Genomic DNA, 54,587 nt, shown 5'->3' on the forward strand with positions numbered 1-54,587 from the left:
GGAAGCGCTTAATCGCATTGGGCAAACAGGGCTGACCATCCGACCAGACAAATGCCATGTTGGGGTGTCCGAGGTCCAATATCTAGGACATCGGGTAGGATGTGGGAAGCAACGACCGGCACAAGTGGCAGCGGTAGCAAATTGGCCCACTCCCCAAACCAAGATCCAGGTCCTTGCCTTCCTAGGCACTGCAGGGTACTACTGTAAATTCATCCCCAACTACAGCGCCATTGCTAAACCCCTAACAGATCTGCCCCAACAGGTTGTGTGGTCCCCAGTGCGAAACAGCTTTCCAAAAGCTCAAACATGATCTGATCCATGCTCCCGTTTTGGCTGCTCCTGATCCTTCCAAACGGTTTTGTGTTCACAGATGCCTCCACCTTTGGATTGGGCGCTGTTCTGAGCCAAATCAGGGATGACAGGAACGACCATCCAGTGGTCTACCTACGTAGAAAGTGGTTATCCCAGGAGGTGGCCTACGCTGCTGTGGAGAAAGAGTGTCTCGCCTTGGTATGGACCCTCAAGAAATTGCAGCCCTACCTGTACGGGCGCTACTTCACCATACTCACCGATCACAACCCCCTGGTATGGCTAAACCAGGTCTCCAATTGTCCCAATGGTCATTTGCTGCGGTGGAGCTTGGCCCTCCAACTTTACAATCCAGCACCGACCAGGGAAGCAAAACGCCAACGTGAATGGGTTGTCCCTGCAAGCCGAGTTGGAGAAGTGATCCCCAGAACAGACCAGCCCTAAGCGGACCCATTTGAAAGTCTCGCCAGGTCTGGTGGGTGTTACACAACGGGGGGGGGGGGGGAGCCTTGTGATGAACTGTCCCTTTGTGATAACATTTTGCCCTTTCAGTTCCAGTTTTCTCCCCTTTGTAAAACTGTATATGTTTCACAGACATTCTACACTGTTTGTTTAGGGTAATTTGAACTTGTAGTCTCACTTCTAATAGAGTTCATACTGTATTATTGGTTGTAGGGTTTTGTTGTGGGTGGGGAAAACCCAGTGCCAGTGTTAGAAGCTTTCCTTAACCTAATACCTAATATCTTCTTATTAACAGTACTAACATAAGTATGAATGAGTTGGATCTTAATAGAATAATTGAGTTATTATATTTATATTTGTTCTAGATTGGGAAAAGTAAGTGATTAGACTTCATAGTTTGTGAATTTATATATGAACATATATCTTGGGTTTCCTTTACATTCAAGCCACATATGGTAGCAATTGGTCTACCATCCTCCCCCATCTATGTAAGAGATAAAGTTACACTCAGACTTTGAGAGAAGTAGGCTGGAGGGTTTGTTATATATATATACATCTGTTTCCAATTATCTTTGTGGGACTACAAGTATATCAGCCCATTTTGAGGAAAAGGTGGGGGCTGGATTGCTCATTTAAGAGTTGAAACAAAGACTTTTTTTGCTCACTTTGCTTGCAGCCTTGATGAGACACACACACACATACATACATATACATATATACAATCTTATTATCAAGAACTTAAATATATTTTTTGGACATTATTTAAACATTCTGTATGCCAATATTTTATTTCTAATTTTATGCAACGTTATTATTAAATCATCTTTTTGAGTAATTGCAAGAAGTGGAAGGACTTTCTATTTGAACATTTCTCATCAATACAAGTTAATAAAATATCGAGACAATACGATATTTTACAGTGGCGAGCCTCCAGTTCGATTCGTTTCCGCCGATCGCTTATTTTTGACTTTTTTCTCTTTTACCTTGATGAGAGGGACGTTGTTTGCAAACTCAGCAAAATATGAAATCAAGCTTTCAGGAGAAGTAAAGTCTGCAACAGATGAATCGTCGGCATAATCGAGAACCTAAAAGCAGAATTGGTGAGAATTTTGCGCAATTGCAAGCAACGCTGTTCCTTGGTGATGTCATTTCCCGCCAAGAGAGAAAAGACGCGTTATGTAAAGAAAGACCTTCTTAATTGGTAAGTAATGGATTTTATTGATGAATTATCTAGAGAGAGCAAGTTAGAATTCAAGAATCTGTCTACATTTGTTAAAGATAATGAACTTTGGCGGTACATGTATAATGAGTGCTTACAGGCTAATATTAAGATAGAAAAATCTAAGTTTTCCTTTAAGAAACTGAGCAAACAAATTAGAAATGTAATGAAGTTAGTTAATGTTTTTAACGCCATGATTTTTGATGTTCCTAAGACTGCTACATGTATAATGAAGCAAGATCAGAGCAGTGTATGTGCTAATTGCCAGATTTTGACTGAGCAAATAGATGATCTGCAAAGTGCAATTCAAACAAAAGACATTCAGTTATCTGACCTGCAGAATGATGTAAAAAGAATTTGTGTGAATACTAAGGCAGAGAAACAAAAATTTTTTGTACCAGAGATCCAGTCTATGGAAGGAGAGCCTACCAATCAGGAAGAAATGTGTAAGAGAAAATTAAGGGATAAAGCTGCAAAACTTAATCTTAAAATCCTTGATCAGCTCATGAAAATTTTGAAGGATATGCCAGCCTATGATATGGATGCCGATGCTTTCTATAACATGGAGGTTTATGAAAATTTTTGTAATAATTTTTGTTTAAATCAGGAGCAAAGAAATTTTCTATTCTGTTTATGGCTCCCCAGTGTTATGGCATGTAGATTAATCAAAACGCCATATATTGAGGATGATGAGGAAATGCATAGCAATGCATCAGACCGACTACGTCAATTATTGAAATTTACTACTGGAGAGGAAACTCCTTCTTTGGAAATCTTAGACTCCTTAAGAGCTACGATTAATGATGATCCTTTTGAATTTAAAAATAGATTTTCTAAAGTATACAAAATGATATTTAATTTAGACAATGAGACTCCTTCTATGGTAAATGCTTTTGTTAAAAAATTCAAGTATCTTGATCCAGCATCTGTTATTATTGCTACTGGAAAAAATGATTTAGATCAAGCAGCCAAAGTTATAGATACAGTTAGGAGACAACTTAAATTAAACAATCAGAAGAAGGAAAGTTTAATTGTTCAAAATGGAGAAGAGAGAGAGACCATGTGCTTAGCCACACCCAATTATGATGATGAACACGTCACAGGCAGGACGAGAGTCTCAGAGCAGACAGGAAATACTATTTGTTTCTATTGTAAACGATTTGGTCATTTGAAAAGAGATTGTCTTCATTATAAATTAGATTTACAAAGAAAAGCTTTGGAATTAGAAGACCAAAATATAATTTCTGAACAATCTGCTCCTCCATGTTCCAACAATAGTCTGTCTGAGTTGCCTTATGCCTCAGAAGTTAAAAAGATCAGTTCACTGAGAGTCAACAACAGCTTAAACAATATGGTAAACAGTGCTGTTGTCATTAATAGGAATGGTTTATTGCCATTGCCGACATTTAAATCAGGATCAAATCGAGATTCTTCTTTACTGTTGGAATATGTTGCTCCAAATTTATTGGATGAAAGTGGAAGGCCCAAATCAACATTAATTGATTCTTCCATGTACGGTAATGTTGGAAGTATTTGTACAGCAACTGCTGACATGTCTTCAGATCATAAATGGCCACATACAGGAACCAATCTTGAATTGGAACAATTGGTTATATCACATAAGGATCTGTGGAGTCAAAGCAAAGATGATGTAGGTTTGTTTAAGGATTTTGAAGTTGACATTGAAGGTAGAGACCCTAAGCCTCAACCTCAATACAAATGGCCATTAGAATCACTTCATCCAATTTCTTCCATTGTAGATGAGTTTTTACAGCAAGGTATTTTAAAGAAAGTACAATCAGTGGTGAATAATTGTATTTGGCCTATCAAAGTTGATAATTCATATTCTTTATCAGTTGATTTCAGGACATTGAACAAATGCATCACAAATAACAGATCTATTGTTCCTGATTGTAACATAATGTCACATCTGGATGCCAAGGCCAAAATATTCTCAGTACTTGAAATTGCCAATAGCCATTTGTCAGTACCCTTAGCTAAGAGTTGTCAATATAAACTTGCCTTTAGCTTCAACAAAGAAACTTATACATTCATAAGATGGATATAAGTGATGGAATTGTTCATGAGTATTTGGGAAAAATATTATCTAAATTCTCTAGGCCAGAATGTATTGTCCAGCATGTAGACAAGCTTCTCTTGTCTACACAAAATAGAACTGAACATATCACTCTTTTGTCTGAAATATTTACGTTGTTACAAACAGCAGGATTGAAATTGAATACAGAGAAAGTTCAGTTGATGAAAAGACAGGTGGAATTCCTTCATATGCAAATTAGTCATGGACAGAGACAGATGTTGCAAGAAAAAGTTAAAACTATTTCTGCTTATCCAATTCCAACAAATCGCAAGGCTTTGCATCAGTTTTTGAGCGAAGTAAATCATTGTAAAGATTTTATACCCAATTTTGCAGAAAAGTCTAGATCATTATTTGATCGTTAGAGACAAAAAGCTGGTGTGTTTGATCAATGGAATCAAACTGAGAAAGAAGCTTTTGAACTATTGAAATGGAATTTGCAGAATGCTACTACATTAAGTACTGTTGAGTTTTGTAGTAAAGTTCCTTTTGTTTTAGAAACCAATGTTTCCAATAATGCAATCTCAGCAACTTTGTCACAATTAAAAGACGGTAATCAGAAAATAATAGGTTTCTTCTCAAGAACTTTGACAAATATGGAGAAAAACTTTGATGCACATATGAAAAACTTGTTAAGTGTTTTCTTTGCAGTCAAAATAACTGAATACATTGTGAGATCAAGTAAGATCATATTACAGACACCTGATTCATCACTGAAACTCCTACAGGAAGATGGTTCAACAGACAATTATCGTGAAAAGTATCCTATATGGTACAAAACACTGTCATCCAAACACATACAGATAGAAGTAACAAAAAGACCTTTTCAGGAAAACATACCAACACATGTTTGTACAGCTGTAGGTGAGAAGTTTGTACCTCATGTTTTCAACATAGGAACTGAGAAAAGTTTGATACCAGTATGTATTACTGCAGATCAGTCTTACACTACAAGAAGTGAGCCAACACAGAAAACAGTTACGCATTTTTCCAATTTTATAGAGATAAGATCAAAGGCATGATCCTTTGTCATCTCTGGGTTGATACAAAACCTTTCTTTGGTTTTGAAACCAAGGTTTTGAATCATGACCAATAATGGAGATGTAGCGTCCTGTTATATTTATTTTTGTTTATTTCAGGTACTTATATAGCGTCGTCAATTTTACTATTTTATATGTAGTGCTTTTTACATATATAGTACATTCACATAAGTTCCTAACCCTCAAGAGGTGTACAATCTAAGGTCCCTAACTCACAGTCATACATACACATACTAGGGCCAATTTAGATAGGAGCAATTCTCCTATCAACATGACTTTGGAGTGTGGAAGGAAACCGGAGTACCTGGAGGAAACTCACGCAAGCACAGGGAGAACATACAAACTCCAGGCAGGTGATGCCATGGTTGGGATTTACATCAGCAACCCTAGTACTGTCAGGCAGAAGTGCTGCATTCTAAAAAGAACACTACAAGTCAATAAGAAGTGTTATAATCAAAATATGTCTTCCATGTCATAACTAGAAATGTTTGTGATTATGATATGTAATGTTAACAGATAAATGTAAGAGGATTAATCAATGTAAAATTATCAATGCCAAAATAATGATACTGCATTTCTGTTACAGGAAATGACCTAAGAGTAACTGTTAAAGGAAGAAAGTTCCAATATTTCTAAACCTTTCAGATGATAATACATTTTCCAAGAAGGAAATTTATTCTGGAAGAAGCTTTGCAACAAGAATTTCATTCATCATTGTTTTTGTTGTTCTTTTTATGTTCAATAAAGTTATTTTAACTTTACAGAGTGCTAGAAGAAGACAAGACATCTCAAGGCATCTCATAGAGGAAGAACTTATAAAACAACTGACTTTTGACTACTGATGAAATAATTCATTCATCAGATATATTGGTTTTTATGTGTGAACATTTTATTTTGACATATGTTTACCATATCAAGATGAGATCAGTTTTCACATGAACATTTGCAATCATACACGATGTATTTTCAGAAGTGAAAGGGTTAAACTTTTGTTACAACAGAGTCACTCTAATTAGTTAGAACATCTGTTGTTAATTAAGCTAGAGATAAGTTTTTCTAAGGTACATATAGAGAAACTTACGCAAGTTTACATTGTTATATGTATGTTTTTTTAAAAAAAATCATTTGATATACATGTATGGATTGAAGTTAGAGAACACATGTTATGTTTAAATGTTGATAAGGTAATTTGAAAAATGTATGGATTATAGAATTGTGTGCTACACACATTTTGGAGGGAAAATATGAAACATCTATTTTTTTAAGTGACATATTTTAAAGTATTGTACTATAATGTTACAGTTATACATTTATTAAGGGGATGAATTATTTGGTAAAAGGAAAATAATAAGGGTAAAAATATTTTTATGTGATACATAACAAAAGGTTTATCAAAGAATTTGTTTTCCCATTATAGAATCAAATTGAAGATAAGTTCAGATCAATTATCTTAAGATCCAAAAACGCTTGAATGGATACGAAAGTGACGAGAATGTGTATAAATGGATAAAGATAAGGAAAATGATTAAGATTCGATAAAATCGATCATTTTGAGAGGGAAATGTTAGAAGCTTTCCTTAACCTAATACCTAATATCTTCTTATTAACAGTACTAACATAAGTATGAATGAGTTGGATCTTAATAGAATAATTGAGTTATTATATTTATATTTGTTCTAGATTGGGAAAAGTAAGTGATTAGACTTCATAGTTTGTGAATTTATATATGAACATATATCTTGGGTTTCCTTTACATTCAAGCCACATATGGTAGCAATTGGTCTACCATCCTCCCCCATCTATGTAAGAGATAAAGTTACACTCAGACTTTGAGAGAAGTAGGCTGGAGGGTTTGTTATATATATATACATCTGTTTCCAATTATCTTTGTGGGACTACAAGTATATCAGCCCATTTTGAGGAAAAGGTGGGGGCTGGATTGCTCATTTAAGAGTTGAAACAAAGACTTTTTTTGCTCACTTTGCTTGCAGCCTTGATGAGACACACACACACATACATACATATACATATATACAATCTTATTATCAAGAACTTAAATATATTTTTTGGACATTATTTAAACATTCTGTATGCCAATATTTTATTTCTAATTTTATGCAACGTTATTATTAAATCATCTTTTTGAGTAATTGCAAGAAGTGGAAGGACTTTCTATTTGAACATTTCTCATCAATACAAGTTAATAAAATATCGAGACAATACGATATTTTACAGCCAGGCTGTCTGGTGGGGGTGGGGATGAAGTTGTATATACTGAGCTGTGTTTAATAAAGAGTCATTCATTTTCACCCTACACAAAGTTTCGACTCATGGTTTGGGGAAGGATTGCCTTTGAGCTCTAATACCTGCCTTGTCAGAGCATTGGAAGCCTTGCTGGAAAGGGGACCATTGGCTGAGACGCACTGCTCCGTACAAGGAAGCCTAGACGGAACGGTTCCGCCACACCCAAACACCAGGACTGGAATGCATGTGCGTTCGTATACATCCCGCTCCCATGTTACTTTCCTCACCCTTCTCCTAACCTCTGGGGATATCTCCCCAAACCCTGGTCCTCCAGTATTTCACCCCCACACAAGGCATCCTCTCTCCCAGGAATAGCCGCAATCCCCTCAATTTACCATCAGTCCCCATGCTCCCAAAAACCACACTCCCCTTTTTCATGTGCGCTCTGGAATGCCCGCTCTGTCTGTAATAAGCTCACCTCTGTCCATGACCTTTTTGTCTCCCGCTCCCTTAACTTACTAGCATTTACAGAAATCTGGCTTCAAGCAGCAGATTCTGCTTCTCCTGCAGCACTTTCCTATGGAGACCTTCTCTGGACCCACTCACCCAGACCCAGTGATCAGAAAAGAGGTGGCGTTAGTTTGCTCCTATCCCCACTGACCACCTTTCAAGTCCTCACTATCCTTCCGTCTCTATCCTTCTCTTCTTTCGAGACTCACTGCACCCGGCTGTTTTCTCCCATTTCTCTGAGGATTGCAGTGATCTATCAGCCTCCTGGACCAGTGTCTCCCTTTCTTGATGATTTCTCTTCCTGGCTACCCTACTTTCTTTCCTCTGAACTACCCACTATCATTCTCTGAGATTTTAACATCCCTATTAATGTCAACAACCCGGCTACATCCCAACTCTTCAACTCAACCTCATCTTTTGCATTAGCACAATGTATACAGTCCTCCACTCACACTGATGGGAAAACATTAGACCTTGTTTTCTCTCATCTTTGCACTCCCTACAACCTCACAAACACCCCCTTTCTTCTCTCTGATCACAATCTCATCACCTTCACAGTGTCCTCATCTTGAAACACCTATCCCTCAAAAGCAGCAAACAATTACCCACAGAAACCTTCACTACTTGAACCCTGCAACTGACCAACTCTGACAGAATCTCTCCCCTGGCCACTGCTGTCTACAACAGTTCACTTTCATCCACATTAGACTCACTTGCTCCCCTAACTACACGAAGCATCAGGCCCCGACCATAACAACCTTGGAAGACTGACGACACCAGAAATATTAAACAACTGGAGCGATTGTGGCATAAAACCAAATCTCAACAAGCATTCACCCTATATAAATCTGCTTTCTTAACATACAATTCCTCCCTTCATGCTGCCAAACAAGCCTACTTTGCCACTCTTATGAATACCTTGTCATCCAGTCCTCGTCGTCTCTTCTCTACTTTTAACTCTCTACTTTTTCCACCTCCACCCAATACCTCCCTCACTGCTCACGAGATTGCAAATCATTTCAAAAAGAAGATTGATGCAATTCGTAGGGGCATCGCCACTGCACAGACATCCATCCCACTTAACATACCTTATACTAAACCTCCCTCAACACTTTCCTCTTTTGATCTTGCTACTACCGAAGAGGTAACTAAGGTTTTCTCAGAAGCCCATCTCACCACCTGCCCCCTCGCAACTCCTACGATCATCCTCTTCTGCCATCCTATGCTCCCTCACTCACATCTTCAATCTTTCCCTCTCTACTCATGTCTTCCCCTCCCCTCTAAAGCATGCACACATCACTCTATACTTAAAAAGCCCTCCCTGGACCCCACCAACCTGAACAACTTAAGACCCACCTCCCTGCTGCCATTTACCTCTAAACTCTAAGAACGATTATTCAACAATCGCCTGAGCTCCTACCTCACTGACAACAATCTTTTTGACCCTTTACAGTCTGGCTTTCGCTCACTCCATTCCACTGAAACTGCCCTACTAAAACTCACTAAATGATCTACTAACAGCTAAAACCAATGGCCACTACTCCATACTCCTACTTCTTGACCTCTCTGCGGCTTTTGACACGGTTGACCATCCCCTCCTCAAAAAACTCCACTCTTTGCCTCTGAGACTCTGCTCTCTCCTGGTTCTCCTACCTATCGCAGTGCTCCTTCAGCATTACCTATAACGCTGCCTCCTCCTCTTCACTCACTTTCTGTAGGGGTCCCTCAAGGTTCTGTCCTTGGACCCCTTCTCTTCTCCATCTACACCTCCTCCCTTGGTCACTTGATAAACTCCCATGGCTTTAAGTACCATCTCTATGCTGATGACACACAAATCTTTCTACCCCTCACCTCACCCCTTCAGTCTCCTATCGCATTACTAACCTACTAAGTGACATATCGGCATGGATGTCACTCCACTTCCTCAAACTCAATCTTTCCAAAACTGAGCTCTTCGTATTCCCTCCAGCCCGTGCCCCCTCCCATGACTTCTCCATCAAGATCAATAACACAATTATCAGTCCCTTCCCTCATGCCAGAGTACTAGGTGTAATCCTAGACTCCCATCTGTCCTTTCAGCCCCAAATCCATTCACTGTCCAAATCTTGTAGACTTCACCTCCGTAACATCGCCAAGATACGCCCGTTCCTAACCTCGGAAACCACTAAGCAACTTATTCACTCTCTTGTTATATCTCGCCTTGACTATTGTAACTCCCTCCTCATTGGCCTACCTCATCGCAGGCTATCCCCTCTTCAGTCTATCATGAATGCTGCTGCCAGACTCATCCACCTTACTAACCGTTCTGTATCTGCCACCCCTCTCTGCCAATCCCTTCACTGGCTTCCCGTTGCCTAACGGATAAAATTCAAAACATTAACAATAACGTATAAAGCCATTTATAACTCTGCCCCAAATTACATCACCGATCTGGTCTCTAAATATCACCCAAACTGTACTCTCCGCTCCTCGCTAGACCTCCTACTCTCTAGCTCCCTTGTCTCCTCCTCCCACTCTTGCCTCCAGGACTTCTCCAGAGCTTCCCCCATCCTCGAACTCTCTATCCCAATTTATCAGACTATTGCCTACTCTGCTCACTTTTAGCCGATCTCTGAAAACCTCTCTTCAGGGAAACCTATCCTGCCCTCAGCTAATACTGGCATCTTCTACTCTTCCAACCAATCCATCTCTACAGTTACTAACTTTTGTACCACTAGCCCCTCCCTCCTAGATTGTAAGCTCCAAGGAGAAGGGCCCTCCTATCCCTCTTGTATTGAGCTGTATTGTCTCCCGTTATATTGTAAAGCGCTGAGCAAACTGTTGGTGCTATATAAATCCTGTATGCAGGAAAAAAAAAAAAACACCTGCACATATGTAGAATTATTGGTGAATAAAGAGCTTTATTAAATCATTACTTTGATTTTCTCATCTCTACACAGCTCTGGGGTCAATATTTGCAAGTGTTAAAGACAAGGTTTACATGTAAGTACTGTAAGCAACTGCAAAGCCTGCAGCTGCAGGGAGGGGAAAAAGACAAACACAGAAAAGACACATACAAATACAAAATACATACACTATAAAAAATACTATGGATCACCACTGCTGTGTTAATTTTTTATTTTTTTTTATTGTTTGTTTTTTTTCTTGTTTTTTTATTTTTTTTTTTTTTTATTTTATTTTTTTTTTTTAGAGTCCAGAATGAGCATCACAAGGTTAATTCCTTATCTGGTTGGCAGGAAGGCTTGACTTATCCAAGTCACCAAAGTATGGATGAAGTAAGGCTTTTCTAGCAGAAATTCTTTTTTGCCAGATCATAGTTGAGCATTTTCTGTCAAAAAAAAAAAGGATATATAAACTAAGAGTGGTGCAATCCAACTATGGATTAAGACAAGTTTCCTTGAATGGAGTAGGGAAGGCCTCAAAAGGTCTCAAGATAAAAAAAAAAAAAAAATCAGACTAATTTCTACACTGAAATCTGTGTGTCATGATAAACTAGTTTAAATGATCTCCAAGAGTGATAAAGGGCATCAGGGATATAAAGTCGGTACCTTAAAGAATTCTCAATTACTACTTAACAGTAAAACATTTACAGGATACAGCTGAAATATAAAAGTTTAAAGTTCCTCAGCCATATTGGAAAAGACATACCTAGGTCCATATTTTGTAAAGAACAATGGAAATACTCAGTGTATATGAGGGGAATCACCGGGAATACTATTCATGCCTCATAGGACATTTTTGCTAACAATGCCTGGGGATAGAGAACTTTAAGACAAAATTTTACTATTGACTTTGCATTTGTTTTTAAAGACGAGGTTTATAATGTCCAGCGTGCAGAACTGGATTTTCACTAACATGTATGTTCTGCTGATTATGAAGTGTCCCATTTGTCCCTTTATAGAACATTAACTTGAAACTGCTATCTGGTCCGACTGCATTGTCTACAAGACATGCTCCTGCACATGAGAATATATTACTTACAGCAAGCAAGTCCAGGTCATCTTTATCAATGTTTTTCACATTAGCAGCCAAGTTGCCTCCTTTCCATTTTGGAAATGTATTCTTGTAGCGATTCCACATCTGGCCAGACTTCATTGTTGGGTGTTCCTAAAGCTTTGTGGAAAAGGTGTGTTAACCAATGTATGCATACAGTTGCAAGAAAAAGTATGTGAACCCCTTGGGATTATGTGGAGTTTTGCATGAATTGGGCATAAAATGTGCTCTGAACGTCATCTAAGTCACAACAATAGAAGAACACAGTCTGCTGAACATAATACTACACAAACATTAGATGTTGCCATGGTTTAATTGCACATAACATGTAAACATTCACAGTGCAGGGAGGAAAAAGTATGTGAGACCCTAGCTTAATGACTTCTCCCAGAGCTAATTGGAGCCAGGAGTGAGCCAACCTTGACTCCAATCAGTGTGATGATATTGGATGTGTTGCCGACAGCTGTCCTGCCCTTAAAAAACACACACCTGTTTTGGGTTTACTGGTTTCAAGAAGCACTGTCTGATGTGAACCATGCCTCGCAGAAAAGAGCTCTTCGGAGACCTACGATCAAGAATTGTTGACTTGCATGAAGCTGGAAAGGGTTACATAAGTATCTCCAAAAGCCCTGATGTTCATGTGTCCATGGTAAGACAGACTATCTACAAATGGAGAAAGTTTAGCACTGTTACTACTCTCCCTAGGCGTGGTTGTCCTGTAAAAATGACTGCAAGAGCACAGCGCAGAATGCTGCATGAGGTAAAGAAGAATCCCAGAGTGTCAGCTAAAGACCTACAGAAATCTCTGGCACATGCTAACATTTTTGTTGACACATCTACAATAAGGAAAACATTAAACAAGAATGGAGTACATGGGAGGACACCACGGAGGAAGCCATTGCTGTCCAAAAAGAATATTGCAGCACGTTTGAAGTTTGCAAAAGAGCACCTGGATGTTCCACAGCACTACTGGCAAAATATACTGTGGACAGATGAAACCAAGATTGAGTTGTTTGGGAAGAACACACAACACTATGTGTGGAGAAAAAAAGGCACAGCACACCAACATCAAAACCTCATCCCCACTTTAAAACATGGTGGAGGGAGCATCATGGTTTGGGGCTGCTTTGCTGCCTCGGGGCCTGGACGGATTGTTGTCATTGATGGGAAAATGAATTCCAGAGTTTATCAAGACATTTTGCAGGAAAACGTACGACCATCTGTCCGCCAACTGAAGCTCCGCAGAGGATGGGTGATGCAACATGACAATGACCCAAAGCATACAAGTAATTCAACAAAACAATGGCTGCAACAGCACAGAATACGCCTTCTGGAGTGGCCCAGTCAGAGTCCTGACCTCAACCCGATTGAAATGCTGTGGCATGACCTTGAGAGAGCGATTCACACCAGACATCCCAAGAATATTGCTACACTGAAACAGTTTTGTGAAGAGGAGTGGTCCAAAATTACTCCAGATCGTTGTGCAGGTCTGATCTGCAACTACAGGAAACGTTTGGTTGAGGTTATTGCTGCCAAAGAAGGGTCAACCAGTTATTAAGTCCAAAGGTTCACATACTTTTTCCTCCCTGCACTGTGAATGTTTACATGTTATGTGCAATTAAACCATGGCAACATCTAATGTTTGTGTAGTATTATGTTCAGCAGACTGTGTTCTTCTATTGTTGTGACTTAGATGACGTTCAGAGCACATTTTATGCCCAATTCATGCAAAACTCCACGTAATCCCAAGGGGTTCACATACTTTTTCTTGCAACTGTATAAGTTTTAAAAGCGATTAAACAGATACATTTTCCAAAATGTACAGCAGTGGTTAAGAGTTAGAACACCTAATGTTGATATTTTAGCAGTTAGCCTCTAGCTTCCCTGTGTGCCAACACAACAGCAAGCTTCCCTGTCACAATGTCCTGTTCCTTCGCACATTTGTGTTCCATATACTTCTATTATACATTATTATTATTATTATTATTATAATATCATCATTATCTCCTAGATTGTAAGCTCGAAAGAGCAGGGCCCTCGATCCCCTCATGTTTTTCATTGTATTGGTATTGTTCTGTCACATGTTCTGTCCCCCTTTGTAATGTACAGCGCTGAGCGAACTATTGGAGCTTTATAAATACTGTATATTAATAATAATAATCATCATTAGGTGACAAGTCCATGTGCAGCTGCTAAATCCCATTGTTAGCCCCCTGCAGGGGCAGACTGACCATTTGGGAACTTGGGCACTGCCCAAGGACCCAGGGTCAGTAGGGGGCCCCATGAGATGCCCCAGTACCTTTTTCATAGGCTTTTTTGAGTTTGGGCAAGGACACAGGGGCCCCATGATCCCCTATTGCCCCGGGGCCCCATGAGTAGTCAGTCCGCCCCTGTTCCAGCTACTTCTATTATACATTATCATTAGGTGACAAGCCCATGTGCAGCTGCTAAATCCCATTGTTATCCCCCTGTAGGGGCAGACTGACCATTTGGGAACTCGGGCACCGCCCGAGGGCCTGGGGTCAGTAGGGGGCCCCATGAGACGCCCCTGGTACCTTTCATAGGCCTTTTTGGGTGTGGTTTGAGTGTGGGCGAGGACACATGGGCCCCATGATCCCCTATTGCCCGGGGCTCCATGAGTTGTCAGTCTGCCCCTGGCCCCCTGTCATTCTATGACACAGCGGCTCAGTGTTGTGAATGTTAGGAGGCGCTCCTGCTCTGCTCCACAGGTTTGACACTTCAACTTTTCTTGTGTACATTTGATTGCAACTTTGTTTCTCTCCCCCAGACTGCTGATCCCTTTCTGTTCACTGCTACAAATCTCTTTCCTTATACAACTTGACCCCCTCCCCCCCACACTGTCATCACCTATTCCCTCTGCAAATCTATATATATCACTGCTCAACTCTTTGTTTAACTAGATCAGTAAATAAATAGTTAATGTGTCCAATTTCCGATCACCTACAGCTCAAATCTAGCATTATTATAAGATTCCTGATTGTATCTCACCGCTAGTCTGATTGCATTCACAATTCCTGATCAGTTCCATTGCCTTGTGTATAATAACCTTGAGGGCCAGTTCACAGGACATGCGTTTCAGTTGCGTTTTTTCTGCATCCAAAACACACAAAAAGTAGGGGATATGGTTGTCAATGTCAGAGTTCACATCAGCTCTTGCAGTTCCAGAACTGTACTGTAACATGGTAAAAACGCATCAAAAATGCAACGGAACGTACACGTCCCTAATTAAATAGAGAAAGGGGGAAAAATGAACGGATAGTCGAAAATGCATCAAAAATGCACCAGACATGTAAAAAAAAATAATGCACATGCAAAAATGCATCTAGACTGTTTCTATAGTGTGAGCTGGCCATTAGGAATTTGTTCACACCATTTGTGGTGCAGAAAGGCATGCAAGAGCACAGCAAAGAAAAGCAATTCCCATTGCAGGAGTGCAGGCACCATGAATACTTAATTGCACCTTCACACATCAAGTAAACAGATGCATTCACAGCCACCAAAACACAAACCAAAGTACTGGGCAGCACAGTGGCTAAATGGTTAGCACTTCTGCCTGGCAGTACTAGGGCCGTTGGTTTGCATCCCAACCATTGCACCACCTGCCTGGAGTTTGCATGTTCTCCCTGTGCCTGCGTGTGTTTCCTCCGGGTCCTCTGGTTTCCTCCCACACTCCAAAGACATGCTGGGAGGTGAATTGGCTCCTGTCTAAATTGTCCCTAGTATGTGTATGTATGAATGTGAGTTAGGGACCTTAGATTGTACACCCCTTGAGGGTTAGGGACTGATGTGAATGTACTATATATGTAAAGCGCTGCGTAAATTGACAGCGTTATACAAGTACCGGAAATAAAATAATAAATAAAAGTACTGTATGGTTAGGTGACAATTAAAATACGACTGCAGTATTTTTGCATGTACCCACACATTAGGCAGCCCATTGAATTAAATGGGCTGAGGGGAAAAGGAAAAAAAAAAACAATACACCACATTCACACAGGTCCCCTGGCCTGGATCACATGAATGAGTGGTATGGGGAAGTGGCCCTGAATGCTCACTGTGTTCAGGGCTGTACACCTGCACCCATATGCCTGTCAAATTACGACCTGCAGCATTTCCATAGTGTAACATAGGTTGCTCCAAGTGGCTCCAGCCACATAAACCACTGATGCACACTCCACAGGCCACAGCACCCATGTGAAGGAGCCCCAAGACCTCAATTACACACAATTTCTTAACTCAATACAGTTTTAGAATTTAGATTTAATAGGAATGTGGTTGAGATTGTGTCCATTAATAAAGTTTGTGTATTTTTACCATAAATATAATTTTGATATTTTCTCTGGTGGGTGGGTGGCGGGTGCGCGCCTGTCAGATGTCACGGGGCCCCGTACAACCTAACAGTAGACACACAAAAAAAAAAAAAAGCACACCTGTGGCGGAGCGATGCGTCACACCCAATGGTCACCTTTTTCGGCAAGTCTTCCACCACGATTTGGAACTTCCTGTAGGGTAAAAATGAAAATGACTCCATTAAACACAGCTCAGTATATACAGCGTCAACCCCACCTGACAGCCTGGCACTGGTGCTGGAACAGGGGTCAGCAAGTTAAGTGTCATTGGTGTCAGTGGGAGGATTAGTGCCCCATCGTTGGTGTCACTGACACCAACGATGGGGCACTATTGCTCCCCCCCACTGACACCAACGATGGGGCACTATTGCTCCCCCCCACTGACACCAACGATGGGGCACTATTGCTCCCCCCCACTGACACCAACGATGGGGCACTATTCCTCCCCCCCCACTGACACCAACGATGGGGCACTATTCCTCCCCCCCCCACTGACGCCAACGATGGGGCACTATTCCTCCCCCCCACTGACACCAACGATGGGGCACTATTCCTCCCCCCCCACTGACACCAACGATGGGGCACTATTCCTCCCCCCCCACTGACACCAACGATGGGGCACTATTCCTCCCCCCCCACTGACACCAACGATGGGGCACTATTGCTCCCCCCCACTGACACCAACGATGGGGCACTATTCCTCCCCCCCCACTGACACCAACGATGGGGCACTATTCCTCCCCCCCACTGACACCAACGATGGGGCACTATTCCTCCCACTGACACCAATGGGTCAGGAGCAGTCAAAACAGGAGCATGGATCAGATCATGTTTGAGCTTTTGGAAAGCCGTTTCACACTCTGGGGACCACACAACCTGTCGGGGCAGATTCATCCGGGTCAGATCCGTTAGGGGTTTAGCAATGGCGCTGTAGTTGGGGATGAATTTACGGTAGTACCCCGCAGTGCCTAGGAAGGCAAGGACCTGGGTCTTGGTTTGGGGAGTGGGCCAATTTTCTACCTCTGCCACTTTTGCCAGTTCCGTTTGTCGTTTCCCACATCCTACCCGATGTCCTAGATATTGGACCTCGGACACCCCAACATGGCATTTGTCCGGTCGGATGGTCAGCCCTGCTTGCCCAATGCAATCAAGCACTTCCCGGAGGTGATCCTCCCAAACTATCACTGTAGATAGCTATATCATCTAGATAGGCACAGGAGAAGTCCTGCAGTCCATCCAGCAGTTTATCTACCATTCTCTGAAAGGTAGCTGGGGCATTCTTTATCCCAAACGGCATGACCCTGGACTGGTACAAGTCGAACGGGGTGACGAATGCCGACTTTGGTACTGCGTCCGAACCAGTGGAATCGGCCAGTACCCCTTGCAGAGATCGATAGTGGTAAGAAAATTACCTCTCGCCATCTGGTCCAGCAGCTCATCTATCCAGGGCATGGGATATGCATTGGTCACTGAGCCTGCGGTAGTCCACACAGAACCGGACGGTTCCGTCCTTCTTGGGTACCAGGACTACTGGGGAGGCCCAGGAACTGTCTGAGGGTTCTATCACACCTAAATCTAACATTTCCTTAATCTCTCTTCTCATCCCTTCTCTGATGGGCATTCAGTAGGCCTCCTGCTTCAGGGGGGCCTGACCATGCATGTCTACCCGGTGGGCAGTTGTAGTGGTGTAACCGGGCAGAGACAAGAACAGCCCTCGGTGCTCTTGGAGCAGTTGGCAGGCCTGTTCCTGGGCCTTGGGAGGCAGCCGTGTGCTGATATCTACATCCGCTACACTCAGCTGGGACTGTCCGTCCCCCGGCAGAAAAAGCATCATCGGTAGCCGGAGCGCAAATAGCAGCTATACTCTATTCCGGTCGTTCGATGAATGGTTTCAGCATATTCACATGGAAGGTTCGCCGGATCCTTCCATCCGAACAGCGAGCTACAATGTACCTGGTATCACAGAGTTGCTCCACCACTTGGTACGGGACCTGCCAGGCAGCCTGTAATTTGTCATGCCTGACTGGTTTCAAGGCCAACACTTTCTGTCCTAAGTGAAACGTTCGGTCTCAGGCAGACCGGTCATACCACCATTCCTGTTGGCTCCGGGCGGCCTCAAGGTTGTCTCATACTAGGGTCGTCAACCGTTGTAGCCTCTCCCTGAGCTGCAGCACATAGGCCACCACCGAGGTCCCCTCCTCGGCTACTGTTCCCTCCAGTGTTCGCGTAGGAGATCCAGGGGTCCCCAAATCCTTCGGCCGTACAGCAGCTCGAAGGGAGAGAACCCAGTGGACTCCTGCGGTACCTCTCGGTAGGCGAACAGGAGGTGGGGAAGATGCTGCTCCCAGTCCTTATGGGACATGGTGAACGGTCGGAGGAGCTGTTTCAGCGTACCGTTAAACCGTTCGCAGAGCCCATTGGTCTGGGGGTGGTAGGGAGAGCTGTACAGCGGTCTGATACCACACAACTACCAAAATTGTTGGGTAAGCTCGGCCGTGAACTGCGTGCCTTGGTTGGTCAGGATCTCCCGAGGAAATCCTACCCGAGGAAAGATCTGCAGCAGGGCTTGAGCAACGGTTTCTACCTGCACATCTCTCAGCGCTATGGCCTCCGGGTGGTGTAGTTGACAATGGTCAAGATATACTTCTTGCATGTGGGACTAGGCCCTTTCAGGGGCCCCACTAGGTCCACGGCGATACGACTGAAAAGGTTCCCCGACTATGGGTAGGGGCCTCAGAGCGGCCCTGGGCCTGTCTCTCTGTTTTCCTACCTTCTGGCAGACCTCACAAGACAGACAGTAGTCCCGAACGTCGCCCGATAACCCAGAGTTTCTTCTGACCAGGAGTAAGCGATGCAGGGTCCGTCGATTACCCAAATGTCCAGCAAGGGGAATATCATGCACAATCTGGAGGAGGTCACGCCGATACTTCCTCGGTACTACCATCTGCCAGTGAGGTATTTGGGAAGTGCCCACCCCTGCTCCCCCGTGGACCCTGTACAACTTGCCCTGGTCCCACTCATACCTCACATCTCCCAATCCCCCAGGATCACTTCCAGCCCTCCGCCTATAGGGGTCTAAGGTCTGGTCACTGGCTGTTTTAGCAAAATCAGCGGGGGAATCCCAGGTCAGGGCCAAGCTCAGCAGGGAGTGGGTATTCGACTCTTACCGGAACCTCGGCAGGTGGAGCAGCAGCATGCTCTCTAGCTTGGTGGCGAGGGGTGACTGGGTGAGCTTCAGCAGGGGTCTCGGTGCCAAAAGTGGAGACCAGGACTCCCAGATCATTTCCAAAGGAGAACCTCAGCTGGCAAGCTCTGCATTACTCCAATTTCAACGTCCCTGGCCCCGCCCCCCCCATCAAGATGAACCCTTGCGATAGGAATCCGGTAGACATGGCCTCCCGCTATCCGTACGGCCACAGACTGCCTGGTCTTGGCCCAGTCTGGTACCATTTGGGGTTGGACTAGGGCGAGTGTGGCCACAGTGTCCCATAATCCTTGGGCCCGATGGCCGTTAACATGGACAACCTGTTGGTGATGTTGGCCATTGTCCAGGGTGGCAGCCTGGAGAGGGTTAGCCTCATGAAAGACCCCGATGTCCTCAACCTCAGTGGTAAAATTCCTCCATGAAGAGGCGGTGTCACTCGGGTGGTTCTGTAGGGAGTAGACAGAGGCTCGGCCATAAGGAGTGGTGGGTCGGTTGAAAGTGCCCCGAGGGGGTTGGCTGCTCTGGGGCCTTAGTGGACTCTGGGGGTAATGAATGCAGATGTGCCCTGTTTGGTTGCAGCCATAAGAGCGTGAGCCAGACCGCTTTGGATCAGAAGGTGTGGGTGGTCTGAGGCATTCTCGGGTGACCGGAGTGGGCACCACTGGTTGTGGACGAGGTGCAGGTGGAATGGCAGGCTTGGTTAGCCTCCTGTTATCCAGGTACTCATCTGTCCAGCGACTAGCGTGGGCTAAGATTAGGGGGTGTTTGTCCCGGACCCAATGTCTAACATCCCCTGGAAATCCATTGTAAAACTGCTCCAGTAACAGCAGTTGTAACAGTTCCTCTAGTTTGGTGATCTGACACCCTTGGACCCAGCTGCGGGCAGTGTGTTGTAACGGATGTTCCCATTCAGTGAAGGTGTCCTCGGGTTTCCTTGAGTGCCCGGAAATGTAAGCGGTACGCCTCTGCGGTGAGAGCGTAGCAGGCCAGCAAGTGTTCCTTAACAAAATCATAATCCAAGCAGCAGCTGTCAGGTACAGTCCTTAATGCGTCTGCAGCCCGACCAGTTAGCTTGCTGCTCAAATTAGGGACCCAGTCTTGGGCTGCCACACCATGGATGGTTGGTGGTTTGGACTTTCTCCGCAATGAGGAAAGGGCTTCCACGTGCGGAGCGATGCGTCACACCCAATGGCCCCCTTTTTCGGCAAGTCTTGCAGCTCTTTCCCAAGGCAGGTATTATAGCTCAAAAACTCTTTCCCCAAACCACGAGTTGGAACTTCCTGTAGGGTGAAAATGAATGACTATTAAATATACAGCTTCAACCCCACTAGACAGCCTGGCATAGGGTTTTCCCCACCCACAACAAACCCTACAACCAACAATACAGTATGAACTCTATTAGAAGTGAAATACTACAAGTTCAAATTACCCTAAATAGACAGTGTAGAATGTCTGTCTACATAACAGCTTTACAAAGGGAAGAAAACCAGAACAGAAAGGACAAAATGTTATCACAAAGGGACGGTTCATCCAACACCCCTGTTAAAATGTCCAGTTTCTGTAATGTAGAAAAAAGAAGAAGGAGACAAAGAAATCATGTCAGAACTTTTTCCACCTTTAATGTGACCTATAAAACTGTACAACTCAATTGTCATGGTCCACAGAGAGCTTCCAAAGCATCAGAGGGATCGGATTGTTAAAAGATATCAGTCAGGAGAAGGGTACATAAGAATTTCAAAGGCATTAGATATACCATGGAACACAGTAAAGACAGTCATCAAGCGGAGAAGATATGGCGCAACAGTGACATTACCAAGAACTGGATGTGACGTGAGTGACTTTTGGGAGTGGGTGAACCCCTCTATCATCTTCCCAAATTCTTATGTTTAACACACCCTGTGCCTGTTAAGGGGTATAGGGTGTGACTGGGAATGTGTATTGGTGTGTTGTGCTTTGTTCTCTGACATGTGGCTGTCCATTGTCCTCTGCCATGTGCTGCATCCCATTGTTGTGTCTTGGTTGGGTGTGTGTGTGTGGGGGGGGGGGGTGCGTTTCCTGAAGCCCTTCCCACTGATGGGGCAGGCTGATGATGTGTTTCCTGTCCCTGGTTGTGTTTCCCCGCCCTGTGTATATAGTGTAAGAATAAAAGTTTACTTCCTGTCTTAAGAAGCGTCTGGTGCTGTCTTAATTTCCTGCATGATCAGCGGGTGGTGTCCAGGGATTTGTGTTCGGACAGGGAAGCTGCAGTATAACGGAAAATACCCAAGTGCGGTCTGGGGTCCGGTTTCTGTTACACTGGATGTCCCTCCAAAATTGATGAAGACAAGAAAACTGTTCTGGGAGGCTGCTAAAAGGCCTACTGCAACATTAAAGGAGCTGCAGGAATATCTGGCAAGTACTGGCCGTGTGGTACATGTGACAACAATCTCACGTATTTTTCATACGTCTGGGCTATGGAGTTGAGTGGCAAGATGAAAGCTTGTTAAGAAAAACATCCAAGCCCGCCTAAAAATTTTGTAAAAAACACATCTGAAGTCTCCCAAAAGCATGTGGGAAAATGTGTTATGGCTAAAAAGTTCAACCTTGGTTTTATCAGACCATAATTCCAATATGTTTGGCACAAAAACACACACACACACACACACACACACACACACACACACACACACACACACACACACTAAACAAAATCAAAAGAACACCATACACACAGTGAAGCATGGTGGTGGCAGTATCATGCTTTGGGGCTGTTTTTCTTCAGCTGGAACTGGGGCCTTAGTCAAGGTAGAGGGAATTATGAACAGTTCCAAATACCAGTCAACATTGGCACAAAAACTTCAGGCATCTGCTAGAAAACTGAATATGAATAGGAACTTCAACTTTCAGCATGACAACGACCTACAGCATACATCCAAATCAAAGGAATTATTTCACCAGAAGATTCAAGCTTTGGAATGGCCCAGCTAGAGCCCAGACCTGAATCAGATGGAAAATCTGTTGGGTGATCTGAAGAGGGCTGTGCACAGGAGATGCCCTCACAGCAATCTGAAAGATTGAGTGTTTTTTGCAAGGAAGAGTGGGCAAATCTTGCCAAGTCAAGATGTGCCACATGCTGATAGACTCATACCCAAAAAGACAGTGCTGGAATCAAATGAAAAGGTGCTTCAACAAAGTATTAGTTTAAGGGTGTGCACACTTATGCAACCATATTATTTTAGTTTATGTTTACTTCCCTCCACAATGTACAATGTAAAGTAGTGAGTGTACAGCTTGTATAACAGTGTAAATCTGTTGTCCCCTCAAAATAACTCACACAGTCATTATTGTCTAAACCGCTGGCAACAAACGTGAGTACACCAAATTGGGCCCAATTAGCCACTTTCCCTCCCCAGTGTCATGTGACTCAGTGTTACAAGGTCTCACGTGTGAATGGGAAGCAGGTGTGGTAAATTTGGTGCTCTCACTCTCTCATACTGGTCACTGGAAATTCAACATGGCACCTCATGGCAAAGAACTCTTGAGGATCTGAAAAAAAAAAAAAAAAAGAATTGTTTCTCTACATAAAGATGGCCTAGACCATGAAAATGAGCTGCAGCACAGTGGCTAAGACCATACAGCGGTTTAACAGGACAGGTTCCACTCAGAACAGGCCCTGCCATGGTCGACCAAAGAAGCTGAGTGCATGTGCTCAGTGTCATATTCAGAGGTTGTCTATGGGAAATAGACGTACAAGTCCTGCCAGCATTGCTGCAGAGGTTAAAGCGTGGGGGTCAACCTGTCAGTGCTCAGACCATACGCCGCACACTGCATCAAATTGGTCTGCATGGCTGTCGTCCCAGAAGGAAGCCTCTTCTAAAGATGATGCACAAGAAAGCCCGCAAACAGAAACCATGTCCTGTGGTCTGATGAGAGCAAGATAAACTTATTTGGTTCAGATGGTGTCAAGTGTGTGTGTGGCGTACAAAGACAAGTGTGTCTTCAGAAATGTAAAATGTTTAAATTAAACACATAGGGTCGATTAATATGAACATGGTTGAAATGAATTATAGATATTTAACCAGGGTAAATTAGGGGGTTTTGGGTGGGGGGGGGGGGGGGATGGGAAAGCAAAATCTCTGGGGCATGATTGTATTTTGATGTAAATGTTATTTTGACGTGCTTTTGTGAGAATAAAAGTTTAATAAAAGGATTTGGGGAAAAAAAACAAAAACACACACACACACGTGTCTTGCCTACAGTCAAGCATGGTGGTGGTCTGGGGCTGCATGAGTGCTACCGGCACCGAGTACATACCGTTCGTTGAGGGAACCATGAATGCCAACATGTACTGTGACATACTGAAGCATACCTACAGTATCTCACAGAAGTGTCCAAAAAACCGCCCTCCCTTTTTCATGTGTGCTCTGGAATGCCCGCTCTGTCTGTAATAAGCTCACCTCTGTCCATGACCTTTTTGTCTCCCGCTCCCTTAACCTACTAGCAATTACAGAAATCTGGCTCCAAGCAGCAGATTCTGCTTCCCCTGCAGCACTTTCCTATGGAGAACTGATCTGGACCCACTCACCCAGACCCAGTGGTCGGAAAGGTGGTGGGGTTGGTTTGCTTCTATCCCCACTGAGCACCTTTCAAGTCCTCCCTAACCCTCCCTCTCTAGCCTTCTCTTCTTTTGAGACTCACTGCACCTGGCTGTTTTCTCCCATTTCTCTGAGGATTGCAGTGATCTATCGGTCTCCTGGACCGGTGCCCCGCTTTGATTTCTCTGCCTGACTACCCTACTTTCTCTCCTCTGAACTACCCACTTTCATTCTCGGAGATAGTAACATCCCTATTAATGTCAACAACCCGGCTACATCCCAACTCTTCAACCTAACTATCTTTTGCATTAGCACAGTGTATACAGTCCTCCACTCACTCTGATGGGAATACATTAGACCTTGCTTTCTCCCATCTTTGCACTCCCTACAACCTCACAAACACCCCCTTTCCTCTCTCTGAAGACTAGACTGTGCAGGTGATGAGGTTGTGATCAAACACCTATCCCTCCAAGCAGCAAACAATTACCCGCAGAAACCTTCACAACCTGAACCCTGCTCCTTTCCACTCTGCAAGTGACAGAATCTCTCCCGTCCTGCCCTGGCCACTGCTGTCTATAACAGTTCGCTTTCATCCGCATTAGACTCACTTGCTCCTCTAACACGAAGCATCAGGCCCCGACCATTACAACCTTGGCAGACTGACCACACCAGAAATATTAAACGACATAGTCGTGCGCTGGAGTGATTGTGGTGTAGAACCAAATCCCAGCAAGCATTCACCCGATATAAATCTACTTTCTTAACATACAAGTCCTCCCTTCATGCTGCCAAACAAGCCTACTTTGTCACTCTGATTAATTCCTTGTCATCCAGTACTCATCGTTTCTTCTCTACTTTTAACTCTACTTTCTCCACCTCCACCCAGTACCTCACTCACTGCTCACGAGATTGCAAATCATTTCAAGACGATTGACGCAATTTGTAGGGGCATCGCCACTGCACAGACATCCATCCCACTTAGCATACCTTATACTAAACCTCCCTCAACACTTTCCTCTTTTGACCTCGCTACTACCGAAGAGGTCACTAAGGTTCTCAGAAGCCCATCTCACTACCTGCCCCCTGGATCCTGTCCCCCCATAACTACTATGGTCACCCTCTTCTTCCATCCTATGCTCCCTCACATCTTCAATCTTTCCCTCTCTACTGGTGCCCTTCTCTCCCCTCTAAAACATGCACACATCACTCCCATACTTAAAAAGCCCTCCCTGGACCCCACCAACATGAACAACTTAAGACCCATCTTCCTGTTGCCATTTACCTCTTAACTCTTAGAACGCTTAGTCAACAAGCGCCTGAGCTCCCACCTCACCGACCACAACCTTCTTGACCCTTTACAGTTTGGCTTTCGCCCTCTACACTCCACTGAAACTGCCCTACTAAACCTCACTAATGATCTACTAACAGCTAAAACCAATGGCCACTACTCCGTACTCATCCCAACCAATGGCCACTACTCCGTACTCATCCCAACCAATGGCCACTACTCCGTACTCATCCCAACCAATGGCCACTACTCCGTACTCTTACTACTTGACCTCTCTGCAGCTTTTGACACGGTTGACCATCCCCTCCTCCACAAAAAAACTCCTCTTGGCCTCAGACTCTGCTCTCTCCTGGTTCTCCTCCTAACTATTGCAGCGCTCCTTCAGTGTTACCTATAACGCTGCCTCCTCTTCACTCCCTCTTTCCGTAGGGGTCCCTCAAGGTTCTGTCCTTGGACCCCTTCTCTTCTCCATCTACACCTCCTCCCTTGGTCACTTGATAAACTCCCACAGCTTTAAGTACCATCTCTATGCTGGTGACACACAAATCTATCTATCTACCCCTCACCTCACCCCTTCAGTCTCCTCTCGCATTACTAAGCGACATATCGGCATGGATGTCACTCCACTTCCTCAAACTCAATCTTTCCAAAACTGAGCTCTTAGTATTCCCTCCAGCCCGTGCCCCCTCCCATGACTTCTCCATCAAGATCAATAACACAATCATCAGTCCCTCCCTTCATGCCAGGGTACTAGGTGTAATCCTAGACTCCCATCTGTCCTTTCAGCCCCAAATCCAATCACTGTCCAAATCTTGTAGACTGCACCTCTGCAACATCTCCAAGATACGCCCGTTCCTAACCTCAGAAACCACTAAGCAACTTATTCACTCTTGTTATATCTCGCCTTGACTATTGTAACTCCCTCCTCATTGGCCGACCTCATCGCAGACTATCCCCTCTTCAGTCTATCATGAATGCTGCCAGACTCATTCACCTTACTAACCGTTCTGTGTCTGCCACCCCTCTCTGCCAATCCCTCCACTGGCTTCCCATTGCCCAACGGATAAAATTCAAAACACTAATAACGTATAAAGCCATTTATAACTCTGCCCCAAATTACATCACCAATCTTGTCTCTAAATATCACCCAAACCGTACTCTCCGCTCCTCGCAAGACCTCCTACTCTCCAGCTCCCTTGTCTCCTCCTCCCATGCTCGTCTCCAGGACTTTTCCAGAGCTTCCCCCATCCTCTGGAACTCTCTACTCCACTTTATTAGACTATCGCCTACTCTGCTCACTTATAGGCGATCTCTGAAAACCTCTCTTCAGGGAAGCCTATCCTGCCCTCAGCTAGTAATGGATTCTACCACTCTTCCAACCAGTCCATCCCCCACAGTTACCTTTTGTACCACTAGCCCCTCCCTCCTAGATTGTAAGCTCCAAGGAGCAGGGCCCTCAAATCCCTCTTGTATTTAACTGTATTGTCTCCCGTTATATTGTAAAGCGCTGAGAAAACTGTTGGCGCTATATAAATACTGTATAATAACAATAAATAAGGGAGTACACTCCTCACATTTTTGTAAATAGATTATTATATCTTCATGTGACAACACAGAAGAAATGACACTGTTACAACATAAAAGCAGTGAGTGTACAGCTTGTATAACAGTGTAAATTTGCTGACCCCTCAAAAACACATAGTCTAAAATGCTGGATGCCATTGGCGGCTACAGCTGTCGATCACCGGTTCCCGGCCGGAGATTCCTTGCTGGCACACAGCAATCACCGAGGAACATTGACAGGAGAGGTCTGTACGTAAACAATACAGATCTCACCCCCATCAGCCCCAGCATGCATAGCACAGCAATACAATAGTGTGCTTACACAGTAAAAAACAAATAAAATAGTAAAACAGCATACAGTTAATCCTTGTATGTAAACACAGATCTCTCCCCTGTCAACTCCTGCACACTGCTTTGTATGGCTCTGCATCAACTCCTGCTAATTCTGAACCCACACACTAATAAAACCTCCAGGACACTGGAACCTATCCCTCCATATAAGTCATGCTCCCATATTACCTCCCTCATCCCTCTGCTTCTCCTAACATCTGGAGACTTTTCCCCAAATCCTGGGACACCATCTTTTTCCTTTAATCAACACACCCAGCATCCCCTATCCACCAACAGCAGCAATCCACACAATCTAGTTACTATTCCTCTTCTTCCTAGAACCCTTTTCCTGTGCCCTCTGGAATGCCCACATAGTGGATGGAAAGGAGGTAGAGTAGGAATCCTATCCCCTCAAAGCACTTTTCAGGTCCTCCATTCACCTCCCTCTGCTCATTTGAAGTCAACTGTATTCATCTGTTCACTCCAGTTTTTAAAAATTGCTGTGCGGCCTCCTGGACCGCTATCAAGCTTCCTTGATGACGTCTCTGCCTGGCTGCCTTACTTTCTCTTCTGAAATTCCCACTATCATTCTTGGTGACTTCAACATCCCTGTTAATCTTAACACTCCTGCTACCTCTAAACTTCTGAGCCTAACCACTTCTTTTGACCTAAAAATGGACGCATGCTTCTATTCAAATGGTAACTGCCTTTGACCTTGCATTCTCCTACCTATGCACTCCTTGCAACCTCACCAACTTTCCTCTTCCTCTCTGATCACTCCCTTATTAGCTTCACTCTCTCCTCAACTTCCTCCTCCTTGTCTTCCAACTACCAAACAGTTACTCGTAGAACCCTTCGTTATCTTAACCCTTTTCTTTTTTCGGCAACAGATTGTCTCTATGACAAAATCTCAGCCCTGTCCTGCCTCAACCTGGCCACTTCTGTCTACAACAGTTCATTGTCTTCCACCCTGGACACATTGGCCCCCCTCACCACACACAGAATTAGGCCCCAACTGCTACAGCCCTGGCAAACAGACAATACCAGATGCCTCAAAAAATTTAGCCGTGCTCTTGAGAGTTTATGGCGTAAGACTAAGACCCAGCAAGACTTCGATCAATAAAAATCAAATCTGCCCTTCAAAAATACAATTCTTGTCTCCACACTGCCAAAACAGACCTATTTTATCACTCTCATTAACACCCTCTCACGCAATCCCCATCAACTCTTTTCTACCTTTAACTCTCTACTTCAACCTTCTCTACCTCCACCCATTTACTGCCCAGGAGATCGCAAAGCACTTCAAAAATAAGATTGATACAATTCGTGACGAGATCTCCCCTGTACAGATCTCTCCCACACCCTACATTCCTTGTCTACCTGCACAATCTATAACTTCCCTTGTCAAACCCAGCTACTATAGAGGAGGTTGGTAAACTGTTTTCTAAAGCCCACCTAACCACCTGCCCCCTTTTCCCTTGCAAATAGTACTGTCACCCTCTGGCTCTATCCTTCATTCTTTAACTCATATCTGCAATCTCTTTCTACTGGCATCTTCCCCAGCTCTCTAAAACATGTGCTAGTCACCCCAATACTTAAAAAGCCTCACTGGATCCTGCCAATCTTGGCAACCCAAGACCCATCTCCTTACTCCCTTTAGCCTCCAGAATCCTTGAACGTCTAGTCTACAACCGGCTGAGCCACCACCTTATTGAAAAATAACCTTCTCGATCCCCTTCAGTCAAGATTTCGCCCACAACACTCCACAGAAACTGTTCTCCTAAAACTCAAAAACAACTTACTAACCGCTAACACTAATGGTCACTATTCCATACTCTTGCTCTTGGACCTCTCGGCTGCCTTTGACACAGTTGGACACCCCCTCCTCCAAAAACTACTTACTTGGTCTCCGTGACTATACTCTGTTGGTTTGAATCTTACTTATCTCACCGCACCTTCAGTGTCACTTACAACTCTACTTCCTCCTCTCCTACTCCTCTTACTGTCGGGGTCCCCCAAGGTTCTGTCCTTGGACTTCTATTCTCAATATACACTTATTCCTTGGGTCAGCTTCCCATGGTTTCCAATACCATTCCAATGCTGATGACACAAATCTCTCTACTCCTCAGCTCACCCCATTCATTTCCTCACGTATCACAGATTTACTAACAGACATATCAGACTGGATGTCACACCACTTCCTAAAACTCATTCTATCCAAAACGGAGCTCATAATATTTTCTCCCTCACATGCCTCTTCCCGATTTCTCAGTCAGGATCAATAGCACCACTATCAACCCATCCCTGCATGCCAGGGTGCTAGGAGTAACCCTGGAGTCTGAGCCATCCTTTCAGGCCCACATCCAATCCATGTCCAAATCATGCTGCCTCAACCTACGCAACATCTCCAGAATACGCCCTTTTTTAACCAATGATACCACAAAGCTCCCTATTCACTCCCTGGTTATCTCTTGCCTCGACTACTGCAACTCCCTCCTCATTGGCTTACCTTTACATAGGCTACCCTCCCCCAGTCTATCATGAATACTGCTGCCAGGTTCATCCACCTTACCAACCGTTCAGTGTCTGCTACCCCTCTCTGCCAATCCCTCCACTGGCTTCCACTCGCTCAACGAATAAAATTCAAAATACTAACAACTTACAAAGCCATCCACAACTCTGCCCCCAGCTATATCACCAACCTTGTCTCAAAATATCGAACCGCTCTTGTCGATCCTCCCAAGACCTTCTGCTCTCTAGTTCACGTGTCATCTCCTCCCAAGCTCGCCTCCAGGACTTCTCCCATCCTATGGAACTCACTACCCCAATCTGTCCAGCTGTCTCCTAATCTATCCACCTTTAGACGATCCCTGAAAACCTCTTTAAAGAAGTTTATCCTGCTTCTGCCTAGTAAACCGCCATTTATTTCCTCCATCAGCTCATCCCCCCACAGCCATTAACTTTTGCATCACTCAACCCTTCCTCCTAGATTGTAAGCTCTAACGAGCAGGGCCGTCTGTTTCCTCTTGTGCCAAATTGTATTGTAACTAATGTCTACTTTCATTTTGTAAAGTGCTGCGCAAACTGTTGGCGCTATATAAATCCTGTATAATAATAATCACCAAAGTCTACCATTAGATTTAAATATTCAGGTGACTGACCTTTACTACTGTTATGATCCAATTTACCAAACAATGACTCCTTGCTTTTTATCCCAGTTACATACAATGCAACCAGCAATTCTCCAGCACACACTTGCTTGAAGAATAGTTTTGAATGTAAGGAATACAAGAAGGCAGATTAGATACACATACCTGAATATTCGGAAAAGCTGGTCTATCTCAGAATCTCCATGGAAGAGTGGTTTCTTCGTTGCAATTTCTGCGAATATTGTACCTATGCTCCACACATCAACTGGTGTAGAATATCTCACAGATCCCAAAAGGACCTCTGGTGCTCTGTACCACAAGGTCACCACCTACAGCAATGGTACGCATTACAGTCCAGTTAGTTGTTTTATGATAAATAACTGTACAACACATTTGTTTTTAGAAATTTTAGATCAAGACCCCTCAAAACACATTAGATGATTAAGGTGGTTGTTAAGGCAGGTGGTTTTTCACCTTACTGCATTCTATCTCCAATCATTTCCGTAGAAGTCCTCAGACTGACGGCCAGCTTCGTTTATCCCACTTCTGAGTCCAGGTCACCCTTGACCTACAGTCTGATTAGATAGAGAAAGAAGCAGCACAAATGAGCTCATCTCACTCTGCTCTCTCATCACCATGCAACTCGTAAGCGTATAAAAAAAAAAAAAACAAAAAAAAAAAAAAACACACCACTTAATGGTTGCCTAAACTGAACCTTCTTCAGTCCAGCTCAGCTGTGTAGATACCCCCCCCCCAGTCAAACTGAGGTACAAACTGGACACATTTAAAAGAAGACTGAGAAATAAAAATAAACACTCTCACCTATATGACCGCATCATTGATGCTGCGGCTGTCCCCTACTGCCTCAAAAGACTGAGATCTGAGCGATCACATGAGTTTTGATCTCTCGGCCCTCTATGACCAGAATTGCAACCATCAGTCACCAACTGCTGTACCCCTCCAGCGCTCATTGAAGTGACAGGCTGTGGAAGGGGTGAGAGCAGCTGGCTCAGGCTCTCAGCAGCATTCTGAGAGGCTGAGCCTAAATGTCCATCAGGCCTCTGGGTGGATCTCAACAAAGTTCAGATCCTTCCAGACCCAGACCAACAGACCAACAATGATGGTTGAATCTGGGTCACAGGAGTGCAGAAATAAAAGTACACTCCTGTGACCCAGTAAGTAAAAGCCAAAAAAGCTATACTTCTCTCACAGATTCATGTAAGGATGGGCAAGTGCTGCACTGTCTGGGAGCACCTTGAATCCTGGCCAGTGTGAGGATGCAACCACAATGGGTCATTTGCACATCAGCAATGGCTCAAGTGGGTTGGATGCTGAGGGGTTTATTTACTAACGCAAGAGTGCACAATTAGGCTCACTTCTGCATAGAAACCAATCAGCTTCTAACTTCAGCTTGTTCAATTAAGCTTCGGCAATAAAACCTTGAATCCAGTTGGTTTCTATGCAGAAGTGAGCTTGATTTTGAACTCTCAAGCTTTAGTAAATAAACCCCCGAGTGTCATACAAATCAGAAAAGTGGTGGCCAGGACTGGTAGTGGAGACTGCTGGAGAGGAAGTTAGCGTTGCAAACAGACTGTTGAAAGTTACTCCAAAAAAAAGGTGAAACTGGGCTAGCAGGTCTTAAAGTTTTATTTTGAGACCCAATAATTTAAACATCAAGCATTGCAAAAAGTTGTATTCATGTTATGTTCAACATACCTCATGTGTGTAAACTCTGACCGGGATTCCAAATGCTCGGGCCAGCCCAAAGTCAGCTAGTTTTATGACACCTTTGCTGTCTATTAGATTCTGAGGCTTTAGGTCCTGGTGCAAAACTCTTCTGGCATGACAAAATATAATGCCTTGCAGAATCTGATACAAGTAACTCTGCAGAAGAAAAAAACAAAAACACACAACATAACAGAAGGCATATTCCTGACATAGCACAGAATATATTTTGCAATAATTATAAACAGAGACATACCTTAACAAGCATAGTGTCAAAGTACTGACCACTAGGGATGGAGTCCAAATACTTTTTAAATCCATGGAAAGAAACTCAAATATAAGATATAGTCTTGAATCCTGCATTGGAACATCTAGAAGGCTAGGTGGAAAAAAAAAAAAAAAACCCACACCCTAGGCCTTAGTTCACCTATAAATGGATATACACCAGTAATGCCATCTACAACCCCTTGTATAGTACAATATTCAACTCAGGAAAACACTATACAATACAAAAACAAAAAAGTGTATTTCCCTGTTAAAAGCTGCTTCATGTTCCTGACCTCTGGCTGCTGCATGTATTTTCCTAGGCTCCCCCACAACACGTCATGGTTCGTCCACCCAGCTTGTACATGCTACAATATATTTTGGCTAGAGTCAAGCACCTAACCCCTAAATAAAATGTATACCAGGTCGAGGAAGGGGAGCTCTATTGATGCACATCATGCAGGGAGACGTAGCTCAAAAAGAAAAAAAAAAAAAAAAAAGGGCCACCCTGAACCTGGGGGCAGCAATCATGGCACCAGATTAAACAAACATAGGAAAGGAATAAAAGATGAATAAGCTGCAGGCTCAGCAAGTGATTGATCAGCCGTTGAAAGCGCTCAAAAAAAATCTGAAGGTTTACCATCATTTTAGGGTAGCATAACCAAAACAATTTTTTTTTTCCTAAATGACAGTAGTCTGGCTGCCATGCCAATTTTAGTTAGCATCATTACTGCTTGACAAAAAGAAAGTTCACTTGTTGCATGTTCTGGTCAGTAAAAGAAGCCTATGTTCATTTGCTGTAGCCATCTCATACCCCTAAACACTGCTCTAAAATATGAATATAAAAACGCCACCCCAACACATTTTAAAAGCAGCATTTTTCTCTGCACGTATGCATGTAGCCTTATATCATTTTCATATGCATGACCTTATTGTGATACAATTTCAGCTGTAATTGGAAGCAGCCCCTTACCATACAATATTGGGGTGTTGAAGTTCCTTAAGAAGAGAGATTTCTCTAATGGCTGTGCTTGGAACTCCTCCCTCTTCATTTTCCAAACAAATTTTCTTCATTGCAACAATCTGACCAGTTGCTTTGTGTCGCCCTATTTATATACGACCCCATAAGTACCTAGAAAAGAGAATGGTACTGTCATTTATGAAACATTTTAAAACAATACAATACAGATACTGTGCTAACGTTTACAACACTATATAATTTACAATGGCAACTACATGTTTACTTGAGGAGCAGCCAAAGTTCAGCATCTCAGGATTCAAACACCATATCCTGTAGATTGAAACATGGCATACTGAAGGTTGACAAGTGTGCAAGGTAAGGCAGTTGACAGGGAAGCAACTGTTACAGCCTGTGTCTATAGACTTTTGGCTTGTGTTGACGGCATCAGTTTGAGAATCCATGCACACTGACATTTATTACAGTATTCATACTGCAATTGCAGTGCAAACAGCATTTTAATTTTTACAGGGTCGCATTTACTTTCCAATGAAAACAGGAAAAAAAAAAAAAATACCACGCAGCCTGCTGTATTAATGAAAGCACTAGGCTCAGGGAACTACTTTCTCTTCTTGGATATGCAGTCATGCTGCATATAGTGTAACCTATCCCTCAAGAGTCTGGATAAAGCTTTTTTGGCCATATGTCTTGTCACGAGTGCACTTGCCTGCATTCTGTGACCCGTTGTCAGTGATAACTGGCTATTGCCCCCCCCCCCAAGCCTTGTGCTTCAGTAAGCACTTGAGGAGCAGAGCAGAGCTGAGAGCAGTGACAGTAATTTTTCACCACTCCAGGCGGACAGAGAACTGGGCAATCAGGGGTCATGTGATCACTTTGTTCTTGGAGCTGGTGTGGGACTGCTCTAGCATAGAGGTGAGCATGGGTTTGTTGTTTTAAAAACCCCATATTTCTTTAACCTCCCTAGCGGTATGATTATTTCAGATTTTTGGTGCTGAAAGCGGTATCATTTTTTTGCATGAAAATATGTCGTTTTTTTAATGTAGGCCTGTAATTTAGGAATAACTCACTGAAATCTGTCCGAAGAGTCTAGTAAACATTCCGGATATGATAAAACTTGAAACACGAAATCATAAATTATAATTTAATAATCATAAAAAATAACAATAAATTTAATTAAACAATATAATCAAACCAAAAACACTGAAATTTGAAATATGGCGCCAAGTTCGCACATTGCTGAGCTCAGTTGCAGAATCGTTTTCAGTGTCTGATGACGAATTTCCCCACAAATCATTATCACTCAATTCTGCAAGTAGTTCTAATTTACTATCACTGTTCTCTAGCGGGTCTAAAACCGATTTTGACATAAAGGGACGCTTTTTGGACGCCATGGACTTTTCTAAGTTTCCAGGCAGAAACAACAGTAAAAATGCAGGCAGGGCACAGGACAAAGAAGTAGGGACAAAATGTATGTGAAATGCTTTGAAACAGCAATGTTTTACTATGTAATAATAGTTTTCAAAAAAATTTCATTTTTTAAAATTTGCCGCTGGTTCCACGCCCGTACATCCCGACGTCACAGGGACTGGAACACGGAAGCCGGCATCGGCCAGAGGAGATGGCCGGGGACGCTGCAGGGGACGCATCGCGGGATCGAAGGACAAGGTAAGCGCTGCAGGGAATCCCTGTGCAGCGCTGCAGGGTATTCCCGAGTGTAGCTCGGGGTTACTGCTTTTGGTACTGAAACTCTACCCCGAGCTACACTCGGGAATACCGCTAGGGAGGTTAAGCAGGTTTTGCATTCCCATAGACTTGTGAGGGAGTGAAAAACCAGCTCAGCTTTCCACCCGCCATATAAGCAAATGACGGGCGCAAGGCGGTTCTCTCGATCTGGGAGGATTCATAGGACGTCCTCCCACTAACTAACCACACATGCGTGGCTCCAGGGGCGCGCAGCGTGGCAATCGGTGGTGCGCTATGTCCCTCGGACACAGCGGATCACCGATCAGCGTAAAGAGCCGAAGACGTCAGCTAGGTCATGTGATCAGCTGTGTCCAATCACAGCTGATCACATGTAAATAAGGAAATGCCGGTTATCGGCATTTCTCCCCTCACGAGCTGTCACGCTGACAGAGGAGAGGAGAGCCAGTAATTGGCATTCCTCAGAAGGGACATGTACACTGACCATCAGGGCACTGATGATCAGTGTAGTCCCATCAACGCCAGCTGTCAGTGCTCATCAATGCCACATATCAGTGCCCATTTATGCTGACTTTCAGTGCCACTTAGCAATGCCAGACAGTGCCGCCTATCAGTGAAGGAGAAAAATCACTTATTTACAAAATTTTAGAACAGAAACTAAGAAAACATGTTTTTTTCCAAAATTTGCAGGTGTGTTTGGTTTGTTTAGCAAAAAATAAAAAACCTAGAGGTGATTAAAATTCCATAAAAAAAATAAATTGTCCCCAAAAAAATATAAAAAGCTCATGTGGGTACAGTGTTGCATGACCATTCAATTGTCATTCAAAGTGTGATAGCACTGAAAGCTGAAAATTGGCCTGGGCAGGAAGGGGGTACAAGTGCCCTGTAAGCAAGTGGTTAACGTGTTACTCTTATACTCACTGTGGAACCTAAGGGTTTATTCCTCTGCATTTTGTAAAAACGGTCTGATCCAGACTTCTCTGATCCTCCCCTTCTTCCAATGTCCCCTTCTTATCTCCTCATAAGACATTGTGTGGAGTCACTCTGCACATGATCAGTTTGGTGTGTATTGCCAAGGAGGGTTTTTATTTTTTTAATCTTGGGAGAGTGCATGTGATCAGCACTGTCCAGTCAGAGGTTATACAATCTCATAGGGCAGTGATAGGAGAACGAAAACTCCTCGTACAAGTTTGTACCCCAAAAGGAGACGTTCCACTTTATGCCCTCCTATTTTTGTAACTTCTTTGATTATGGTGGGGGTTGGTTTGGGAAAGAGCACCTGGTTTTGACAGGTACCTGCTCCAACTTCTGGTTGGTTTGCTGCAACGATCTACCAGAATTTCTCTTCCCCACTCCCACAGCAGTCTTTTCAGACATGTCACAGGTCATCACAGATTGCAAGACCATTCACAAGACGCAGCATGAATCGATCCGATGCCGCAAGCTGTCTCCCACCAGCTCTAAGCCCAGGAACTAAGCAATCAGGTGACTGCTGATAACTCAGTTCTTGGTCTTCACTGAGCAGAGAGCGCTGACTTTGCTCTGCCTCTGCAATGCTCACCGGAGCTTCAGGCAGGAGAGAGGGTGGGAGCGGCCGGCTTGGGGCTTTTGGCAGCATGCTGAGAGGCTGAGCTAACTGCCTGTAAGGCATCTGAGTGGATTCAGATATTGTTGGGATCCCTCCAGAGTCTGGAGCGGGTCTGTGGCATCAGTTTTAGCCTGCTGTTGGCTGATTATGGGTCACAGGAGAGCAAAAGTGCACTCTTGTGACCCACATAAAAAGTATGTTCAAATAAGCTTTTAAGAGGAAATGCACAGTATATGGGGAGCTGTCACAGCGTTTTACCACTGCGATAGCTCTAGGTTACCAGCTGTGTTAGGGAGCAGTGTGGTGGGCAATTCAACGCATCACACAGCTCCTTTGTTTTGTATGAGCTTTATTTGAAGCATACAAAACATACACTGACTGCAATGTTGGGCAGTGCGATGCGCTGCCCAATATTACAGTGCAATTGTTGATAGTGCATTGTGAAAATGTATTATGTCTGCATTTTACCACTGCATCCTGCAGCACTAGGTTGCTTTGCAGTGTATTAGGGACACAAAAGAAACCAGCTTTTGTGTGTCCCATGTGGTAAAACGTCTGTCACTGCACATAGTGGGAATTGGCCCTACAACTAAAACAGAAAATAGCCCAATGCAAAGGGGTGATCAAACATTCAGGCTTATAAATGTAAGCAGGGTAAAGCAAAATCTTCACTTTCATGGGGCCCCTCTAGCAGCAATCACTTCCAGCACCACCATTCAGCTGCCAGGAGTGAAGAGAAGTACCTAGTACTTATGGGTATGGTAGACATGTGACTCCCTTCCCTCCTTTTGACATCTGGCCAATCAGGCACCCAGTGCTTTCAGGGAGTCCTCAGCCCTTTGAAAATGCAGTGTCTCCAGATTGCAACCTATTACTTACAATCTTCACTTCAGCAGGTGGATCACATTACTAATATACCCCCCCCCCCAGCCTGATTTTGGAAAAAAAAATGCCCCGGTTCCTTTATGCATTGCTTTATAACTGTTAGGAAGCTGGTTCCAATTACCACAGCTGGTGGTCCTCACTGATGGTACAGCTTCTTTGGCAGCAAGTATATAGATTTCTGCATACTCTTTCTAGAAAGCAATGCCAATGAATCCACTTCAAGCTCTTCTCAATCATAAACCTGAGTTGTTGATATTGTAATTTAATCTTCCTCACTACCACCAAAGCCTGGCTTTCTAAACAAAGATCGGTGTCTGAGGTTACACCCCAATTCTATTGGGATTTGATTAATGAGAAATTGACGGCTACACTTCAGGGCAACATGCCTACATTTTGTTGAGTCTGGGAACCATGGATCTTACATACCTCCCCACAAGTCTTTGTCCGCCACCTACTGGAGTCGTGACGGCTCCTGCTTTTGCATATCCAGACTTTTAAATATTGAAACCCAATGGTTGACTCCACCCACCACCATCCCCTGCCCTTTACACTTCTGACTGCTGCTCTCTAATGCGGGCCATTGTCATGGAAATTTTGTATTGTTGGTCGAACTTTAAATGTGTCATATATTCGTGTTATTCATATGTCTCTCATGTGGCTTAATTAAAGCTCTGAAGGCTGCAATTGGGCCATGCGCATGTACAATGTATGTATTACAGTACTCAGCTTGGTAATGGATGAGATGGCAGATCTGCGCTTATAGACCGGCGTGTATACCACCACGGCATTCGATGCGAATGTCGCTGGCAGTAGACCGTGGGCCTGTATCCACATATCAGCAGCATAGTACCACATGGGCTTCATAACGCAAGGCGCCAAGCGGTGTGAACTCCACGTGTAGGCTTATGCATATCTTACAACCCATTACCAACTTGAAACTGTATCTTGGATGGATGTGTTTTAATAAAGATCGTATCGGGCCCATCCAGGTACAGACTGATATTTTCAGGGAATGCTTGTACAAAGAATTTACATACCAATAGAAGCTAGTAGGACAGGAAATATGACCTCAGATGGCTCATGGGGGGGAAGGGGAGGAAGTCTGCTGACCTCAGAAGACTCATGGGGGAGGACCAGTGATAGATAATAGGAAAGGCTATGCTCCAATTGGAATGTACATCCTGTGTATAGGCACTCCCCATTGCATTGTTCGGTGGGAGGGGATTGACTTTATTCATGTGGGGGGCATGTGTGTATTTTTAATAAAACAGAGAGCTGAGTCTGAAACCAGCCCTTATGTGAATTGCAACACCATCCTGAGAGTGTCGTTTGATCATTCTAGGGTAACGGAGCTCCACCCCCACATCTCAACAGAAGCTAAAAGTAGTTGGATGGGCAGGAATCGTGTAGTTTAGCTGCAGTCGTGGTAAGCGAGATTCGCACAGCTTTATGGGGGATTTCTGCGCATCCAACTGCGAGTACTCACGGTAAGGAGAAATTCGTTAAAGCAAATTTCCAAGACAGTTTGGCGAGCCTGGTGGATACTAACGCGTATTCTTGCATATCTAACCCAGTACGAGGGGGGAATAGCCATCATGAACTAGCAAAAAGTATGCCGGCACATTTCAGGTCTCTCTGCCATTAAGAGGATCGCTTTTTGCGTGTTCGTGTGGCTGATTTCGCTCTCGGTTAGCTAACAAGAATTACCGCTTAGCAAGGACCTAGTTTTTTGTCCTAAACTCTTGATTTGTGGGTGAAAGACAAGGGTTTGTCTCTGCGGAGAGCAGCAGAGGGGTGGGTTTGGTTGGCTGGATTTGGTCAAGTTTAAAAATCTTCCAACCAAAAATTAAACAGGTATATGTTTTAGCGGGTAAAAGTTGTTGCATAGTGTTAGGTAAGTATTTGCGGGTTGTAGGTACTGTGGTAATTGCTCTACCCCCTCCACGTGAGGTAATTATTACAGGGCTGAAAGGTTTAGGTTAATTGTTAACTGTTGTAAGATCTTTGTATGTAATCTGTGCAATGTTTTGTGGTACTACTGCTCCCAGCAAGCATGCAGCAGGGGGTCCTTTCTGTTTGGTACTACTGCTCCCAGCAAGCATGCAGCAGGGGGTCCTTTCTGTTACATGTGCATGTTAGTGTGATATGTTGGTGTTTTATGTCTGTTCTGTGATCGTGCCAAATTGTGTTGTATGTGTGCTGTATATTGTTGTGTAATTGTCCAGTGTATGTTCTGTCCAAAAGTCTGTTTTATGTAAGAGGTTAGAGGCAATTTTGAGGCTAGAGTCTGCCGTGTGCTCCTCTGTGGGGGGCCATTCTAGTGTTACCATGTGCTTCCCTGTGGGGGGTCATTCTAGTATCTACCATGTGCTCCTCTGTGGGGGGTCATTTTCTTGACTAACCACATGGACTCCTTTTGTTTGGTGGCCATTTTGTTGGCTACCATGTGCTTTCCCTGTTGGTGGCCATTTTGTTGAATACCACATGTGCAGTAATCTCTATGCAATGTGTATGCAGCTTTCTATATGCATTTGACCCATTTTATGTTTTTAATCCAAATTTTTTACAGTTTCATTTGTTTCCTTTTAGCTTTAAATTTGCGTATTGCCAGCCAATTTAAAGTGTGTTAAGCGAGTTTTCCCTTCACGTGTTCCACATTTAATGAGCGCGGTGAAGTCTGGGTTTTTGCACATAGATTTCTTGTATAGTGATTATGTTTTTCTTGTGTTTTTCCTGTTAAAAGTAGTTCCTTATTGTAAAGCGGGTTTGTTTTAAGCTGCTGTGTCACGTGTTTCGCGTCCAGCAGACTTTTTGTGTAAACGGTTCTAGGTGGTTGCAGTGAAGATTGCGTGTGTAGCGCAGATCGTTTAGCGGTGCTGGTATGAGTGATTTTTGCGTCAGCAACAAGGTTACTTTTGGCGCAGTTTTTCAGTTTACCTCTGTGTAATTGTTTTACTGTGAAACGTCCCGTGTTTTTCATAAGGATCCACTTTGTCCTTTTTAACAGTTTTTCAGGTTGAAAAAGGGTTTTTCTGTGTGTATTAGGAAAGTTTTTTCTTTACACAAATTTCCTAAAGGTCAGTTAGCAGGTTTCGGCCCAACCAGTGACCCCTAAGTAACATCCAAGAACCCCTCTTTTTTGTTTTGACTTGTGTTAGCTACTGTGTGCAGGGAGAGAAAAGCCACTTTCATCATTGTGCGGTGTGGCCTGCCAAACACAGTGGGTGATGAGAACCACATAAATTACGCTGTGTGAGTGGGCGGTCCAGGGAAGTATAACACTTAGCCTGGTTACCACAAACACTTCGGGTGGTCAGGATCACATAAATTGCGCTGTGGGAGTGGGAGGTGTGCTCTCAGTCTGACCGCCACTTGATGCGCTTCGGGTGATCGATAAGTATCACATAAATTACGCTGTGCTGGGAAAGTGGTGGAATCAGGCCTCTCGGTAGGATCCCACCGAGTGCTCCAGGGGGTAAACAGGTACCCGGACGCGGGATATATACCAGTGACTAGTCACGATGGGCAGTAGTCAGTCCATGAAGAGAGAGGGGGAACCAGCCCTCTTCAGGGTAAGGACAGCTGCACAACTGATGAAGGTGAGTTTGGGGGGGGAAGTCTACAGAACCCCTCAAAAGGTGGAATAAATGGTCGAAGGGTACCAGATGGGAAATTCCCCGGGAAGGTACATTTGACGCATGGAGGTGGGAAAAATTCATCTCTGAATTTGAACCACGGATGCAGGCGTCAGAACTAGAGATCGCACAGCTATGGCTTCACAGGTCAATCCAATTAGGGAAGCAGGGCATACATAAACTGGTGTCTGTCCGGAAGACCCAGGTGATGTATACCTGGCCTCCAGAGGGAATAAAACAGGAGGATCCAGTGTCAGAGGTGGAGGAAGCTCTTTCAGGGCTGACTCTACTAAGGCAGGCAGGATCAGGGTCTGCTGGGGTTCCCGAACAACCAACAGTGGCTGAGATAAGTATAACTGCACCTGTCTCTTCTGTTAGTGACATCACTCTTGATGTACCTTCTGTGTCTTCTGTATCTATGCCTCAGCCTCTACCTCTACCTCTCCCTTCTTCCTGCTTCACCCCAGCTCCTTCTGTTTCCAACTATGAAGCCTACTCAACAACCGATTTGCAGACTATCTGTGAATCAAGGGGAATAGACACCCGGTTAAGAAACAGGGCGGATTGCATCAAAGCACTACGAACCACTGATCAGACCCCTGCCCCCCAGCTATACCCTGATCTGAGGGACCTCAAACCTGAAGGTGCAGTAAGCGAGGTGGTTAATCTAAGCCCACCGATGAAGCTGGGCAAGCCCTTGCACTCTTCCCAGACCGAGGCCTATCCAGTCAGAGTGCAGCAATTTGAAGGTCCTCCCAATGCACAGGGGGAATGGACTTTAGGGGAACGGGTAGTTTGGCATGTCCCCTTCACCCCGGCAGAGATCCGCACTATTCTGGCTGAGCTCCCGGACTATCGAGTCAATCCGAGAGGATTTGCTCGAATGTTTGGACAAAACCAGTTCAGCTATGGTATGAGCGGGTCAGATTGTGCACAGATCCTACGGGCAAAGGTGGGCATGGAAGTGGCCAGTACAGTGATTGCAGGGTGCTCTATAACCACTCATGAGGAGATGACTTCAGGGGGCAAAGAGTTCTGTACACAGCTAAAGGCAAAGCTTCCAGAAATGTATGGTGCTACCTCTACTACGGACATGATGAAGCTCACCCAGGGTCCTAATGAGGAAAGCGCCTGCTTCTGGCGCCGTCTCAAGCAGACGGCACTGGATGCGGATCTGGAAGTTGGACCTGATGCTCCAACTGAAGGGGTAAAGGTGACCGCGACGCACATTCTGTTGCGGGCCAAATTTTTGGAAGGCATCAATATTAAAATTCGGGAAAGGCTGGTTCTGGCCCGACCCGAATATAATGAGATGTCTATCCCTGCTATCCTTTCCACTCTTGCGGCAATAGAGAGGGAAATGGATAGAAGAAAACAAGACAAGGCCAAAGTTCTTATGTCCCAGACCCCACACGAAAAACCAAGGGATCTGGGTCACAGGAAGGATAGGCCCCCACCCAGGTGCTTCCAGTGCCACCAAATGGGGCACATGAGGAGGAGCTGTCCCCAATTACCTAAAGGTCGGTGGCAGTTCATTCCTGATGAGTCCTCCGCCCCTATGACCACCATGGTAAGTAACTCCTATGAATTCTCATAGGAAGTTGACAAATCGGTGTCGGCCCAGATCCATCTTTTTCTAGAGGAATTAAAATATCCCCTCCCTTGCCTCACCGACACCGGTGCAGCAAGAACGGTCCTGCGAAAACAGGACATCCAAGGCAAGGTACCCCTCTCAGGGGAAAGCCCTCCTAACCCCTACTAACCTCACTATCAAACGATGCACTATTCTTAACCCAGCTTCTCTTCTTCCTGTGTTGGAAGATGAGAAGGGGGGGGGAGGACAGCAATGACAGTGCTGAATTTTGCAACACAACTAACAATACTAACACCTCTTCTGCTAACATGTCTTCTTTGTCCACTATTAACCTCTCTTCCAAAGGACACGACTGCATTTCTTTGGTGGAACTGGAGTCAGCGGCGACACACCCCATATCATCCCGAGAGTAACGGTAAGGTTGAACGTCTTCCGATACCCAAAAACCTTGGCCTGAGTGTCCCCCCATTGCCCCCTATTCCATCCGGAATGCCCCTCGGCAACCACATGGGCTGTCACCCTACGGGGTGTTGTTTGGGGGACCTCCCAAAAACAGGGTTGTACTTTCCTCAACAGTTGTCATCTTTGCATTCACAGCTTACAGGTTATGTGCAATCTCTGCAACGGGAGCTGCAGAAGATACACCATCGGGTTCGCGAATCGCTCCCCGATCCAAATGCAATAACAGGTGTTCTTTCTATTGAGCCAGGTGATTGGGTCGTCCTAAAGAAACATCAATGAACCGGACTCGAGCCACGGTTCACCGGACCATACCAAGTCCAGCTGACACCTACCTCACTCAAGCTCGAGGGACGAGACAACTGGGTGCACGCAAGCCACTGCAAGAAGCTTTTCAGCTACACCAGAGAATGAGGGGTGTCATTTTCCTTTTTCTTTTTGTTTGTATGTCATACATGTGTGTGAACGGAGGAAAAGACGGCAGATACCCCAACCTTTTATTTAAAATGCACCTGCGTTTAGCCAGAACCGCCAACAAAACCAACTGTTGGGTATGCTCTAAGCCCCCACCCAGTCATCACATGTCTGCAATGGCCGCTGTTCATGCCCTATATGACATCCGCGTCGGCATGAAAAAGCAAGGGACCCCTGGTCAGCCCCCACGTAGACATTTGTCGGCAGAACTTAATGACACATTTTTAGCAGGTAACATCAGTTTTAGCACCAATATTAGCTCTAGCTCTTGTAGGACCCTCGTCAGTCCATTATGGGTAACTGGACAGCTAGGCAGCCCTCAGGTGTGCTTTAACATCAGCTTTGGCACAGGTAACAAGTTTGTTGGGACTACCACCTGTGAGGGAGGTATAACTGTCAATCTGACTAACCAGACTTCCCTTCTGAGTAACAACACTGACCGACCAGACCACGTTTGTTGGAAGGACGGATGTGATGTGCAGACTGAGGGAGCAATCCCCCAGTCTGTGCAACTGTTGCTCAGTGCCAGAGGCCGAACGAAGAACTCCTCCTGCTCTGCTCTGACAGGTCCATACTATTTTCTTTGTGGTTCGGCAGCCTATAGAACATTTCCCCAGAACGCGAAAGGTTTGTGTGCCCTCATACAGCTAGTCCCAGCATCCTATGTAGTGATGGATCATGAAGAGTTGATGGTCCACAAGAAGGTAAGGATGGCAGGGAGAGTTCGCAGAGAGCTGTTCTCTGAGGGCGACCAGGCATGGGCTTGGTTCCCCTCATGGACAGGATGGGGAATAGAACTTATGAAGCGCCTGAACAATTTTTCTGTCATCGTGGATAGTATGTTTAACGAGACCGTAGAGGCTGTCAGAGAAATTGCCCAAGAACAACGGCAGATGGGAATTTTAGTGCTTCAGGAGAAGATGGCCCTTGATTATCTTTTAGCCGCCAAAGGGGGGGGTTCTGTGAGTTCATCGGAGAGGATTGTTGTACTTGGATAGAAGACACCGATGACAAGGTCCAGGCCCATATGGACAAAGTTAGTGAACTACAGGGAAAAGCTAGAGCTATAGCTAGTGAGGGTTGGAATCCGTTCAAGGGTTTGGGAGGATTGGGAGATTTCCTGTTCTCCATCGGATCTTGGTTGAAGGAAGTGGGAGTGTATGTCCTGATGCTTCTCTTTTTCATCTGCCTTTTATATGCCGCGGTGAGATGTTCCTGTTGCCTCATCGACCGTGTAAGCCAAGCTCGGGCAGACGACCACATCTCCATGCCCGCTCCTGGGATCCCACTCCAACCACTGATCGGAGGAAGACCTCACCAACCAACCACCTTCTCTACAGATTACGTCCTGGCTTCCCTCTAATTTATCTCCCTGAAGACCCCATTCTCCAAGACCTTCAAGCAAGCTTCAAGCCTCATCATGGTTTGTGTCTGCGATTTGGAAAACTGTCTGGGTCGAGACCAGCCTTGTGTGGCCCCGTCTGAGGGGCAATTTGAGAATCTGTTGCTGGATCTCCCCAGACCACCGTGGGATCACAAGCCTTATTCATACCACAAGTCTGTTTGTGTTTTTTGCAAGAGCCTTCCTGTAGTGAAGGTTCCAACGCTCTTGAGGATCATTGCTTCAATCAAGCCTGTTTGCGTCGAGTCTGCGTCGGGTCTTGTTGTTTCAGGTACCCCGTGGAGCTTTATTCTCAGGGACAACTACAGGAACTCTTTGAGGTTTGAGACTACACCCATCAAGCTGAAGAAGATCAAGAAGGGACACGAGGAGAATATGATAAAACAGGAGGGAATGTCATGGAAATTTTGTATTGTTGGTCGAACTTTAAATGTGTCATATATTCGTGTTATTCATATGTCTCTCGTGTGGCTTAATTAAAGCTCTGAAGGCTGCAATTGGGCCAAGCGCATGTACAATGTATGTATTACAGTACTCAGCTTGGTAATGGATGAGATGGCAGATCTGCGCTTATAGACCGGCGTGTATACCACGGCATTCGATGCGAATGTCGCTGGCAGTAGACCGTGGGCCTGTATCCACATATCAGCAGCATAGTACCACATGGGCTTCATAACGCAAGGCGCCAAGCGGTGTGAACTCCACGTGTAGGCTTATGCATATCTTACAACCCATTACCAACTTGAAACTGTATCTTGGATGGATGTGTTTTAATAAAGATCGTATCGGGCCCATCCAGGTACAGACTGATATTTTCAGGGAATGCTTGTACAAAGAATTTACATACCAATAGAAGCTAGTAGGACAGGAAATATGACCTCAGATGGCTCATGGGGGGGAAGGGGAGGAAGTCTGCTGACCTCAGAAGACTCATGGGGGAGGACCAGTGATAGATAATAGGAAAGGCTATGCTCCAATTGGAATGTACATCCTGTGTATAGGCACTCCCCATTGCATTGTTCGGTGGGAGGGGATTGACTTTATTCATGTGGGGGGCATGTGTGTATTTTTAATAAAACAGAGAGCTGAGTCTGAAACCAGCCCTTATGTGAATTGCAACACCATCCTGAGAGTGTCGTTTGATCATTCTAGGGTAACGGAGCTCCACCCCCACATCTCAACAGAAGCTAAAAGTAGTTGGATGGGCAGGAATCGTGTAGTTTAGCTGAAGTCGTGGTAAGCGAGATTCGCACAGCTTTATGGGGGATTTCTGCGCATCCAACTGCGAGTACTCACGGTAAGGAGAAATTCGTTAAAGCGAATTTCCAAGACACCATAGACGAGATGAGAGACGACCGAAAAAAAGAAAGAAAAAGCGGCCGATTTTTGGATCGTTAGTGCGGTAATCGGTCGGTCGTTTTTTGATCTTTTAGATTATCGGTCCTGCTGGAAAATAGAATATCGGACAAATTTGTCGTTCTGCCGATTTTCACGGCAATGATGGACAAATTTGCTGATCTTTTTACGATATTTAAAAATGCGCATGAGCAGTGACATGAAAGAAGGAAAAGGAGAAAAGGAAAAAAATAGAATATGAATGAGAAGAAGTAGAATATGAAGAAGAAGAAAAGAAGAAATAGAATACGAAGAGAAGAAAAAAAAAAGAATTTCAGTCCGATATTATATTTGACATTTAAAAAAGTATAGCAGCACTGTATCTATTTGTATCCAAATATAAACATCTGTATCCAAAATAGATACAAATAGATACAATGTTGCAACATTTTCTTCTTCTGCATATTCTATTTCTACTTTTTCTTCATATTCTATTTCTCCTTCTTCTGCATATATTCTATATAATTGCCGGCCGTAGACGGGACGAAAATCAGCCGACCTTTTCTTACCAATAGTGGTAATGTCGGCTGATTGAACGACCGATTTTTCGTTTTTTAAAAAAAAAAATTACCCTCTCCAATTTTTTCTATTTTTGCATACTCATCCATGTCTGTTGATCTCCGTAACTTCCTGGAAGAAAGAAAAAAAGGTTTTAGTATCTATGAACACTGCCTAAAGGACAGAGTTGTAAAGCAAGTGTTTGGCCCCATAAATGTATAAATGGAAAGTATTGTTTTACCTTGTTGGGGGTCTTTTACTTGGTGGCAATGTGACTGTACAGCCTTCCATATGTTCCTTATTCTCATTATGGCTCAAATTACTAAAGCATATTGCATGCACTATTTAGGTGATCTGACACATTTTTCCCCAAATACCACATGCGAAGCTGAAAAGGTCAATTCACTATCACTTTATGCAGCATTTACCTCAAAAAGCAAATGCTCTTGGTAAACACCACAAAAAACAGCGTTAGAGCGAAGTTTCGGTCGTTTTTGTGTTTATTAAAAGTCAGCAGCTACAAAAACTGTAGCTGGTGACTTTTAATAAACACACACTTACCTGTCCCAGGGTCCAGCAATGTTCTCAACCGTGCTTTCCCTTCTCTCCTTCTGTCCTCCACGGTGTGTGGCTTTACAGCCTGGTGCCCACTACATGAGTGAGTTGCGCCTCCTGACTGGTGCGGCAGTCTTCTGGGCCCTGTGAAAGTTCTCAGGAGACTGCAGGAGTAAGGGGGGGGGGGTGTCGAACGTCTGGATCACTTCGCTGCTGCAAAACTGAGCTGGAGGTGGAAGCGGGTAACTGTCAAAATATAAACTGCTAAATATCTTTCCTCATTAGCAGTATATAGCAGTCTTCCGACTTTATCGGTGTCCAGCCGAGCAGTAGGAGGTGGTCTCATTCTCCTCCGACTGTCCTATGAGGCTGCATGACCCCTGACCCTCTGTCAGGACAGAGCCGATTGGCCCTGTGCCAATCACATGCACCCCCCCAAAAAAAAAAAAATCTAGCAATACACACCAGACAGAGCATGTGCAGACTAGTAACAGAACGGGAATATCAGAGAAGTCCGGATCAAACAACCTTTTCACACAATGAAGGTTAGGTTCCACAGTGAATGTAACAAGCATGCTTTACTGCATATAAAACCGATTTTACTGTTGTGGGGGGGGGGGGGGGGACATCATTTCCGGCGCGGACGCCATCTTTGGACTCCCTAAAGAACCCATGCAAGTACACCCATACATGAGGTTCTTAATGTTGTATACAAGAAGATGTATCATGCGAGTGTCCTGTGTGTATATAATTTTAATTACTGCGTTAATAAAATGATAATACACTATGGAGGCTTTTCTCTTTGTGGACCATGTGGGAGCTGATTTTTCTGGATAGGAGCCATTTAGGATATTCCGTGAGGATACGCTTTAACCCGGGGGGATCCAGGAGTGATCCATAAGGCATTTAGGCCCTCTTAGGGTCGCAGCAAGGAGGTGAGGAGTCAATCTAGCTGTGTGTGGAGTCATCACCGGAGCCTGCTAACGCACAAGACTCACCTGCATGATTGCATTTATTGTTGTAGACACTGGTGGCACGTTTTGTTATAGAAGATATCATTTTGAGTGATCTGTTCATCCATATTCACTTGTTACATATGCATTTTTTCTGATTTTAGCAGTTTATTCATGGTTATGAATAGAGTGTGTTGACACTGAGCACTTGTTTTATAGGGTATATCCCCCGTAGTAGGGGGCTTAATATCAGTCACTTCCACCATATGCACAGTATCTTGGGATGTTGCACTGTTGTAGCATTCATTTATATCATTAGGATTCACTGTTTGTTCCACTATTATGTCACATATTTTATGTTGCGATTTAGTTTGTTCTCACAGAGCACTACACTTATTGATTAATAAAAACAAAAAAACACCCAAAAACTTAAGTGTGGGGTCCCCCCAAAAATCCATACCATACCCTTAACCAAGCATGCAGCCCAGTAGACCAGGAAAGGCGAGACAGATGAGCAAGACCCCCCCACCATAACAGACTGCAGGCCTTCAATATGGAAGGGTGCATATCAGAATCTGGAAGCCCTCTTTAACACCCAGATCCCACCCCATGCTGAGGGCATGGACTGGTATGGTTTAAGAGGGAGGTACTCGCTCCTCTGTCCCTCCCTTTGCTGGCCAGCATGTTCAGATAATGACCAGGTATGGATTTGGGAAAGGGGGGGGGGGGCATGCTGTTTTTGTTTTTAAATGCTAGTTAAAAAAAAAAAAAAAAAAAAGAGAAAGAAAAGAAGAAGAGGTATTTTACTGCAGTTATTAAAGTGGTAGATACCCATACATCTACCCCTTCCCCACTATGACATTATATCCAGACAGCAGCACCATCAACTTGATTGAGGGAAAAAGAAAAAGAAATCTGTCCCTCTGACAGTAAACAACTGCCCTCTAAACTATTTTTTCATGAAATCAGTTTACTGTGGTTTCCCTGCCCACTTGTAACTTCCTCTATGAGATCCTGAGCCTCTTCTCCTCCCCCTCACTTACATTTGAAACCACCAGTGCACAATATTTCGGATCATATGCACTCCTCTACACACTACAGATCCCATAGTCCAGGGGTACTGAATTAAAATTCATGGAGGTCCGGTTGGTAACATTTTCTTTCTGCAGAGGTCCAAAACTAATTTTTCTTCTATTACTCAAGTCTTTCACATCACAGCCCCCTTCATATTAATGTCCTCAGCCCCCCATACATCACAATTCCTTTTCACATCAGAGCCCCACAACATAACCCCACTTCCATCACAGCCCCCCTTACAATCACAACACCGCCACATCACAGCTCCCCCTCTCCTGACATCACAGCTCCCTCCTCTCACATCAGAGTCCACCATATCACAGCTACCACCTCTCACATCAGAGTCCCCCATATCACAGCTACCACCTCTCACTTCACAGTCCCCTCATATCACAGCCCCCTCTACCCCATAATCTTTCCCAAACCTTAACACATTGTGGAGGGCTGGAGGAATGGCGGGGTGGACTCCTGTTCTGTATGTACTCATCTGCCGCCGCTGCTGTTGAAGTCGCAGTAGGGAAGAGGGCAGGAAGAATGGAAGGAAATGTACTGGCCTACTGCTGCTGAACTCAGAGCAGGTGGGAAGATGTCAGGCATAGGTTTCCACTGAGGGTGGGAGCTGCCCAACTCTTCTTGGTAAAAAGCAAGTGACTCGCATGAAAGGTTCGCTCCACTTCCCTGCTCCTCTGTAGACCTGCTGTGTTTCCCACCCTCCTCCCTGGTCTGAGTTCAGCAGCGACAAGCAGGTACATTCAGATGAGGAGTCCTTTCTTCCATACCTCCTGCCCTCTTCCCTGTTGGAATTCAACAGTAGCTGCAATGACAGCCGCAGCAGAAGAGTACATACAGAACAGGAGTCCACCCTGCCATTCCTCCCAATTACTAACAGCTGCAGCAGCGGGAGGAGAGGAGTCCACTCAGGCTGCTAAGTGGTGTGGCTGTGGTCCGGACAGGACTGTCACTCGGTCTGTATTCGGACTGCGGTCCGCCATTTAGTAAGGCCCGTCATAGTCCATCCCATCAGCAAGCGAGGGTGACTATGTCCCTCCATGCAGTGGGACCATGGAGAATGAACATAGCCACCCTTTAAGAGGAAGCTGGACCAAAAAAAAAGGGAGTTTGACGATTTGGGGGAGGCCAAGATGTTAGTGCCAAGACCGGTGACATCTCAGGGCTGGAGAGCTCCATTTTAAGGCCTCATGCACATGGCATATGACAATGCTCCAAATACACTGCCAGAAATAATGCCACTAAGGCCACATTTTTACACCCATATTGCGTTCAGATGCACATGAGCATAAACTCATTCTATGGCCTAGAAGGCCAGATACCCTTAGCAGCAGCATTTTTTCACCTGTATGAGATATGAGCAGCATGAGATATAAAGGGAAGTGTGTCATAATGGGCAGCACAATGGCTAAATGGTTAGCACTTCTGCCTGGCAGTACTAGGGTCGCTGGTTCGAATCCCAACCACAGCACCACTTGCCTGGAGTTTGCATGTTCTCCCTGTGCCTGCCTAGGTTTCCTCCGGTTACTCCGGTTTCCTCCCACACTCCAAAGACATGCTGGTAGGTTAATTGGATCCTGTCTAAATTGGCCCTAGTATGTGTATGTATGAATGTGAGTTAGGGACTTTAGATTGTATGCCCCTTGAGGGTCAGGGACTGATGTGAATGTACTATACACACATATATATATATATATATATATATATATATATATATATGTAAAGCACTGTGTAAATTGATGGCGCTATACAAGTACCTGAAATAAATAATGTACTAGTGTGCAGTGCATTACGGCCTCATTATGGCCATAAACTATAAATACGCATCTACTATATCTATCATTATGGCCCTATTATATGTACATGTAAATTGGTTCTTCATCTTGTTCCAAGAAATGAATGTGGAAGTAAAGTCCACTTTGCAAGTTGTACCTACAGGTAAGCCTATAATAAGGTAGGGTGAATATCTCCTACAGGTGCACGGTTTAGGAGATATTCACACCCCATGCAGCTGGTGATGGCACTGGGGCATACGGGCCAGCACAGCATGGTAGACCTTCAGAGAGCTCTGTGCTGCAACTGAGGTCTTCCACACACATGCACAAGAGAGACGTCATAGCGGCTCCGGCCATTCATACCGCAGGAGCTCATGAACCTGGAAGTAAAACCGGATGAAAATCGAGCTGTGACAGCGCAGCGCTGGAGGGTTCTGTGTACAGATAAGTCATAATGTATGTGGTACGGTGCATACCAGTACATGATGACCTAGACCTGTAGGGGCCCATTTTATTTTGTTTTTGCGTGATTTACTACCGCTTTAAAAGCCAGTAGCTACAAATACTGTAGCTGCTGACATTTAATAAAAGGACACTTACCTGTACTGCTTGTTCACCGGACTTTGGGTCCCCGGCAGGTTTACTGTGGGAAACCAGCTGTGATTCCATGCTACTTCACAGCCAGCTTCCCATTGAGGAAGCACTCGCTGCACTTTGTGAATGGTCCTGCAGCCTTCTGGGATCTGTCATTTGTCCCAGAAGGTTGGGGCACAAGCTGAAAAAAAAAAAGGAAGGGGGGGGGGAAGCCGCAAAAAGGAGGAGGGGAGGCACAAGCTGCAAAAAGGAGGAGGGGGGGGCACAAGCCGCAAAAAGGAGGAGGGGGGGGCACAAGCCGCAAAAAGGAGGAGGGGGGGGGCACAAGCCGCAAAAAGGAGGAGGGGGGCACAGGCCGCAAAAAGGAGGAGGGGGGCACAAGCCGCAAAAAGGAGGAGGGGGGCACAAGCCGCAAAAAGGAGGAGGGGGGACATCTAGAACTTCTGGTGGATTCACTGTGGTAACTCAACCAGAAGTGGGAGCAGGTACCTGTCAAAACCAGGTAGCCAAAGTGTCAAAAAGTAGAAGGGGGGGGGGCATAAAGTAGAAGGGTAGTAGTAGGGGTAGGTAGGGTAGTAGTAGAAGGGGGGGGGCATAAAGTAGAAGGGTAGTAGTAGGGGTAGGTAGGGTAGTGGTAGAAGGGGGGGGCATAAAGTAGAAGGGTAGTAGTAGGGGTAGGTAGGGTAGTAGTAGAAGGGGGGGGGGATAAAGTAGAAGGGTAGTAGTAGAGGTAGGTAGGGTAGTAGTAGAAGGGGGGGATAAAGTAGAAGGGTAGGGGTAGGTAGGGTAGTAGTAGAAGGGGGGGGGGATAAAGTAGAAGGGTAGTAGTAGGGGTAGGTAGGGTAGTAGTAGAAGGGGGGGCATAACATAGAAGGGTAGTAGTAGGGGTAGGTAGGGTAGTAGTAGAAGGGGGGGGGGCATAACGTAGGAGGGTAGTAGTAGGGGTAGGTAGGGTAGTAGTAGAAGGGGGGGGCTTAACATAGAAGGGTAGTAGTAGGGGTAGGTAGGGTAGTAGTAGAAGGGGGGGGGGGCATAACGTAGAAGGGTAGTAGTAGGGGTAGGTAGGGTAGTAGTAGAAGGGGGGGGCATAATGTAAAAGGGTAGTAGTAGGGGTAGGTAGGGTAGTAGTAGAAGGGGGGGCATAACGTAGAAGGGTAGTAGTAGAAGGGGGGGGCATAACGTAGAAGGGTAGTAGTAGGGGAAGGTAGGGTAGTAGTACAAGGGGGGGCATAAAGTAGAACTCTTTTAGGGTGAAGTTATACTTTAAGGCCTCATACACACGTGCAGGGGCAGACTAACAACTCATGGGGCCCCTGTGTCCTCGCCCACACTCAAACCACACCCAAAAACGCCCATGAAAGGTACCGGGGACATCCCATGGGCCCCCTACTGACCCCGGGCCCTCGGGCAGTGCCTGAGTTCCCCAATGGGCAGTCTACCTCTGCACACATGTAAAAAACGCTCCAAATATGTTGCTGGAATAAAGTGCCTCTAACACCAGCTGTTCATTTATTCCAGCCACGATGGGTGTTAATCACAATGGAAATCTTATCTGAATTTAGGTTCAAGGATTTTTTTTTTTTAATCCCACTGAATACGGATCTAAAAATACAGCTACAAACACCACAATACCGATACACACATTAGATCATCTAGAGATGCAGTCACCAGACATCCTTGGCAGTGACATGGCTTTAATGCCTGTGTGAATGAGGCCTATGGCACATCACTGCAGATGGCTGGGGGGGGGGGAAAGAAAGGGGAAGGAGGAGAAAGAAATAAGAGTTTCTGTTGCTTTAAGCTCCCCACTCACACAATCTGATTGTACAATCTCCTTCAGATCTAACAACCAGCACATAATACAAGGGTCAGCCAGATCACATACACATGGACTGGATATATTAGGCAGCTCCTCTTATTAGAGTCATAAAGTGGATTTTACAATGTATGGGCAGTCTGAAGAAGATTGTACAATCAGATTGGAAGGCAGACACATGGCTGGAGCAGAACTCCAGGTCCCAGGTGTCATACTACAGACATGGGTGCCGGACAGCATGCTGGGAGTTGTAGTTCATCTTACATTACCAGCCTTAGCCTGGTGATCAGGAGAATCAGAGGCTTCCGGATGACACTGGGATTGTCAGAGAGAACAATGACAGCCCAGAGAGAATGAGACACAGCCCGTGTGAACTAGGGAGCCCAAATAACAGCCCACCCTGTGCACCCCAATCATCGCCCCCCACCAGGGGCGGACTGACAACTCACGGGGGCCCCCGGGCAATAGGGGGATCATGGGGCCCCCGGGCAATAGGGGGATCATGGGGCCCCTGTGTCCTTGCCCAAACGCAAAAAAGCCACCGTGGCATCTCATGGGGCCCCCGGGCAGTGCCCGAGTTCCCACATGGTCAGTCCGCCCCTGCCACCCACACAGCGCCATTACCAGAGAGCAGCTTCCTCCACACAGCCGGCCACTCCGAGACCGAAGAGATTTCATACCAGCCGCGCAAAGCCTGCACGTGTAATCTGTCTCCTATGAGGATCTGTCCCCCTCGACGTATCTGCGCATGTGCCTGTTTCAGGCATTAGCAGCCGATCGGCGATCTCATCCTCTCACACTGTTAACCCGTTTTATGCCGGATGCAAGGTATACGAACCGCTGAATCCCATCCCTCGG

The 54,587-nt window shown here is 44.8% G+C and overlaps 1 long non-coding RNA gene and 1 pseudogene across 2 annotated transcripts; one reads left to right on the forward strand and one right to left on the reverse strand.

The window, feature by feature from the left end:
* Positions 1-839: 839 nt before the first annotated feature.
* Positions 840-7,275, forward strand: LOC149440412 (uncharacterized). The gene is made up of 2 exons (XR_016307640.1): positions 840-1,972; positions 5,712-7,275. It is a non-coding gene; the product is annotated as an uncharacterized LOC149440412 (long non-coding RNA).
* A 3,484-nt stretch (positions 7,276-10,759) lies between these two features.
* On the reverse strand, positions 10,760-33,472 carry LOC149440413 (cyclin-dependent kinase 1-A-like; annotated as a pseudogene). Its single transcript, XR_016307634.1, has 8 exons — positions 33,314-33,472; positions 32,333-32,455; positions 32,068-32,235; positions 30,517-30,680; positions 19,410-20,727; positions 16,324-16,395; positions 11,861-11,992; positions 10,760-11,207 (listed from the first exon to the last, which is right to left on the reverse strand). The product of XR_016307634.1 is annotated as a cyclin-dependent kinase 1-A-like (transcript).
* Between the last annotated feature and the right edge of the window lie 21,115 nt (positions 33,473-54,587).

This window comes from Staurois parvus, unplaced genomic scaffold (genome assembly GCF_062004578.1).
Source record: "Staurois parvus isolate SC_StPar_1 unplaced genomic scaffold, SC_StPar_1.0 ptg001089l, whole genome shotgun sequence".
Lineage (NCBI taxonomy): Eukaryota > Metazoa > Chordata > Amphibia > Anura > Ranidae > Staurois > Staurois parvus.